A 72089-nucleotide genomic window follows, 5' to 3' on the forward strand; every position below is an offset into this window, starting at 1 on the left:
TTTCGCATCTGATTAGGAAGAATATGTCGCTATTCAGTTGTGCCAGTTTTTCAGTAGGTTTTTAAGATCCATCTGTGTTCGGTACATTGGGGTATCCTCCATTTTCACAAAGTACAGTAAAAAATAGCGTAGTACTGTGTTAGCCGGAAACAAACAGGCCGTGTTGACCCTTGCGTGTTGGCCTGTTAAACAAAAATGAATAAACCATATTAAAAAAATAAAAATAAATTATTTGCAGACTTAGCCCTTATGCACACAACAGTGTTTCCTGGCCGTGTGACGGCCGTTCAAAAAACGCCCGTCACACGGCTGCAGTAGGAACAATAGACCGCTAATGGGGCTATTCACACGACCGATTTTTTGATGGCTTGGGAAACCCGACCGTCAAAAAATGGGACATGGCCTATTTTCGGCCGTTCTCCCGGCCCCCATAGAAGTCTATGGGGCAGGGTAATACATGGCCATCACTTGAATGTGCTTCAAGTGACGGCCATGTCTTCCGTCGCTCGCTCTCTCTCCTCTCCTCCTCACAGTGCGAAGTGCATGTGAGGAGGATATTTTTTTGCTCCCTGTAGGAGCGGACTCCCCAATCCCCGGCCACAGCTTCCGCAAGGCTGTGGCTGGGGATTTGGGATTCCACTCCAGCAGAAGTCCCTGACTTCACTGTGTCCATATAGGGCTGTGTGGCATTGCCTACAGGGGGGGCTGTGTGGCATTGCCTACAGGGGGGGCTGTGTGGCATTGCCTACAAGGGGGCTGTGTGGCATTGCTTACAGTGGGGGTCTGTGTGGCACTACCTGCAAGGGGGTCTGTGTGGCATCACCTACAAGGGGGGCTGTGGCAGTATCTACAGAGGGAAGTGTGTGGCAAAAAATTTACAAATGAAATTCATCTGATTTTAAAATGGACAGGTAAAAAAAAAACGTATGCAAAACGGGTCAAAATCGGCCGTTAAATACTGCACCACGGCCCGGAATGGATGCAAAACGGCCGACACTCTGATCCGGTCGTGTGAATAAGGCCTTAGGCCCTACTCAGATGACAGGGATAATCGGCCGTTTGACGGATGTTTTTTTGTTAACAGCCGTCACACGGCTGCATTATAATCAATGCATGTCTATGGGGCTATTTACACGCCCCTTTTTTTAACGAACTGTGTGATCGGCCGTTTTTCATGGCCGAATTGACACCCGGTCGTGTGAATAAAGCCTTCGCTTGCAGAATAATTAATCACCCCTCAATTACTAGCATATGTTTTGGTAGTCTACAGGTATGCAGAAAAGTTTTCAGACTAGAACAAGTGAAAGTCACTTTTTTTTTTTCAAGCTAGATCTAAATTCTACCTAGAGAGCTTACTACTGCCCTCTTCTGGGAAGTGACAGCTATAGCACCATACACTGAAAATTTCTACCCACTGTTCAGAGACCATTTACATTCCTATTTAGGAAACGTTACACAGTTGTATTTTCGGACATTTCCATTTTCATATCTTTTGTCAAATACCGAAAAATACAGCACTCTTGCCGCAATACAGTGTGAGTAGTTTATTTTTTCCCCTGTAATTTGGGCATTGTATAATGTATAGAGATTTTGATACTGTGTATTTTTCATCTAAAGGGAGGGCTCATATCAAAGTGTGTAGAATTGCCCACAAGTACTGATACAGGTGAGGACACAGGTAGTGGTGTCCACACGCAGTTGAAAACTGTGTAACAAATAGTTAATGGCCATGCCATTTTGCAGGTAATAGCGCCGTTTAACAGGTAAAACCAATGGTCATTAACTATCAATTTGTAATCCGTGCCCAACGCTCTGTGGTTTTCATGCACATGTGGACGCAGCTACACGTGTCATCATCCGATTTAATTTTTTTCCTCCTTGCCTTTCAAAACTGTAACTTTTGTATTTTTCATCATTAAAGTACCATATAATGTACTGGGAAACTGTAAAAAAAACAAAACAAAACTTCTTCGTGGGGTAATATGGGAAAAAAACAGCGATATCACCACTGTTATTTAGGTTGTTTTTACGGGGTTTACCATGCAGTTAAATTTACCTGGAAAACCCCTTTAAGCCCACCATATATAATGATTCTGAGGGCCCACCTTCCCTCCATGCGGAACATGTGCACGTCCACTTTTAATTGCAACCTTACATGTTAATCATTGCACATGCGGAGACATATCTTTAATAAGGTCTAATAGGACATTGCTGAATCTTTGGGTCCCATTATTGTATCAGAGCTTGGGCCACCAGAGGATCCTCTATTACTCTGGTGGACCGGTCCAGCCCTGCTTACTACTAGAAGACACTCTAAAACTGGATTCACACACCGCGTTTTTAGGGCAGGATCACAAACAGTTTTGATGCCGTTTTTTTGCGCCAAAGCCAGAAGTGGATCCAACAGCAAGGAAGGTTATAAAGAAAAGACTGATACCACTGTGTCATTGGTGTAGAAAACGCAACTTGTATATCTTAGATCGGAACTCATGTTCTCCATTCAAGTTTATGGGCCAAAAGCACAGCATCACCGCACAGAATACGCAGCTTAAAATGACACGCTGCGAAATTAAAAGGCGCACGGCAGAGCACTTTCTGCACAACTTTTCTGCATTTTTTTTTCCCCCCAGTGTGTGGCTGAGAGTTGCTGAATTTCTTTCACTTAAAGGACGAGTGTCACGGAAAAAAAAATTTTGATATTAATTTGCATTTAGTGTTTTATTATAAAATCTTTTATTTGTGTGTGTGTTTGTGTTTTACTTTTTTATATTTTTTTACTTTTTCTTCCCTATGGGGGCTGCCATTTTTTTAGCCATCTCTGTATGTGTCGATTAACGACACATACAGTGATGGAATACGGCACACACATCCCCATAGAGAATGCGAACGGGAGCCGTTCCATCCACTATAGCGTACGCGGTCTGTGTGGGAACGACGCATGCGCCGCTCCCACACAGACCAAAAGTCAGGTCTTCGCTAGAGCGAAATCCGGCGCCATGTTCATGTCGACCGGAAGCCGCGGCCGGACTGTGAGATGATGACTTTCGGACTTGTGTTCTGAAGCAAGCACGAGGAGCGGAGGGAGCAGACCGGAGCGGACGGACCGGAGGCGGCAGGAGCAGGTAAGTTAGGTCTGTGTATGTACGTGTTTTACTGTGTGTTTACTACTGTATGTAAACCTACTACACTGTGTGTTAGCTCAAAAAAATGGCAACACACAGTGTAGGAGGTTTGACCGTTCAATCCCCTCCTTTCTCCTGGCACTAGCCAGGATAAAGGAGGGGGGATTCTGAGCGCTCACTAGAGCGAGTGAGTATTCCCAAATTTTGCAGCATAAAGCAATGTGGTTGCTTTACCACATGCAATGCTGCAATTTTGGGAATTGCTCCATCTAGTGACCAGCACTGGGAAATGTTATAAATTATAATCTAATTTATAATATTTCCTGACTCGTGAAAAAATTAAAAAAATTTGAATAGTGTATGAATGATTAAACACTGACTGATTAACTAAAAAAAAAAAAAAAAAAAAAAATTCTAGCAACACATTCCCTTTAACAGCTACTGTAAATGCTGCAGAACTTCCACTAAGTGGGAACCCAACCTAAAGCGGACCATAGAAATCAGACAAAACCTGGCCGTCTGATGGATGTCAGACATCAGTACAGACATAGGACAATGCAACAATTGGAGCATAAGCATATGCATATTAAAAAAAACACAAATCTATTCATCAGTATTTTTTTATTAAAAAATATTTACATGACCAAGAAAAGAAGACATTTGTGCTATGCCAACGGAACATTTATAAAAACACATTCAATGAGTGAGAAGAAAACTTTAACAGTTTCTTTGGTGCCCATATATATTAAAAAAAAAGAAAAGAAAAAAAAAAAAAAAAGAAAGACTATAAATAAACCACAAGCTGAAACAGAGGGTTTGCCTTAGTGCACGTCATTACAGCTCTCCCCGTAAAAGTACATGGGAATAACTTCACAAATAAATAGCACAGTTGTTTCAAAGCAGCAGGTCCAAGTCTTGTAAACAGTCCTTTCCTAAAATCCCCAAAATGTCTCTGGATGCCGTCTCAACACTGTGATAGACGAGTTAAAAAGTGTTGTCCCTTTATTGGTCCTGTTTATTTGATCAAGTTACAGATTCATTCTTTTTTTTTTTTTTTTTTTTTAAAAGGTGCAATGTCATAAAATCTCAACGCAGAAGTGGTTATTTACAAAATGACTTTCCTGCTTTGAAATACACAAGGGTAAACTTGCTCTACAGCGGTAGCAACGGTCTTTACATCTGGACCTGAAGGGGAAAGAGAGAAAAAAAATGAATTTATGAATGAAAAACCCAGACACAAAATGCAATTTCAATTAATTCGAGACCTAGGGAAAAAGTAGCATGTACAAGACAATACAAATATGCGCAATTAAAGGGGTTATCAGGTTTACCGGGATTTACCTTACTAATCGCACCACCGCGTTTAGGGTTTGCCTGCTACTGACACGTCATCGCTGCAGCGTTGTAAACCAGGACTGGCAGGGGGACTACAGAACTGTTGGGCCAGGAGCAGTATTGGATTTGAAACAAATTTCTTTAATAGCCTGGACAACACCTTCAAGGATAGATTCACATGTGACAGATTTGTTGCACACATTTTTGTGACTGTCCTATTTATCGGAAAGGGACTTGCAATAATCCATACACATGCCATAGAAACTACCCCATTCACATGTATTGAGCAGATTGTTTAGTTGCAGAAATTTACCCAATAAATCAGCCACGTGTAAACATAACCTAGGATCGAAGGCCTATGCTTTGGATATCCCATCAATGCATGATCCGTATATGTCTGACCCTTGGGACCACCCTAATCAGCAGCATAAAGAGGCCGCAGTGCTTGTTGTATTTACCTTTTAGTGCAACACCCACTACTTACTTGCACTTTTTGGGGGTAATACTCAACCTTTTTTTTTTTCTTTACAAAAAACGTTGTCATGTTTCTAAGTTTAAAAGTGGTGGTTATGCTTGTTCGGTCTATATACATAATATGGACAAAAGTTGTGGGACACGCTTCTTCAGGTATTTCATTCATTCTTATTGCCACAGGTGTATAAAATCAAACACCTAGCCATGCCTAGTCTTTATAAACATTTGTGAAAGAATGGATCATTCTTAAGAGCCCAATGAAATCCAGTGTGGTACTGTAATAAGATGCCACCATTGTAACAAGTCCGTTTGTGAGTGGTATTATTGGAAAGTGGAAGCATTTAGGAAACAGCAACTACACAAAGCCACAGAGCAGGATCTCCGAGTTCTGAGGCACATAGTGCATAAAATTTGACAACGCTCTGCCAACGCAATAACTGCAGTTTCAAACCTCCTCTGGCATTAATAACCGCACAAACACTGTACGCCGGGGGCTTCATGGCATGGGTTTCCATGGTCGAGCAGCTGCATGCAAGCCATACATCACCAAGCACAGTGCCAAGCGTCTGATGGAGTGGTGTAAAGCACGCAGCCACTGGACTCGAGCAGTGGAAACACGTTCTGTGGAGTGACTAATCACACTTCGTTGTGGTGTGGAATAAAGTGACCGGCCCGCACAGAGCCCTGACCTCCACCCCATCCAACACGTTTGGGATGTACTAGAATGGAGATTGCGAGCCATGTCCTCTAGTCCAACATCAGTGTCTGATCTCACACATTCTCTTCTGGGTGAATGGGCAAGAACTCCTACAGACAAACTCCAAAATCTTGTAGAAAAACTTCCCAGAAGAGTGGAAGATGTTCTAGCTGCAGAGGGCGGACAAACTCCATATTAATGCCTATGGATTTAGAATGGGATGTCATAAAAGCTCCTGTAGATGTAACGTCTAGGTGTCTCAATAGTGAGCAGTCAGTTCTTGAAGTTAATGTGTTGGAAGCAGGAAAAACGGGCAAGCATAAGGATCTGAGCTTAACGTTGACAAGGGCCAAATTGTGATGGCCTGACGACTGGGTCAGAGCATCTCCAAAATGGCAGGTCTTGTGAGGTGTTTCCGGGATGCAGTGGTTAGTACCTACCAAAAGAGAACCCGCAGAAGAGTTACTGTAGAACAAATTTGCTTAAAAGGTTATGCTGATTATGATAGAAAGGTCAGAATACATAGTGCATTGTAGCTTGCTGTGTTTGGGGCTGCATAGCCACAGACCGGACAGTGCCCATGCTGACCCCTGTCAACCTCTGAGAGCACCTACAATGGGCATGTGAGAATCAGAACTGCACCATGAAGCAAAGGAAGAAGGTGGCCTGGTCTGATGAATCACGTTTTCTTTTACATCATGTGGATGGCTGGGTGTGTTTACCTGAGGAAGAGATGACACCAGGATGCATTATGGGAAGAAGGCAAGCCGGCAGAGGTAGTATGTTGCTCTGGGCAATGTTCTGCTGCAAAACCTTGGACCCTGGAATTGATGTGGATGTGACTGACACCTACCTTAACATTGTTGCAGACCAAGTACACTCTTTCATGGAACTGGTATTCCCTAAAAATCTTTCTCAGCAAGATACGGTGCCCTACCACACTGCAAAAAAATTTCAGTCATGGTTTGAGGAACATAACTAAGAGTTCAGGGTATTGACTTGGCCTCTAAAATCTCCAGATTGCAACCTAATCGAGCAATTGTGAGATGTGCTGGAACAGCAAGTTCAATCCATGGGGGCCCCATGCACTGCAAGGATCTGCTTGCTAACCATCTTGGTGCCAAATACCACAAGACAACATTAGAAGCCTTGTGGAGATCATGATGATGTATTTGTGTAAATTTCTTATGGATTGTTAATAACTGACCTATAATAATTGCATAGTAACTACATCATAATGAACATGGCATATAAGAAGTTGAAGGGCCAGGATCGGCGTTATCTCTGATCCCAGCCCTTAGTGCAAGGTAGAGCCGGCAGTTGCAAGTGATGTCGCAAAACAGCTTTCGTGTACATTTATGCCATTTCGCGGGAAATGCGTAGTTCCTATTACGTAAATGTACGTCATGTGGCGGGAACGGGTTAAAAAGACTAAGACATTGGCGTAGAGATTCTACAGTTACCTGTTACTGTAATACTTCCAGTGGAGAATATCTGTAGTGTTGATCTTAAAGACTTTATCCTATAGCAAACGGCAGGGTGAAGTTCAGGTTCATAACTGTACAAATACAATAAAATTTTTACTTCTTAATAAATACAGAAAAACACAAAACACTATACAATAATTACAAGCACTTGCCTGGCATTAGGTCGGTTATTTTTAGTAAATTCCGGTAGTCTTATTTCAAATGGCATACTGCACACCGCCAGCACATTGACAACTTTAAACTCAGTGAATTTTACCTGTTAAAAATACAAATTAAATGTACATGTGAGATAAGCAGCAATAGAAGTAATTCTCAAGTGTGTGGTAGTATACCAAGCCTAGATATGGATCATCATGATTTCAGTGGGATCAATTAGACAATCTGTTGTACATTGGGGCAGCCTGACTTAACCCATCTGTCTCCAGCCAGGGGGAAAAAAAACTGGTGTTTTAAAGTGTGGCTTATCCCCCTTTCCTATTGAAGTAAACATGCACTTGGTGGCACCCAAACTTTTAATACCATTGATTTGGAGATCCAGAGATTCCCATCCATCCAGATGTGGATGAACAAAGTAGAATGTCTCTGCAAAATGGAGGAGCACTCTAGTTGGAAGGATAGGAACTTGTGTATGGCCAACTCAAAAAAAATCTGTTACATTAAACATGGTGCTCTACCTGCAGCATGTTATACATAATATACAGTCTTGTGGTAAACAAAAAAAAAAAAACAGTCGAACTTGTAATTTAGTAATATAAATCCCTTCTCCACCTTGTCTTTTGAGCTCAGTAAGCGATCTCACTCAATGATTGACAGCCTTCCTTGTATAAGCGTCAATACAGAGAATGGCTGTCAATCACTCAGTAGGACCTCCCTCGAGGACCAGTGCGACTAAACTAGAAGTTCTACTGAATCTTTTCTGCTCAGCTCCTCCTGCTCTATAGAATGCTGCCCGCAGATAATGACAAAGTGACAGTCTTGCTTTAAGTAACATACCCACTGCCAGCATTGGGATCGGGGGCCTTATGGAATGTACACTTAATCTGGCCCTATATGAGAACTTCTCTCACTGACACTTCAGTCAGTAAAACTATTTTTTTTTTTTTTTTGACCTTGCAGAACTGATGGCGCAGTAAGAATATGGTCCTTCCCTTTTCTAGGAGAAAAAAAAGGGAAGGATTGTATTATAACAAAGATATTTTCCAACGTGAAAATAATCTCCTTGTGCAATAATGAGCACTTATAGATTGTCAGACGAGTTCAATATCCCTCCATAAACAATCCACTTCTTAATTGGAACATCGGGTAGTGACATTATACTATGGCCAGACTTAATGAATTCTGAGACTGTGTTTATCTAACTTACATAAAGTGGCAAAATACCAGTAATTCCAGTACACAGAACAATATGTTCTTTATAGGACATGTGTAAAGGAGTTATTCGCAAGTAGAACATATAACAACATCATAGTCAAGTATAATAGTATGATAAAATGGCAACTAATCAAAAATACTTATTTATCCGGTTTTGGCCACTGCCGTATATGTTTACCCGGACGTCAGTAGATAATAGGTAGACTGCAGAGCGATTGACGGCTCAGGACCAACGCTCGTCATTATTTTCATCAATATATATGCTGTGCGTAAACAATGTTTCACAGTCCCACACACCCTTCCCATACAGTCCATGAAATATACACATTATTGGAATCGTGCTTTTTAAAGTATAGCTTCACTTACCAGCAACTCTGCTCAAGAATTATAAGCAAATTACTTTTACGTGAAATTCCTAATTTACCTCAACAAATGGGCTCCATTTCAGAAACGAAAACATTTCTATAGTGACAAAGAAGCAAAAATATTTCAGCTCCTAAAGCTGTTCGGTCACTCAAATGGTTTTAGACTATAAACTGCCATTCGATCATCACCATCCGCATTGGCTGGAATTTAGATTTTTTTTGCCACTGACCATCCATGCAAAAACACTGGAACTTGCTATAAAATTTCATAGTAAAACTCAAAACTAAACTATGATATAGAAGTTTTAAACAAAACTCCAAAAAGATAAACACCGTACCAAAAATCCAAGTTTCTGCAAAGAGCGAGCCAATCTTCTAGCACCAAACTTGGCTTCTTCTTCACTGAAACATAAAAAACAATTCAAGCAATTACTAAGCGTTTGTAACCATATATAAGTAATGACTTGTTACAAGCAACACGTCTATTCCTGCAGGCTCCTCATCTTCCAGCCATTGGTGTCTGAGGTAACTGCTGCACAGCTAAAACATCAGTGTAGGTCAGGTGACCACACAGAGGTGAGTCACGCTCGTTTAGAGAGAAGCGATTGGTCTGTCTCTTAAGAAATTTTGGCCTGAGCTTTCAGGGGTCGGCTATAGTACTGGATATGTGACAATTGGATCGTGTGGTCTAGTATTATTTTTCCAGCTATGCCTAAGTATTTCCTAAAGCCCCATGCACACGACTGTGTTAGGTCCATGATATAGGGTCCGCATATCGGCCGCATTTCCCTTGACCGAACACTGTGCAGGGAGCCGGGCTCCTAGCATCATAGTTATGTACGATGCCAGGAGTCACTGCCTCGCTGTGGAACTACTGTCCCGTACTGAAAACATGATTACAGTACGGGACAGTTTTTCCGCAGTGAGGCAGGGACTCCTACCATCGTACATAACTATGATGGTAGGAGGCCGGCTCCCTGCACGGTGTTCAGTCCGGGACTTGCGGCTAACGCGCAGACCGTATATCATGGACCTAAAACAGTCGTGTGCATGGGGCCTCAGTCTGTGTGGCTTCTTTAAGGGGGTTTTCCATTGGGCGATTATCGAGCAGACGAGCGTTCATAGAACGCTCGTTGTTGATATTTACCCTGTGTAAACAGGGCAGTGATCAGCAGATAAAGGAGCAAACACTCAATCATCTGCTAATTGTATCGTTTTAAAAAAGTTAAATATTATCGTTGTCGGCAGCACATCTCCCTGTGTAAACAGGGAGACGCATTGCCAACATGATAAATACCGTATGGGGATGAGTAATCGGAGTAACGACCACTCGTCCCCGTCCATAGCTCCGTGTGACAGGAGCAAACGAGCGCCGATCAACGATGTCTCGTTGATCGGCGCTCGCTGCACTGGCCGATTATCGTCCAGTGTAATAGGGCCTTTAGTCCTGTTAGCTTTTCCCTGTTTCATTGCATTTTCTTCTGCTTGCTTAGCTTCCCTGAGTTTGCGCTCGGTTTGTGATGTTTTTATTGACCGTGTGTCAGGGACAGTGTCTGCAGATCAGGGACTCCATTAGGGATAGTTTTTGGGACAGTGAGGGTAAAGGGCCTTTTACACCTGCCGATATTCGGCCGATGCAGCGAGCGCCGATCAACGAGATATGCTGCAGACGACGATAGTTTACTTTTTTTTAAAACTACGATCAGCAGATAATGGAGCGTTTGCTCGTTCATCTGCTGATGTCTGTCCTGTTTACGCAGGGCAATCATCAGCAACGAGTGTTCTATGAATGCTTGTCTGCCCGATAATCGCCCAGTGTAAAAGGGCAATTAGTGGTATGTTGTTAGGGTCAGTCCTTAGTGACAGATATAGGGATATAGATACAGCTTGTTCTTATCTATCATTTGTTTGGTTTCCATCATCTGTTATCACCATACTTTATTATCACCCATTATCTCTTTGTTCCCATCATCTGTCTGACATCTTCATTTTGTGCTATCCCGTTCTTCAAAATCGGTGAACACCTGTTTCTTGTATTTTTATTGCCTGCCAGTATTGTGATACCGTGCTCCAGAAATCCCTTCGACTGTCCTGTTGGTTTACAATTCGGCCCTACTGTAGTCCTACCGTCTTGTGGCCAACCGGCGTTGATACATTATGGCCGATCCCCATGGTCATCTGACCTACACTGATGATTCAGCTGTGCAGCAGTTAATTCAGCAAAGGCCCCAACTACTGCTCAATAACTGGGAAATGACGAGTCTATAGGAATAAACCTGCTGCTTGTAACAAGACAAACATCAAATAAAATTCCCTGCTCAGAATTTACAGTGTAAAATCTCATTTAATACGACATTGGTCGGTTAATTTGTTTGGGTTACATTATTAAAATATTAAGAGTGGAATAATTATCCATTGTCACCGGAATGATGCAAGGGTGGAGAATAAATAGTGAGGAAAGTGAAGAGAGATTATTTGTTTTTTGCTTCGGTTATATCAACAATGACCGCCTTTGAGAATGAGCTAACGAAACAGCTCTATACCTTCATTACTTTACACGGTTCCAGTACATACAACCAACGGCCTCCAGGGCTGCCATGCAAAACCGGAGGCCATACAACGGCCTCCGGGTCTGCCATGCTCGGAAGCCTATGAGAACCAGCCGGAGGCTGGTCCTCATAGGCTTCATGTCCGTGTGATTCTCAGTCACACTGACAGTTTATAAAATACGTTACACTAGCTAGGTAGTGTAATGTATTATAGCAGCTATCAGTGCTGCAGGTCTTCAAGTTAAAAAAATTAAAAAAATAAAAAGTTATAAAAAAATGTTTTATAAAAGTGTAAAAATAAGATATAAGTTACAAAAACAAAAAATGCTTTTTTTCCCCTAGAAGTCTTATTATAACAAAAAAAAATTAAAACGTTAAAAAAAAAAACTACACATATTTGGTATTACCGCGTTCGTAACGACCCAAACTATAAAACGATATTACCAGAGAAAAAGGAGTTTGGATCCAGCACAGACGATTCAGTAAAATGGAGGGAGTTTTTCCAAGTTTAATGGGCCAAAATTTTGGCTAGTAAAAACAGGGGTGAAGAGCACAGCGTGCCATCCTGATAGTGTAGGGAAAAATGGTTGATAATGGTTGATAGGAAGCCTACGCGTTTCAGACGCTTCGAGCGTCCTTAATCATGGCTGAAGCTAGCTGACTCAGAGGGATGTGCGCCATATATACTGTGTTACACAGGTGTGGGTAAGTGGCGCTAATTGGTGTCTACGTGTGTTCACACACTTTCCGTCTGTTTCTATAATTAACAGAATATATTTGTATAATTTATAATATGTTTTAAAGGAGGATCAGATATAGTACAGGCTTATTAAAAGTATCTATGTTAGAGCCTAAGTTCAATGATAATTTATTCTGCTGTGGTCATGTTCATTGATCACTGTATTCAGGCACTTCCGGTTTGATATGTCATTCTTTTTTATTTTTTGTGCTTGCGTACCATAGTGCATGGTAACGGTGGACCGCAATACCGGAAGTGTCCCCTCCAGCGTTGGAAACCTGACAGGAACGACACCAATCGATCGTAAGTATAGGACCTATTTATTGATTGCTAACTAAGTGTATAGAACGAACTTTATTGTATTAGCGCCAAGATAATTAGTTAATCCTATTTAAATAGGTTATACATATATGTGTTTACATGAGAATTGGACCGCTGCGCGGACCAGGATCTAGCACAACATATATTCTGAATGGATGAAATCTACGAGAGACATTTAACCCTCGTGTGCTTGGTAGTCAGCTGCTAGGTGTAATTTATGCATAGTAAAAAATTGTAATAAAAACAACAACTCTAAATTGAAAATGAATAAAAATAAAAGGAAATGTTGGAGTGACAGAAATTAAATAAATAAACTTATATTCAACTAAGTGACTTTAAAAGATGTTACCGTGTAATAAGCATATGACATACACTTAACATCATTGGAACATTGTACACACTTTGACAAGGAGAGAAAAGTTTGTTATTAAATACATACTCAGTGTAGTATATCCGATTATGGCTAATTTGTTACAACCGGAAGACTCATACCCATCAGTTATTTATTAGTTTAGTCATTCGGGACGGAATATGTTTTTATAAGTTTAATACTTATTCTTTATTTATTTTGTATTTATAGTTTTTTATTTTTAACTTTTTTGACTTTTTTAGTTTTATTAAGGGCAGGATGAGTCCTTATGGCTTTGAATCTTAGGCTTAATCAGTCTCGGTTATTAGACATCACGCTATGGATGAAAAAACTTTATCCTGCAACAATTATTACTGTGTTGATTTTTTTGCTGATGGTTTGACTTTGTAGTATAGGTGTATGTCTTGCATGTTACAATTGTATGTATTTATACGGTGAGGATTTGAATCACATCTTGTGTTTTAGTAATGGAAATTTAGATCATGTCTTATGTTAAGGCCATTAGGGGATCGTGTGTTCAATTTGAAAATCCAGTGGGCTTCACGTTGGTATATTTTATATTGTAGGTCTCCCCCTCTTTTAGGTAGATGGACTTTTTCTATCGCTTGACATTGGAAAAAATTGGTTGTCCTATTGTGTTGATGAATAAAATGTTTAGCAGCGTTAGACACATTTACAATATTGGGGTTGCGAATATAACTTAGATGTTCTAATATTCGAATTTTCAATTTCCTGCTGGTACAGCCCACATATTTTAGTTTGCATTGCGTACATTCTATAGTGTAAATGACTGCACTTGTATTACAATTAATGTAATTTTGTACCACAAATGTCAAAGTGTTATCAGCATTCGAAAAGTTGTGTGTGAACACACGTAGACACCAATTAGCGCCACTTACCCACACCTGTGTAACACAGTATATATGGCGCACATCCCTCTGAGTCAGCTAGCTTCAGCCATGATTAAGGACGCTCGAAGCGTCTGAAACGCGTAGGCTTCCTATCAACCATTATCAACCATTTTTCCCTACACTATCAGGATGGCACGCTGTGCTCTTCACCCCTGTTTTTACTAGCCAAAATTTTGGCCCATTAAACTTGGAAAAACTCCCTCCATTTTACTGAATCGTCTGTGCTGGATCCAAACTCCTTTTTTCTCTGGTCTTGTCTACTGTGTGCCCACACAATAGATCCGTGCACGTCTATCTCTAGAACTACATCAGCAACAAAGGTGAGCTGGAGGTGTCTCTTTTTTACCTATAAAACGATATTATTTTTCCCGCACGGTGAACACCGCAAAAAAATAAAACAAAATGCCAGAATCACTATTTTTTGGTCACCACCCCTCCCAAAACATAGAATAAAAAGTGATCAAAAAGTCACATGAACCCCATAATAGTACCAATAAAAATTACAACCCATTACGCAAAAAACAAGCCCTTACACAGTTTTTTGACTGAAAAAGAAAAAAAGTTAGACAAAAAAAAAAACCTGTCAGAATAGCTTGTTTTTGGTCACCTTGCTTGCCAAAAAATTTAATAAAAAGGGATTTAAAAAAACCAACAAAAAAACAGCTGTATGTACCCTAAAATAGTACCAATGAAAACTACAGATTGTCCCGCAACAAATAAGCCCTCACACAGCTCTAGTGGACCAAAAAGAAAAAAGTTCTGGCTCTCAGAATACAGCGACACAAATTGTGCAGAGCGAGCCAAAAGCTGATAAGAGTGGGCACCATTTATCAGTGCGACACCGCCCACATATCTGCGGATTATTTATTTACCCCATTATTATACCCTCCTATTATGCCCTGATGCACTCCGCACAGATTACATATGCCCCCACATTATAAACTGAAATACCTGCAAAACCCCAAACAGAACAACTACCAAGCAAATCTGCACTCTGAAAGCCAAATGGCGCTCCCTCCGTTCTGAATCCCACAGCATGCCCAAACACCAGCTTACGTCCACATGTATGACATTTTATACCTGGGAGAACCCACTCAACATTGTATGAGGTATTTGTCTTCAGTGGCACAAACTGGGCACGATATATTGTGCACTAAAATGGCATATCAGTGGAAAATTTTAATTTTTACCATGCGCTGCACATTAACCCCTTCGCGCACCACAACTTAATAGCATGTGGTGGTGCGGGGGGTTATATATGGAGCGGGTTCATGCGCTGAGCCTCCTCCATGAGCTGCAGGTGTCAGCTGTGTATTACAGCTGGCACCCGGGACTAACGGACAGGAACAGCGATCGCGCTGTTACGAGAGCCTGTAACATTAGTATTGCAGTGTATTGTACCAGCGATCTAATGATCGCTGGTTCAAGTCCCCTAGGGGGACTAATACAATGTGTAAAGAAAAGTAAATAAAGTTATTATTAGTGAAAAGAATATATAACATATTTAAAGTTAAAAAAAAAACCTTTCGCAATATTCCTCTAAAGTATTGTAAAAAAAAAATGTATGTATGTATGTATGTATCTATCTAAAAAACAAAAACTATGAATTTGACATCACCGTAATCGTATTGAGTCTCAGAAAAAAGTTGTTGTTTTTACCGCACCCAAAAAATGAAACCCAAAAAAAAAATGGAGGAATCACAGCTTATTTCAATTTCAGCCTGCAAAGAATTTAATTTTCAGTTTTCCAGTACATTAAATGGTAGTTTAAATGGAGTCACTAGAATCTACAACTCCTCCTGCAAAAAAAAGCCCTCACACCACTCTGACTGAAAAAGAAAAAAAACTGTATGGCGCTTGGAAAGCAGGGAGAGAAAAACTAAAATGAAAAAGCAAAAAATGGATGAGTTCTGAAAGGGTTAATTAATTTCTAATGAAAAACCATTTATGACCACGTGGGGTATTGCCGTACTTGGGAGAAATTGCTTTACAAACAGTTGGGTGCTTTTTCTCCTTTATCCTTTGTGAAAACGAAAAAAATTCAAAATTTTAGTGGAAATAAATGTGGATATTCATTTTCACGGCCCAATTCTAATAAATTCTGACCTGTGGGGTCTAAATGCTCACTATACCCCTAGAAAGATTCCTTAAAGAGGCTCTGTCACCACATTATAAGTGCCCAGTCTCCTACATAAGGAGATCGGCGCTATAATGTAGGTGACAGCAGTGCTTTTTATTTAAAAAAAAACGATCTATTTTTACCACTTTATTAGCGTTTTTAGATTTATGCTAATGAGTTGCTTAATGCCCAAGTGGGCGTATTTTTACTTTAGACTAAGTGGACGTTGTACAGAGGAGTGTATGACACTGACCAATCAGCATCATGCAATCCTCTCCATTCATTTACACAGCGCATAGGGATCCTGTTAGTATAAGACAGCACATAAGGATCTAACACATTAACAATACTGAAGTGTTTAGACAGTGAATAGACATTCCACGGGATGTCTATTCACAATCTCTGCACTTCGTTACTGTTTCTATGGTAGTTACAGCAGAGGAAGCGTGATCTCGTTGTAACCTGTCATTTACCGCGTAATCTCGCGAGATTACGCATCCTCTGCTGTAACTAACACAGACAGAGTAACGAAGTGCAGAGATTGTGAATAGACATCATGTGGAATGTCTATTCACTGTCTAAACACTTCAGTATCGTTAATGTGTTAGTATAAGACAGCACATAAGGATCTAACAGGATCCCTATGCGCTGTGTAAATGAATGGATAGGAGTGCATGATGCCGATTGGTCAGCGTGATGCACTCCCCTGTACAACGCCCACTTGGTCTAAAGTAAAAATACGCCCCTTGGGCATTAAGCAACTCATTAGCAGAAACCTAAAAACGCTAATAAACTGGTAAAAATAGATTGTTTTTTAAATAAAAAGCACTGCTGTCACCTACATTATAGCGCCCAGCTCCTTATGTAGGAGATACGGCACTTATAATGTGGTGACAGAGCCTCTTTAAGGGGTGTAGTTTTCGAAATGGGGTCAGTTTTGGGGTGTTTCCACAGTTTTGGTACCTCAGGGCCTTTGCGAATCCGACATGGCACCCAAAAACGATTCCAGATAAATTTGAGCTCCAAAAGCCAAACAGCGCTCCTTCCATTCTGAGCTCTGCCGTGGGTCCAAATATCAGTTTATTACCACATATGGGGTATTGCCGTAATGAGGAGAAATTGCTTTACAAATTTTGGGGTTCTTTTTATTCTTTATTCCTTGTAAAAATTTAAAATATCTATGTTTTTTCCAAAAAAAAGTAGATTTTCATTTTCACAGACTAATTCAAATAAAAATAGCAAAAGACCTGTGGGGTCAAAATAGGGATGTCACGATACCAGAATTTGGACTTCGATACCGATACTTCGTTTAGTATTGCGATTTCGATACCAATTTCGATACTTTTGCCAACAGTAATAAAAAAAAAAAAATTCTTCCGTTTTCTGATGTGAGGCGCGACGTGTGATGAATTTTGAACGCGCCTCACATTAATAGTAATTAATCCCATCATGTTTCTCAGTCATAATGGGTTAATGTGCGAGGTACATGATGGGGTTAATTACTATTAATGTGAGGCACATGGAGGTTAAATTCATCGCACCTCGTGCCCCACATTAATAAGTGATAGCAAGCCGTGTTTATTTCATTTTTTTACAGCGTACACATCATAAATGATGCAAAAAAATTGTTGTGCGCGCCATTACTGAATGTGTGAATATTTTATGTATTGAGACTTATTTTAATGTTTATTGTAAAAAAGGTGAATGTGTATTTTTTTTTTTAATTTACAATACTTTGTTTTTACTTTATTTTTAAACTTTAATGTACTGACATATATCAGATATATCCCAGTACATTAGCCTGTAGACAGATAGCACACAGGCAGTTGTTAGGACATACTTGGGTATGTCCTAACAACAAGAAATATGGTAAGACAGCCCTGGGGTCCGTCAATAGACCCTGAGATGTCTGCCCATATATGGTATGGCCCTCGATCGCATCCCCCCCTGCTCATTTTCTCCTGAATGCTGCAGTCAGCTTTGATGGCAGCATTCAGGGGAATAGCGGCGGAGATGAGAGGTTTCTCTGATCTCCGCCGTTATAGAGCGGGGCTGCGGCTGTGTAATACAGCCATTGCCCCGCTCCTGACAGGAAGTGCGCGCGCGGTCAGCATGAGGTGGTGCGGCCGGCGCTGCACTAATGAGCGGCAGTTCAGGCACTGAGGACAGAACATGGGGGTGTTTTGTAGTGCGCCCGCCATGTTCTGTCTCCAGTGCCGCCGCTCATTAGTGCAGCGCCGGCCGCATCGCATCATCCTGACCCAGCGAACTTATCATGACTCAGGAGCGGGGCTGTGGCTGAATTACACAGCCGCGCTCCCATACATTCATGTATTACTATACTGAGCTGTGCGGCTGCGCAGCTCAGTATCGAAATACAGGAAATAGCGGTATCGAACCGTTTAGGGATGCAGAGTATCGAAACAGTATCGAAGTTTCGATGCACCGTGCATCCCTAGGTCAAAATGCTAATTATACCCCTAGATAAATTCCTTGAGGGGTGTAGTTTCCAAAATGGGGTTACTTTTAGGGGCTTACACTGTTTTGGCACCACAAGACCTCTTCAAACCTGACATGGTGCCTAAAATATAGTCTAAAGAAAAAAAAAAAAAAAAAAGAAGAGGCACCAAAATCTCTATGTGCTCCTTTGCTTTGGAGGACGGTGCTTCAGTCTATTAGAATACTAGGGCCACATGTGGGATATTTCTAAAAACTGCAGAATCTGGGCAATAAATATTGAGTTGCGTTTCTCTGGTAAAACCTTCTGTGTTACAAAAAAAAAAAAATGTATTACAAATGAATTTCGGCAAAAAAAATAAAAATAGATTTGTAAACCGTGAACGGTTGTTCAAAATAAGACCGCTAATAAATTTCCCCTCTACTTTGCTTTAATTCCTGTGAAACGCCTAAAGGGTTAAGAAACTTTCTGAATGCTGTTTTGAATACTTTGAGGGGTGCAGTTTTTAAAATTATTTATGGGGGTCTATCTAATATAGAAGGCCCTCAAATCCACTTCAGAACTGAACTGGTCCTTAAAAAAATTGCCTTTTGAAATTTTCTTGAAAATGTAAGAAATTGCTGCTAAAGTTCTAAGCCTAGTAATGTCCTAGAAAAATAAGAATGCTCTAAAAACGATGCAAACATAAATTAGACCTATGAAATATGTGAAATTGTTATTATTTTGTGTGGTATGACTATCTGTTTTACAAGCAGATACAGTTAAAATTAGAAAAATCATAATTTTTGCAAATTGTCTTATAATTTTGGTGTTTTTCAAAAATAAGAAATTAATTTATTGACCAAATTTTTCCACAAACATAAAGTACAATATGTCACGAGAAAACTATCTCAGAATCGCTTGTATAGGTAAAAGCATTAGAGAGTTATTACCACATAAAATGACACGTCAGATTTGTAAAAAGGGGGCTGGTCATGAAAGCCAAAATGAGCTCAGTCCTGAAAAAGTTAAGGGGGTTGTTTGGCCATGGGTCATCAGTATATGATCGGTGGGGGTCCGAGACCCAGACCCTGCACCGATCAGCTGCCTCCGGTACGCAGTGGTCGGTGCTGGAACCAGAAGGCTCCATACATTGTATAGCGGCCGTGCTGGGTTACTGCTGCTCTGCTCCTGTTCAAGTGACTAGGAGCAGAGTTGCAGTACGGCTGCTATACAATGTACGGCGCCATCTGCTTCTGGCACCAACCACCGCAAAACTTCCGGAGGCAGCTGGAACATATGGTTCGTGAGGGGTCCGGGTGTAGGCCCTCCACAGGTCATATGCTGATAGGTGTAGGCCCTCCATAGGATAAGTTATCAGCATATGACCTGTGAAGGGCCTACACCTATAAGTTTGAAAAACCGCCCCATGACCAGACAACCCCTTTAACTTTTCTTCGTCCTATAACTAAAACAGTAAGTGCTGTGTAAAAAATCCAAAAATATTAAATCTTACACATGTATTTGTAAATTCACCGTTCAGGTTAAAAAAAGAAAAATGGAAAATTGATCAACCGTATTGAAATAAAATTGTTCTAGCACTTTACGGTTTCTTTGACCTATCTCATACAGCATTTCTAGTTCATACATTACCACAGTTGAGCGCCACTGAACCATTAGAATCTATTGGCTACTATTTGCTATAGTTATAACTACAGGAGGTGCTACTTGTTTTAGTATAGTAGTTTCGTGTATGAAGGCATCAATGGGGAAGTACAGATTATTACCTTGTCGCTCCTGTACAAATTATTTTTCCTGATGACCAGATTGTAGCAGTTATTCTGGGTTTTCTGAGTTTCATCAACACCTTCTAAAATAGAAGTGAAAAAAAAAAGTGATAGTCAAAGCAGTATAGAATGAGTTACGTGTTCCTAGAATTTCATTCTCCTGCCAAACAACTGACAAGCTAGTAAAGTAAGAAGGATATTCTTCTAAGCATACTCACTCCAACTTCACGCTTGTAAATGACATTTGCCCCCTCTAATGCAATCTTCCGCAGGTTTAAATGGCATCTCGTTCGGAACACACAAACAACATTGGTAATTAAAATATCTAATGCCACATCACTCTCTGCATCCATTGAGGTGGCTTACTTGCAGCTTGCCCCCACCATGAGAATATGTCCTGCGGAGAAAACATAAGTGTAAATATTCACAGAAAGTAAACACAGTAACCCTTTTTTTCATTTTACAACTAAAAGGTGGCCATACACTTCAGATAGCGGTTCTTCCCAACTCCACCATGAACATGCACACTGGCTGCAACAAGTATTCAAACACCTCGGCGAATAATTCGCTGCCAGACCGCTGACAAGGCTTATCTCCCACTGGAACAAAGGATCGGCATGGTGAAATCCAATCTTACCGTTCCTGCTTTCCCCTACGTTCGTGCCAAAATTAACATGTTCGACAACTTTAATGGGTATTGTCAGCTTTAGACATGAAAGTCCAAACAAGTTAGAAACAAAAGCGCTTTCCTATCGTAACCCCTTGTCAACATGTAATGTAACTGTACATTACAGCCACCAAGGGAAGTATGCTCAGCGGATGTCGGCTGTATGTTACAGTCAACTGCCGAGATTGGAGATAACTCTGATCCTGGCCGTCTAACCACTTAGATGCCGCAGTCCATGGTGATCGCAGCATCTAAGCTGTTCGAAAGAGGGGAGGAGGCCCCCTCCATTAGCCCGTTACTTACACTCCTGGCACGATCGCAGGATGCCGATGGTTGCCATGGGGCCTAATAAAGGTCCCCCAGGCATGCCATCTTTCTTCTCCTGCAAAAGCAAAAAACAATAAAAAAAAATATTAAAAAAAAAAAAAAAAAAAAAGAGAAACTTTACACTTTCCCCTAAAGGTAATGTTAAAAAAAAAAGTTCTTAATTATTATAAGACAATATTTAACCCACACGGTAAACGCCGTAAAAAGATAAAAACTACCAAATTGCTGTTTTCTGGTCATCTTTGCTCCCCCAAAGAAATGAAATAAAAAGGGATAAAAAAAAATCTTCAATGTTTGGGTGGGTTTTTTGCGCAGATAGCTGTAGTTTTGATTGGTACCATTTTGTGGCTCATGCGTCTTTTTTTTTTTTTTTTAAAGTTAACATGTTGTTTTTACTGCACGGTGAACGACATAAAAACAAATCCAAGACAACAATGGAGGAATCATGTCTTTTTTTTTTCCCCCAATCCACCCCACGAAGATTATTCAATTTCCCAGTACATTATATTGAGCCATTGTATAGGGCCAATAAAAACTACAACTTGTTCCCCAAAAAAAACAGGCCCTCATACGGTTATGTCGGCAGAAAATAAAAAAAGGTCGTGGCTTTTGGAATGCAGGGCGGAAAAACTAAAATAAAATAAAAACAACAACAAAACTGTCTGTGGCGCTGAGAAATGAAAAGAAAAACTCAATGTAAAAAAACAAACAAAGAACAAACAAAACACACTCGCATAGCTCTGAGAAGTTGCAGCCATCTTGGTCCCTTGGTCAGTTGGAAATGATGTGAATCAATACTTGTTGCAGTAAATGCCCCATGAAAATGTCTACAAAAGCATTAAGATGTGCATATTGCGGCTGCGGCTTACTCATTAGGGAGAACAGAGGGGAAGCTTTTACATTGAACCCTTTTTAAGGTGTCCGCAGACACTCATCACCCCTGATCAATATGGAATAGACAGCAGAATGGCCGCAGCATGTCAATTTATGGTGTGTAATCGCTGCTCCTCTGTTGTGGTTTTTCCCGATTGAATTCAATAGGGAGGTGAAACCCGCAACAAAGAGGAATGTGTTGCTTGTTTTGCGGCGGAAATAAATAAAAAAGCTTATACTTAACACCTGCCATAGTCCTAGTGACGTGATCCTCCCTTCTGAGTGCAGCCCGCCTCCTGGGATGGCTTTTCATCCCATGTGACTGCTACAGCCAACCAAAGGCTGCAGCAGTCACATGAACTACAGCGCCATCCTAGGAGGCCCGGCAGAAGAGAGGAACGCGTTGCCATGACTACAGCCGGGGTAAGTACAAAGTTTTTGTCTCATCACTGCAGGATTTCCACAAGACAGGCCGCTCGAAAAACTGCACAACTTGGTGCGGTTTTTCAGACTGAATTCCCTGGAGGTTCCAGGGCAGATACGCTATGTAACAGTACACAGCGTATATGCGCCCAGTGTGTTTGTACCCAAAAACATTGAACAAAAATACACACAACTGGTATAGCTGCATCCTTAATGGCTCCAGATATAAACGTATCACTTTATTTATCCTGCACGGTGGATGTCATAAAAAAAATAAAAAATAATAATAAATGCCAGAATTGCTATTTTTGGTCACCTTCACCTTGCCTCCCAAAAAAAACAGGATAGAAAGTGATCAAAAAGGTCGTATGTGCCACAAAACGGCGACAATGAAAAATTCAGCTCGAACTGCAAAAAAACAAGCCCTCATAAAGCTATGTGCAGCGAGAAGATAAGTGTTCTTATTGTGCAAAGGTAGAAATACATTTAAAAAAACAAACGTATTTTGGTATCGCCATGATCATATTGACCAAGAGAATAACATCATGTTATTTATACTGCATGCTGAACGCCATAAAAAAAAAAAAACGACTAAATTGTTGTTTTTCCCCCACCCCTGCAAAAAATTTTTTTTATTACGTTAAACAATACATAATTTGTACTCTAAAATGGTGTCATTAAAACATGCAATTCCCAATTCCTCCCTCAAAAAAAACCAAAACCCATAAAAAGCTACGTCGACGGAAAAATCTAAAAAGTTATGGCTATTTGTTGCGGAATTTCACTTTTCCATTGAATTCTGCGGAGCGGTTGAATATTTGTTGCGGACTTTCCCTAAACTGACATGCCGCGATTTCACATCTGTACCGCAGGTCAATTTTTTTTCCAATAATATGTAATTTTTCATCAAAATTTCTTATTTTCACAAGGAATAAAATACCCCATTTTGTTGCCCAATTTGTCCTGAGTGCGGCAATACCCCATTTGTGGTGATAAACTGCCGTTTGGGCCCATGGGAGGGCTCAGAAGGAAAGGACCACCATTTGGCCTACTGGGGATTTTCTGGTGTGAAGTCATGTATGCAGAAGCCCCTGAGGTACCAGTACAGTTGAAATCCCAGAGAAGTGACCCGTTTTAAAAACTACACCCTTAAGGCATTCATCTAGAGGTGTAGTGAGCATTTCGACCAGAGACATACACCCCATAAACTGTAATGTGGGTTCTCCCGGGTATGGCAATACCCTACATGTGGCTGTTAGCTGCCTGGGCACACAGCAGGGCTCAGAAGGGAAAGACGAGGGGGGATAAGCTGTGCGGAGTACATCAGGGTAAGTAAAACTGGGGTAGATTAAAAATCAAAGGCTGTATGATAAGTTTTAAAACACTTTCATACAGAGCCCTGGTTTTTCGGGACATGTGTCACATTGATATATTGTGTCCTTCCTTATCTCCCTCTTATAGCAGACTTTGCACCTTTTTTGACTTTTTCCCTTCTTGCCAGTTTGGGGAACTTCTCCTGGAAAGTGTTGCCCTGGTGCGATGCGTGTGGCCCCGCTTCCAGAAGTACTGGGTGCCCCCCCTTCTTTGTCCCTAAAGATTAGGTTCATGATGACCACCTCTTGAAATTCTAGGAAAGTTCCCCTCTGGCCTGTACATCGACGTAGCACGTACGCATTGTACAATGCCATCTGTATGATGTGCACGGCCAGCTTCTTATACCACACCGCATGGCGCTGTAGGGCTTCAGGACTTGATCTGACAAGTCCACCCCTCCCATGTACCTATTGTAGTCCAGGATGCAGTCTGGTTTGGGGGTCTCTGTACTGGTACCTCGTACAGGTACATGAGTACTGGTTTGGGCATGTATTGTTGTCAATACAAGGACATCTCTCTTGTCTTGTACTTGACACACAATATGTTGCTGCTAGAATGTGCCCTGCTCTCACCCCTTCTTGTTTGCCCAAGCAGAGTCTTAGGGAGGCCTCTCAGATTTCTTCTAGCAGTGCCGCATGCCGCAGGACTGGAAGTGAGGCAGTTGAAGAGTGGGACGCTGGTGTAAAAATTATCCAGGTAGAGTTGGTAACCCTGGTCCAGCAGTGGGTGCACCAAATCCCACAAAATTTTTGGATTACCTCCCAGTAAGGGGGGGGGGGGCATTCTGGGGGCTTAATACTGATGTCCTTCCCTTCACATACCCTAAATTTGTAAGTATACCCTGATGCACTCTCGCACAGCTTATACATCTTCACACCATACCTTGCCCTCTTACCCGGCAGGTACTGGGGAATTGAAGCCTCCCTTTAAAATGTACCAGGGACTCATCAATAGAAATACACTTCTCGGCGGTGAATGCTTGGGAAAACCGGGAACTGAATCGGTCTAGTAGGGGTCTCCGTTTATACAAACGGTCAAAACAGGAGTCATCTCGGAGTGGGCACGTCTCATTATCAGTATAATGTAAGAAGCGAAGTATTGCCTCTTGGTTTTTTTTTTACGTTCCAGTTCAGTTCTGAAGTTGCTTTGAGGGACCTATAGATTAGAAACCCCTATCAAACACCCCAATTTAGAAACTAGACCCCTCAAAGTATTCACAACAGCATTTAGAAAGTTTATGAACCCTTTAGGTGTTTCACAGGAATTTAGAGCAAAGTAGAGGTGAAATTTACATATTTATTTTTGTCAGAAAATCCTTTTTATACCATTTTGTTCTGTAAAACAGAAGGATTTATCAGAGAAATGCAACTCAATACTTATTGCCCAGATTCTGCAGTTTTGAGAAATATCCCACATGTGGCCTCCTTTTTATATTAGGCACCATGTCTGGTTTGAAGAGGTTGTGTGGTGCCCAAAACAATAGAACAATGGAAACCCCCCCCCCCTCCAAAAGTGACCCTATTTTGGAAACTAGAGACCTTGAGGAATTCATTGTAGTTTTCTTGGGGTGCATGCGACTTTATCAGTTTTTATTCTATTTTTAAGAGACCTGGTGACTAAAAAAACAGCAATTCTACTATTGTTGTTTTATTCTATTTTTTTTACAGCGTTCACCGTGCGCTATAAATGACATGTTCACTTTATTCTGCGGGGCGATACGATTACGGCGATACCAGATGTTTATAGTTTTTTTTATGTCTTATGGCGTTTGCACAATAAAATACTTTTTGTAAAAAATCATTCACTTTTTGTGTTACCTTATTCTAAGAGCCAGAACTTTTTTATTTTTCCATCAAGAGCGCCGTGCAAGGACTTGTTTTTTTGCGTAACGAATTGTAGTTTCGATCAGAACCATATTTAAGTACATGCGACTTTTTGATCTTTTTTTATTCCATTTTTTTAGGAGGTGAAGTGATCAAACATTTGTGATTTTGGTATGGTATATTATTTTCTTTTATGGCGTTCACTGCGCGGGAAAAAAAATGAAATAATTTTGTAGTTCAGGCCGATACGGACGCGGCGATACCAATTATGTATAGTTTGTTTATTTTTATTAATAATAAAAGGACTGATAAGGGAAAAAGGAGGATTTTTAATTTGAAAACTTTTATTTTCTTATTTTTACACACTTTTTTTTACTTTATTACTTTGTCCCACTAGGGGACTTGAAGGCAGGAGGCCCTGATCGCTATTCTAATACACTGCACTACATGCGTAGTGCAGTGTATAAAAGCTGTCAGCTACTCACTGACAGCAAGCATAGTGGGTCCTGACTTAGGTGTCCGGTAGCCATAGCAATCATCGCTGCCCGCTATCATGTAGTGGGCCGTCGATGTTGGTTTAACCCCTAAGAAGCCGCTATCGCTATTGAACGCAGCTTTTAAGGAGTTAATCAGCGGGGACACAGCGATCGGTCCCCACTATAGGAGCTGCTGCAACCGCTGTACAAGACCGCAGCTGTCACAGCTCCTGTATGTGTCAGGAAGACGAGCCGAAATGGCCGTTTCTCCCGTGACGTACTATTCCATCTAAGCGTGAACGGGATGGTTACCATGACGGAATAGTACGTCACTGAGCGCGAAGGGGTTAATGATATAGAGGATGGGATAATTAGCACTGTTTCTATTTTTGAAGATGACACCAAGCTATGCAGTATAGTTCAGTCTATGGAAGATGTTCGTAAATTACAGAGGAAAGATTAAAATAATTAAACCTATTTAGCCTTGAAAAGAGACGACTAAGGGGGGACATGATTAACTTATATAAATATATGAATGGCGCATACAAAAAATATGGTGAAATCCTGTTCGATTTAAAACCCCCTCAAAAAACAAGGGGGCACTCCCTCCGACCGGAGAAAAAAAAAGGTTCAACCTGCAGAGGCGACAAGCCTTCTTTACTGTGAGAACTGTGAATCTATGGAATAGCCTACCGCAGGAGCTGGTCACAGCAGGGACAGTAGATGGCTTTAAAAAAGGCTTAGATAATTTCCTAGAACAAAAAAATATTAGCTCCTATGTGTAGACATTTTTCCCTTTCCCATTCCTTGGTTGAACTTGATGGACGTGTCATTTTTCAACCGTACAAACTATGTAACTATGTAACTATGATTACTTGCCTGTAATTTGATTTCCCTGTAACCTCCATGGTTATATTGATGCAGGGATTTCTCCTCCGCAGGGCTTTACTTACAGCCCGTTGGAGGAGCCTTTAGTGTCATTTGCAATTTGACTGTCTCGTCATCAATACTGAGGGGGACAGCCATTTGCTACTATTCAACACTCCAATCTCTGGACTAGGGACTACTGCAGAGCCTCATCTATACAGAGGGGGAGGCTAGATACATATATCCTTGATAAAACGGAGCATTTAAATTCAGACATAATATCGTCTTAGTTTGCCAATTTAGGGGACCTTGGCACAACGTCATTTTTTCATCTAACATGGTTTTTAATAATAATTCAATAAAGTATTTTTCTTTTTTACATTGATGAAACACACTACTTTTCCCACTCCCTGTTCCGCTGTTCATTTATCTCTCTTACTGAACTGGATGTGTGATGGCAAAAGGAAGAGACTATCTGAATTAACGTAACTGTTTTTTTGTGGGAGGGAAGAAGAATGGAGCTGTGCGTTCAACAGAATCCCTAGAAATATCTTGGATTGTTCTGGAACCAGTTATGATTTTTGTAAGTTGGTCAACCAGCAAAGGAATGAGAGAGGTCATTCTTAAATAGGAAGACAATTTCTGTTCCATCCCTGCTGAAATTTGTAGATCTTCAAATAAATTCTAATTATCCTATACTTAGACGAAGGCAAGCTGTGACCTCTGTCATAATCTTGGTGAAGATCCATTTGGTCTCTCCTCTGCTCCAAGGTAGGGCATGGAATTGAAGACGATTAACCTCTCCCCTCAATGTCACCCCAAACTTCAGAAATCTTTGGGACTCTGGATGGATCGGTACATGAAAAGATGCATCCTGGAGGTCTATTACGGCCATGAAGCAATAGCTTTCAAAGGCAGATTGATTTAAGAAGCAATTGTTTCCATCTTTAATAGTTTTTGCACTTGGTTATGCTTCTTTAGACGCTTCAACTTTATAAATCACTCTGTATACTCAATCTTTCATTTGGAAAACTAGGAATAATGGAGAATAGTAGGCTTGGTGGCGCTGAAAATACTGAATTGGAGCCACAACCTTTTTTTGAAGAAGGATTTCTGTTTCTCCCTCTAGTTCTTTCTGACGAGAGAAGGAGTTCGTATAGGAGTGACTGACGTTTTCTGGAGGTAGGAAGCGCAGTTCCAGTTGTCAACCGTAGAATGGCTGAAAATTACGGAGCCGATTTCTATTGACAATGAAAAAAGGCTCCAAAAACGGCTCAAGAAGTGACATGCACCTTTTTGCGGGTCTTTTTTTATGCACAGTTTACAAAAACGCCAGCGTAAAAGAATGTCCCGTCTGACCAAAACGCCGTTTTTCCCTTTGATTTGTAGGCATTCAGCTAGAGTTTTTCAGACATATTTTGGGGCGTTTATGACCCAAAATACGCCAGAAAACTCTGGGTGTGAACATACCCTAAGACACAATATTCATTATCCATGAACTTGAGAAAATTCTGGACCAAGTTTGGCTAAAGGATTTTAATCTGCCCCCCATGTATGTCATTAAGTATTTCAAGTAGAATTTTCTCTGGTATTGTCATTGAACATAAACCCCTTGTTCTTCTGTCTCGGACATCTTGGATTACCCTCTCTCTTCCTAGAAGCTTGAGGGTTCTTTCTTTGGTTCAAAAGGGCCGCCTTTGTTCAAAAAGAGCAAGTAACAGAAGAGAAGCCTTTCTGCCTATCTGAGGCTCTCTAGTGTATCGTCTAGTCCAGTGCTGAATGGCTTCTCTCCTGCACAGGTTATTGAGCATAATCTTGACTTGGACCCAGCGTCTTCTGCTCAGGAACAAAGCCAGATAGATCTATCTTAATTTGAAAGAGCAGCTGTTCTGACATTAAAGGGGTTGTCCAGGAATACATTTTATTTCAATTTTAACTTAAGACATATTTAATAACATTTCTAATATAGTGTCTATTTACCTGTGCCAGCGTTACCCTGTTCTGATTTGTGGTCACATGACCGCACCCAGGGTAAATTTTTTATTTACTGTGACCTACCGTGTCTTTGGTCAGCCAGCACTTCCGGCTGAGAAAGGCACGGTGCGTCATCAACTACATTTCCAGGCAGTGGGCCGTGCAGATGTTGCATGAGCTCTTCAGAGCTCCGCCTCCTCTGGTCCTGCCGCCTGTAGACCTAGCTGATGACGCGCCGTGTCTTTACACAGCAGGAAGTGCAGGCTGAGCTAAGACACGGAGTGTCAATCAATCATAGTACACGCCCCCTCCTCCTGTCTCGTCGTCCAGGCCTCCTCCCCCTTCACTCTGGAGCTCTCACACTGAAATGCATGTGAGGAGGAGGAGTAGCGGAATCCCTAATCCCCTGTGGCCGGGGATTACGCTCCAGGAGAAGTCCCTGACTTCACTGTCCATATATGGACAGTGAAGTCCCTGACTTCACTGTCCATATATGGACAGTGAAGTCAGGGACTGGTCCTAAAGCGGAATCCCCAGCCACAGCAGCCGACGATGTGGCCGGGGATTCCGCTCCAAGAGAAGTCCCTGCCTTCACTGTCCATATATGGACACAGTGACGTCAGGGACTTCTGAAGGGAATCCCCACCGCTGTGGCCAGGGATTCTGCTCAAGGAGAAGTCCATCACTTCCCTGTCCATATATGGACAGTGAAGTGAGGGACTAATGGAGTTGTCCCCTACAGGAAGGGGGGTGACTATGTACAAGGGGGCCATGTGACATTACCTACAGGGGGGCCGTGTGGCATTACCTACAGGGGGGGCCGTGTGGCATTGCTTCACTGGTAAGGCCCTGTTCATACAGACTTTTTTTGCAGGCAGAAAATTCTGCCTCAAAATTCAATACTGAATTTTGAGGCAGATTTTGATCTGCCTGCACGCCGTTTGCACAGCGTTTTTTTGCCCACGAAAAACGCTCTCTACCTCCGATTGATGTCAATGGGAGGTCAGAGGAGTAAAACGCCAGAAAATAGGGAATGTCGCTTTTTCCGCTCGCTGAAAAAACCGACTCCGCCTCCCATTGAAATCAATGGGAGGCATTTTCGTCTTTTTTTGACACGGAAACCGCACTAAAAAGAATCAACATGCGCCATCTTTGGGCGTTTACATCTCTGACCTCCCATTGACATCAATGGGAGGCAGAGAAAGCGTTTTTTCCTGCGGCGCTCAATGGCCGCAGACAAGAAACGCAGCAAGCGGCGTGCAGGCTGGTCAAAATCTGGCTCAAAATTCAAGACAGATTTTTCTGCCAGCAAAAAAACTCAGTGTGAACAGGGCCTAATATCTCTAGGAACAGATCCAGCAGCAGGTGAGGAAAATGTGCTGACTGGATTGTGTGTACCAAGATGTCGGACATAGGTGGAGTGGGCAGACTTACATTTATCAGGCTGTGAAAGGGGTGGGGGAGGGAGACGGGTGCCTGTACTTAGATCCGGGATAGATGGAGACACAAAGGATAATGAAGATTATTAGTGTGTAAGACCGTGTGCAGGGAGGGAGCTGCCTGGAATTAGAGCAGGGAAGGACCTGTGAACATAGAGGGGCGTGGCAGTATGCAAATAGCTGAGATGCTTTGGAGGAAGGGGGGGGAATGCAACTGTCTCCTCAGATGCAGCAGGGGATCATGGGTATGGTGGGTTACAAGACAGGAAACAGCCAGGACCAGAAGCAAGGGATGTAAACAAACAGAAAGAGCAGCAGTGACGATGGAGATCAAACAGAAACTGGTTAGAAGTTTAATAGGGGGTATTAAGGAAGACAAACCAAGGCTGGGGGGACACTTTTTAGAAAAAAATAAAATTCCTGGACAACCCCTTTAAGTCTGACTAAATCAGCAGATGCGTCAGACAAAAAGTCCACAGCCTTCTGAAGTACTAGCATAGAAGCCAAATCTGCTCTCTTGGAGCCTTGGATTTAAGTTGATCCTCTAACTGTTCCATCCAAATCTTTAAGGCCCTTGCAGTAGATGTAGCAGCAATACTTTGTTTAGGTATTGCTAGCTTCCCATGTCGGCTTAATGATACCTTCTGCCTTTTTGTCCATATGGTCTTTTAATAGGCCCATATCCTCAAAGGGGAGAGAAGTACATTTTGATATTCTTGCTACAGGAGCATCAATTTAAAGAGTCTTATCCCATTTCTCTGAATCCCCCTCAGCAAAAGGGTGTTTCCTTTCAAAGTTTCTAGGGATAAACCGCCTTTTTTCTTTGGGTCTGTTCATTCCTTTCTGATTAGTTTCTGAATATGCTTGTGGACTGGAAAAACGATTTTTCTTCTAGAGTCCGGACCCATGAACGTTTGATCCTGGGCAGACCTGGGCAGACCGCTCTTATTGCCTTGAGAAGTTGCTCTGTGTCCTCAGCCAGAAATAACTGTCTCCCGTTATTATGGTCAGAACCCAGCTCCCTCCTGAGTTTGACAAATCAAGCGGGATTGATCTGGAAATAGACGGAATAGGAGAGGCTGTACGTGTTTTTGTTAAGAACACTAAATGCACCTCTTCACATATCTTACATCTTATATTCTGTAGAAGGGATAGGGATTCCTCACTATTTTCTCGATACATTTCTGATATTGTAAGAATCCAGCAAGCAGCAGCACGAAGTACAGGCTCAAACATTATTGTCATTAGGTAAAAAGCCTCAGCTGGTTTTTAAACCTGATTTGGCGTCAAAACAGAAAATTGCGTCTGTACCCTTAAGGGGCCGGACCGCGCCGAGTGCTTTCCAGCCCCAGAAAAAGAGAGGACACCACTGCTTGTGCAAAGATGTTTTTTTTTTACCCAAAGGGTAATCCGAGTCTATATCCAGCCCTGCTAGAGTTGACTCCTGAGACCATACTTAAATGCCGGTTAGGAAGGCCAGGGACATCCGCACTGCCCGCCAAGGAGCTCGAGAATAGGCATCTGCCGCTTCCCATGTCGAAAGGGACAGGACACTAGAAAGATGGAGGAAGAAATTAAACGGCTTCCTGTCCCTTTATAGGCGGGGAAATAACCTCATCCACTTTGCTGCCACTGTAATGCGCTGTGGATTTCCGGACTGCAAATCCAGATGGAAGATCTGCAGGATTTACGCTACATGTGCAGAGGGCTTAAAGGTATATTATGCAGCATGTAAATGGTTTGCTTGGGCTACAGGTTCATAGATCCGACCGATGCTCGAATAGTGTTCTTCTGGCTTCCACCTTGCAGATATATGACGCTATACTATTCCTACACTACTGCATCCTATGTATGTAAATGGGGTTTCCACAACTCTGTTCACATGCTAAGGAAAATTGCCACGCAGATTCTTGTCTGCACCGTGGGAAAGAAAATGGTCCGTGGAATAGCCGAAAATTAGCCCCACTGAATGACAATTGTGGTTAATCCTCGTGTGGATCTCCTGATCAACTGCAACAGAAATTCGAGGGTAAGCTTCAGGTTTCGGATGCAAAAATACACATCAGATTTTAATGGTGAAGTGTGAACAGTCTTAGATTTGTTGGTTGATCCCTGCAATTTTGGCTGTCAAATCCCACTAAAAATCTGCACCGTTTGAAGAAGGCCTTACTTTGAGGTCACCTCAGCACCTGACAGCCCATAACATAGGAAGTGCTATGGAGGAGCACATGGAGGTAATGTGACGTTTTGCTGGTTGCTAGAGCAGTTAAACACATCAGAGTGGCTGTTGCGACCGTAGTGGTGTGCACATGCCGTAATTTGCAGCTCGGACGGCCGCGGAGTGTCACCCACGGGCCACCCGCAAACCACAGGCCGTGCACATTTATTTCAATGAGCCAGGACCGCAAAATGCGGCCGTAATAAGACAAGTCCTATATTTTGCGGTCCGGGCTCACAGGCAATGCACTGTCGTGTGCATGGGCCCATAGAAATGAATGGGAACGCAATGCACCCGCAGATATGTGGGTGAATTGCGGCCACAAAAACACGTTTGTGTGCATGAGGCCTTAGAGCAGTACTCTTCATCAGCGAGTGCCCCAATTGTGGGTGAGGTGCGGCCATGGAAGTCGTTTTGGCGGTCGTGATCATAAGCAGCTTAGGCCTTACAATGGCAGCAGCAATATCTGGTTTAGCAACGTCATAAACTCTTTTTGTGCTTATTTTAATGTTATGCTGGATTCAAGAAACACATGAAAGTTGAATCGAGCTATATTTTAATTTTGGAATGGACTTCGACCACAGGTGGTCACAATATTCACCATTGATGTTTTCAGTCATGTCTTGGCTGGTAGGTACCCCGTAGAAAAAGATTGAGAAGCCCTGCTATAGCGAATGGCATATGTGTGGTCATAAAGATAAGAATTTTAGCAATCCTACTTGAACGATAACTGGTACTCTGACACTATTGGGATTGTTGTTCAGAATCCGTCATGACAACAGATGCCCTAAGTAAAACATGCCAGATGGTTCTACTGCACCTTCTGAACAGTGCCCCAAACCAATGTACAGCTGGATGTAAATGAGTGGTGCCTTTCTGCGCAGCACGTCTGCATCTCCGTCACCTTTGAAATAAGGCATCAATTGAGAACTACTGGCCAATGAGGCGAAGAGACACCACTCATTTATATACAGCCCGCATAGTAAATAGCATCACCTCGGAAATTTACCTTAGAGCATTTGGACACTGATCAAAACTCAAGCATGTTCAAAGTCATTCATTACATTACACTACAAAGCCGTTTTTACATTGACGCGTATGTAAATGACATTTATATAACCTAAGCATCCTGACATCCGTAAATGATTCAAGTTTTATTGTACTACCAGGTTTCATTGCAAGGTGTGCCACACTCCAAAATCGAATGAAGACCACAGTACATTGATAAGTGGTAACTGTCCTCATGACTGACACCATACACTGGCACTAGGATTCCAGAATGCCCTCTTCTGTCAAGCTGTCAAAACGTAGAAATTTGGGGTAAAGGGAAGGGGGAAAGTGGAGCAAGAATGATCGATGTCGCCTTCAATTATTGATACCGACTTATAGGAAAAGGAAGTTGTTGTGCAATGTCCCCTTTTTTAAAAAAAATATTTGCAACAAATGAAGCAATATTTAAATAAAAATAAAATAAAAACAGAGAAATAAATAAACATAATCTTTTGCTTGTGCATTAAAAAAATGGGACATTGCACAACAACTTCCTTTTCCTAGAACAGTCGGTATCCATAAAAATAATTGAAGGCGACATTGATCATTCTTGCTCCACTTTCCCCCTTTCCTATACCCACAATATCTACAATTCAACAAGGTGGTGCACACCAGAGCAAGAACGGTCATTATCATTTTTTTAAAATTTAAAATAAAGAAATAAAATAGGAGGTTCTCCTTTTTCAATTAAGCTGTTAAAACGTCATTATTTATTAGTGGGTTACAACCAATATGGCTGCCATTACAGCTCCCACAGTGATTGCGACCAATCGTTTTCAAACTCCTTATTTGATATCTATTCTCTACTCCAGACACTGCTCAATAACGCCAATATTCAGTAGTCTAGGAAAGCTGGATGACAACCGCTATAATGGGGGCTATATTATTTGATACCCTTCTCTCCCATATAGATATATAACTAAAGCTCTGTCCACATCACGTTTAGGGGCTAACGTCAGCCTATACACGGGGGAAATCTCCCAGCATATCCAACGAACGTAAAAGTCCTGATGTATTCCACTGTATACCATGCATCTTCCAAAGGCCCCATGCAAAAAAGACACTCTTTTGGCATCCCTAGACCCATTCAGTGTATTCGCCAAATCTCCCGGTGCATACACTAAATGTGGTGTGTATAGAGCCTAAGGAGTTCTTCTACTACAGCCTTTATTCCCCAACTCTCCCGGAGTGCTAGAATGGGTCTCCGGAAGGGTTAAAGAGGCTCTGTCACCATATTATAAGTGCCCTATCTCCTACATAATCTGATCGGCGCTGTAATGTAGATAACAGTGGTTTTTATTTTGAAAAACAATCACAAGTTATGAACAATTTTAGATTTATGCTAATTAGTTCTTAATGACCAACTGGGCATTTTTAAACTTTTTACCAAGATAACAGGTGGATCTTGCGTTTCAGAGACATGCAGGATCCGCTGTCACTGAACCAGTCAGTGCCACTGACCTGACGGATTCAGGTCTAAGCGCAAGATACAGCTGCTCTATATACAGAATACAAAGCAGCTGTATCTCAAAAAGCAAAGACAAGTTTTAGGGTATGTTCACACGACAGCGTCCGTAACGGCTGAAATTACGGGGATGTTTTCAGGAGGAAACATCCCCGTAATTTCAGCCGTAACGGCATGTGCAGGCGCTTGAACGCCGCATCCATTACGGACGTAATTGGCGCTGCTTTTCATTGGAGTCAATGAATAACGGCTCCAATTACGCCCCAAGAAGTGACAGGTCACTTCTTTGACGCGGGCGTCCATTTACGCGCCGTCATTTGACAGCGGCGCGTAAATATACGCCTCGTGTGAACAGACAAACGTCAGCCCATTGCTTTCAATGGGCAGATATTTGTCAACGCTATCGAGGCGCATTTTTCGGACGTAATTCGGGGCAAAAACGCCCGAATTACATCCGTAATTAGTGTGTGTGAACATACCCGTAATAAAATATAATTACAGAGTTGCACCAACAACACTAATACACTTTTTTTTTTTTTTTTTTAAATGTTTTCAAAGGTGTACATAGCCTCAGTTTACACATTGTGTAAATACTCTGATTTTCTGCAACGGAATTCATTGCGGAAAATCCGCAGCAAATAAAACAAATCTCATCCACACGCTGTGTAAATACTGAGTGAAAAAAAAAAACGCTCAAATTGACCTGCGGTGCGGAGCTTGATTCCGCAGCATGTCAATTGTATTTGCGTAAACGCTGCTTATCGGATGCAGATTTTCCCCATTGAATTCAATGGGGAGGTAGAACCCGAAACAAGTAGAAGTTGCGTTTTTGTAGCAGGCTCGCAAAGATTCCGCCGCAAAAAATGCAACTCAGAAAAAAATAAAAAATAATCTCATACTGTGTTTCTTCGTCCAAGCCAGTCTCCTGGGATGATGTGTCATCCCATGTGACCGCTGCAGCCAACCACAGGTTGTAGCGGCAGTCACATAGGATGAAACATCATCCCAAGAGGGCGGTCTGGATGACATCAGAGGGCTGGCCACCTTGGACGATGCTTCATCCCATGTGACCGCCATGATGAAACATCATCCCAGGAGGCCGACCTGCTAGCATGCCGGCTAAGTGCTGCAGTTTTCCGCAGCGGACATTCCAGCCGAAAAACTGCACCACAGTTCAGTGTGGCATCAGTGTGGCATCTGTATATGGTACGTGGCTGCGTGATTTTCCCGCAGCCCGCATGATTATGACACTCTGTTTTTAGGTTACGAAACAGTAAAGAAGGAGGGGCTTTTATCTTTCCCTTCACTTCTTTAACAGCTGGAGCGTGAATCACGCGCGTCACCCGGAAGTGCTTCCGTGTGCTGCGCGCCATTTGCACGCACCCATTGACTTCAATGGGTGCCTGCTGTGCGAAACACGGGCAAGTATAGTTCATGTCGTGAGTTTTACGCAGCGGACATACCCTGCGATGAAAATCACGACCTGTCAGAACGGCCCCATTGACTTACATAAGTCCATGCGACGTGTGTGATTTTCACGCACATAGCACGGACGTAATACACATTTGTGTAAACAAGGCCTAAGAGTGTGTAGTGTTATGCACTCTGTGCAGTTTACATTACCTCTTGCAGCTGTTCAAAGAGCATGAAAAACTTCCTGAAACAAGTGAATCCCAGAATACTACAAATACAGAACCTGTCAAATTACCAGCTGATGGATTTACTGAAAAATATACAGGCAACAATCCAGACAGATATCTCATGATGCAGTAAGATACTAATATTGTCTCTTTAGCCACCCCTGTGCCTATCACATACCTCCCAACTTTCAAGTATCACAAAGAGGGACAACCGATGCGGCACGTGCAGCGACATTTTTTTTTTAAGCCACACCTCTAATCCCACCCAATCCCATTTATACACCCGATTCAGCCCACACAGTATCATGTTCCCATAGTGCCTCCCACACAGTAGAATACCAAATAGCTGCCCCCACACGGTATAATTCTCTCTAGCTGCCACCGTACAGTATAAAGCCAACACAGATGCCCCCATACAGTATAATGCCCTTAGCTGCCCCTAGTGCCAGTGCCCTTGTAGATAGTGACAGTGCCCATGTACATAGCACCACAGTGCCCCTGTAGATAGTGCCCCTATTTAGTGCCACCGTGTCCGTGTAGATAGCGCCACAACCCCTTGAATATAGCGCACCCACCCCCTGTAGATCGCGCCATTGGGACTCCCCTCTAGGAGCGGAATCTCCAGCCTATGCTCTGGCTGGGGATTCCGCTCCTAGAGGAAGCCCTGATGTCACTGTCCATATATGGACAGGTACGTCAATAGCTACACCTTGAGCTGAATCCCTATTGCCAAATCTGGCCGGGGGTTCCGCTCCAGGAGGAGCCACTGACGTCAATGTCCATATATGGACAGTGACCTCAGGGGTTTCCTCTAGAAGCGGAATCACCGGCCAGATCATCGGCAACGGGGGTTCCGCTCAAGGAGTAGCCACTAATTCTGAAGCAGGGTACCATTAGTTCCCTGCTTCAGAATGAGTTGAGAGCGGAGGGAGCTCATCCGCTCGCTGAGGACTCCCAGGGCACAGTGCTTTTAAGCTCTGTGCTCGGGGGAAGCCCTCGACGGTACTGTCCATATATGGATGGTGACGTCAGTGGCTACTCCTTGAGCGGAATCCCCGTTGCCGACTCTGGCCGGGGGATTCCCCTCAAGGTGTAGCCACTGACGTCACTGTCCATATATGGACAGTAACGTCAAGGGCTTCCCCGAGCACCACGCTTAAAGTAGCGCTGTGCCCAGGGAGTCCTCTGCTCCTCCTGCTTCAGAATTAGTTTGACAGTGGGACATACCCCTGGCCGCCCGGGACACCGACCGGAATCCAGGACTGTCTTGCTGAATCCAGGACGGTTGGGAGGTATGCTATCAGCAGGGGACCTCAGTCAATTCTCTAGCTGCATGCTGTATATTCTGTCACTTCTCTGTGTGCCCCAGCCGTTGCCTATCAGTGTGGCGTCTCAGTCAGTTGCTTGGTTGAACACAGTATGGTCTTTGCCACGCCTTCGTGCGCCCCGGATGCTGCGGTTTTCCCTGAAGAAAGTACACTCTGTGCATAGGCAAAAAGTGTACCGCGTGCAGAGAAGACAGCAGTGGTCAGGGCACAGAGAGGGGTGGCACAGGATATACGGTGTTCAGTCAGGTAAGGCTAAGTTCACATCTCGTTTTTACTGTACGTGCACCACAGCATGTATATGGATTTCTATGGTCACAATGGATGCCCTAATAGTGTAGCTTGTGCGCTTACGTTCTATCCCCCCCCCGTAAGTCATGAAAAGCCTAGTCTACCACGCTTTTCAGTACTTTTCCAAAACGTATACATTTTTATTGAAGTCAATGGTGACGTATAAATGACGTATGCAAACATAAACCCCACGTTTGCATATGTCAATTGTATACTTATTTGTTACCATATATGGGAAATCAGAAAGATCATGCGACAAAACAGCGCCTCCCACTGGCCAGCCCCTCAGAACTGGCGCCAGAAAATACTGAAGCCAGTCCCTACTACTTCATTTATATTTTGACTTTACAAAGCTTTCTTGCTTTGGCTCAAGTACAAAAAAAACAATATGCATTTAGAAGATAGAATGTACACAAACGTATAGGACGTAAGCCTATGTTAGAAATGCAAATTTTTTTGTAACTTTTAAAACGTATATGTCGCCGTATACCACAAACGTGTGCACAAAACGAGATGTGAACGGACTGAGGCGCCGCACCGATAGGCAGCGGCTGGGGTGCACGGAGCAGTGACAGACTATAGTGTGTGCAGCCAGAGAACTGACTGAGACGCCACACTGAATAGGGGCGGCTAAAGGGACAATGTTAGTAGTATATTGCATCAGGAGATATCCACATAACCAGCAGGGGGCGCCAATCGGAGCTTGTAAACTCATTAACTCGGGATGCATACATATTTTCTAAACACTTCCAATGGGGAAAAGTATTAGCTTTAACCCCTTAATGACCGCCTTTTCACGGCGGTCATTAGCGGGCTTTATTCTACAGCGCCGCCATTCCACGGCGCTGCATCAGAATAAAGTAAACAGAGCAGGGAGCCGTTAAATCTCCCTGCTCTCGGCTGCCAGAGGTAGCTGAGGGCATCCCTGCTCGAACAGGCGAGATCGATATAAGCATCAATCTCACCCGTTTAACCCCTCAGTCGCTGCGCTCAATAGCGTGCACCGCATCTGAGTGGTTTTGGAGAGAGGGAGGGAGCTCCCTCTCATCCCACTGACACCCGGTGATCAGATCGCAGAGTGTCTGCGTCTCCGCTGGCAGCCGGGGGCCAAATAAAGGCCCCCAGGTCTGCCTGTAGTGAATGTCTGCTAGGCTATGCCAGAGGCATGTCCTAGCAGATGCCTGTCCGTTTTAAATGGACAGGCAGTAATACACTGCAATACAAAATCGGATAATCGCATAGTGAAGTCCCCTAGTGGGACTAGTAAAAAAAAGTTGAATAAAGTTAATTAAAAAAAAAAAAATGAAAAACCCACTTCTTCCCCTTTCAAAATGCTTTACTATTAAAAAAAACACAATAAAGCAAAAAAGTTACACATATTTGGTATCGCCGTGTCCGTAACGACCCCGACTATAAAGCTGTTACATTATTTAACCCACACGGCGAACGCCGTAAAAAACTAAAATAAAAAACAATGGAAAAATTGCTGTTTTCTGTTAATCCTGACTTTAAAAAAATGTGATAAGTGATCAAAAAGTCGCATCTACTCTCAAATGGTACCAATAAAAACTATGTCTTCCCGCAAAAAGCCCTCATACAACTGCATCGGCGGAACAATAAAATAGTTATGGCTCTTCAAATATGGAGACGCAAGAACAAATAATTTTGAAAAAAAAAAGTGTTTTTACTGTGTAAGGCCTCATGCCCACTTCAGTTTTTTCCTTCAGGGTGCTAGTCGTTTTTCTGACGGCTAGCACCCTGATCCATTCATTTCAATGGGGCCATGCACACTTCAGTTTTTTTGACGGTCCCGTTGCTCCGTTCCGATCCAAAGTAGAGCATGTCCTAGACAGAGAAAGTAGAAAAATGGATCCAGCGCTAGGTTTAGTGCAACGGGAAACTTCTTCCAAGATTTATTTTGTAGCATTAAGAACAGTCAACTCTCTAGCGCAAATAGAAGTAGATTTGAAACAATTGGAGTTACATGAAGTTTCGTGGATAGGTCGTATCGCGGCATTTAAAATGTTGGTACTTCCAAAGTTACTATATCTGTTTCGGACTTTACCGATTAAAATGCCCTTGTCCTTTTTTAATAAAGCACACAGGTTGGTAAGCTCCTATGTCTGGCAAAAAAGTAGACCACGCATAGCCGCTCGTTTATTGAATAAAGGGAAAAAACAAGGGGGCTTAAGTTTACCTAATATCCATCACTATTATTTGTCCACTCAGATATCGCAATTGAAATACTGGTGGGAAGGAGATACCTCCCAACATTGGGTACAAATTGAAATGTCAACATCACCTATACATAATCTAAAGGCCCTTTTAATTGTAAAATTACACCCAAAATCTCCAAAGATATCTCTGCCATATTTTCTATCCACTTCTATACAAAACTGGGTAAAATTCCATTCGCTGTGTAACACATCTTCATTATCTCTACTCCCCAATTCGCCGATAGAAACTCTAGAGTTTCTTCTCACTGATTTGGATCTCCGACTTTGGAAAGGGGGGGGTCTGACACAGATGACATCATTTTTCGAAAATAACCAAGTGGTACAGTTTAGCTGCTTACACGATAAGTTTGGTATCCCAAACACTGAGTTTTATAAATTCCTTAGAATCAGACATCTGTTGCAAACGGACTGCCCATTTGAGGTCACAGCAAACAAAGAGATATTCCAAATATGGGCTCAAACTGGGACGCGTCTTAAAGGACTACGTCCTATTTATGACCTTATGGGATCTAAGAGTATATTTGAAAAATCTTCCCCTTTCTTGGCCTGGGAAAAGGAACTTACAAAAGAATACTCAGCACAAAAGTGGTCTTATGCACTTACATTTATAGCGAAACATTTGAAATGTACTCTTCATTATGAGTCGGTAATGAAGACAATACTTCGCTGGTATTACACTCCAGATAAACTCCAGCGCATATACCCGACCGCCTCTCACCATTGTTGGAGGAATTGTGGGGGTAGGGGGACGCTATTGCATATTTTATGGACCTGTCCGTCTCTCAAAAATCTATGGAAGGCTGCATTTAAGTTGCTATATGATATTACAGGAATTACAGTTGACCCTTCATCATCGTTAGCATTGCTCTTTCTGAATCTTGAGGACATTCCGGGAGACTACAGAGTAATCGCAGCGCATATATTTATTGAGACCAAATTAGCAATAACCAGGTATTGGAAAAGTCAGACAATCCCTCCCTTAACGGAAATTATTGCCCATATTAATAGTACATGCTCATATGAGAAAATGATGGCACATAGGGGGCACTCTATTCTTAAATATGAGAAAGATTGGGGTCCATGGCTGGACAGCGTCTATAATTTTGCTAACTAGAAGATACAAGGTAAAGGTATGCCATAGAATATGAGACACAGGGGGGGGATAAGACACTGGATGAGAGACTTGGTTCTAATTCATGTATATACTGCATTATCTCTCTGTATGATATGACTTCTTTTGTCTTATATCTGTAAGAGAATACAAGTATTGCTCACTGTTAGCTTTGGAATGCAATTTGTATGTTATTTTGTTATTTTGTATGTTGGAAAAATGTTCAATAAAAATCTATTGATTAAAAAAAAAAAAGAACAGTCAACTCTGGACAAACCCATATATCCGTTTTTTCACTGTTCTTAATGCTACAAAATAAATCTTGGAAGAAGTTTCCCGTTTTAACAGTTGCACTAAACCTAGCGCTGGATCCATTTTTCTACTTTCTCTGTCTATGCAAAGTCGTGTGCCGACACGAGGACTCGTGCTCTAACTACTATACCCGTGACAAGGGGAGCTGGAGGAACCCTCCTATTTTTTTGTTCTAGAGCATGTCCTACTTTGGTCCGAGATTCCGTGACCGTGAGGCCCATGCAAGTCAATGGGGCCGTCAAAAAAACTGAAGGCACACGGAAGGCATCCGTGTGCCGTCCGTGTGTGACGGAGCCGTTGCCTAGCAACGCCCGGGCGGGCAGAAATACATGACAGAAATATTACACTAATCGGCAGCCACTTGTCTCTATCAATCACTGATAGAGAGAAGAGGCTGCTGATTAAAAATAAAATAAAAAGCAGTTCATACGTACCCGGTTGTTGTCTTGGTGACGAGTCCCTCTTCTTCCTCCAGTCCAACCTTCCTGTATGACGCGGCAGCCTGTGATTGGCTGCAGAGGCCGCTGCAGCCTGTGATTGGCTGCAGAGGCGGTCACGTGGGATGAAGCGTCATCCCTGGAGGCCAGCCTTCTGACGTCATCCTGACGTGCGTGACCGCCACTACAGCCTGTGATTGGCTGCAGCGGTGACATGGATGAAACGTCAACGCTGGAGGCCGGACAGGAGGAATGTAAGTATGAACTTATTTTTTTTTTATTACATTAAAATTGTATTTTCCGAGCGCCGAGCATGGTACTGTCCAGGGTGCTGAAAGAGTTACCGCCGATCAGTGCAGCCCATTAACTCTTGCAGCACCCTGGACAGTACCATGCTCGGCGCTCGGAAATGCGGAGTGCACACGGGAGTGAACACGGCCGCTAAACCGGGCACACGGATCCGTCACAAACGGCCGTGAAAACTGTGTCGGAAGTGTGCTTAGTAGTAAAACATACAAAATCTATACAAATTTGGTATCTTTGCAATCGTAACAACCCGTTGACTAAAGTTATTGTGTTATTTATACCACACGGTAAACGACGTAGATTTTAGGGCGAAAAAAAAAAAAAGAGTGGTGAAATTTCAGGTTTTATTCTATCCCCCCCCCAAAAAAAGTTAATAAATAAATTCTATGTACCCCAAAATGGTGCTATTAAAAAGAACAACTTGTCCCGCAAAAAACAAGACCTTATACAGCTATGTCGACGCAAAATTAAAAAAAAGTTATAGCTCTTCGAATGTGACGATGGAAAAACGTAAACAATGGCTTGGTCATTAGGGCCCAGAATGCAAGCAGGGGCAAGGGGTTAAATAAGCAGTACTTTTATTGTGAAGGCCTTGTTGAATATATTTATTTTTTTCTCCTGTTTTTGGCTTAAAAATGACACTGTGTGAGCATGGCCTTATGGGGTAGAATTATTAACAACCTCAGAGACAAAGACAACTCAAGAACTTACATTTCTCTGCGATTTTGTTTTTTGCATTTAAGCTGGAAATGTTTTTCTAAAGGGGTTGTCTTGGAACAGCCGATTTTGCTGGGGAAAGTTGCAGAAAGTCAGACATTTCCGCTGCAGCAGACACTGTGCGGGAAAACGGCAGTGTTACATAGGGGCCTGTCAAATGAATGGCCATCCATGTAATACATAAACAGCTCAAGTCCGCCAAAGCGGCTTTCCATTCTGGCTCACAGAGGGGGGTTCCGAGCGCGCATACGGACAGGGGTTGTAAATGGAACACTCATAACCAAATGCACTAGAATACATTTACATTTTGCAATACGTTCGGCCCATCTCTTTCCAAGACAGTAATATATCCCAGCAAGGTAGGAAAACTGGTCCAGAGGGAAATCTTTTTACACTTTCACCATAGGAGATCCCTTTCTATTTTACAACTTGCTTGTGTCCGGGTGATCATAACGATAAATTTTCATTTATTTTCATCAATTGTGCCACCATAAAAAATGTCATCATTATGGGCAGCACGATCCGTAAATGTCGCTTGTACTGACATTTACAGAAGGCATTGCTGCCAAGCGCACAGATCTCGCAAGAGGCATCGACAGGCAACAATGGCGCTCCAATGCAAGCTGTCCAACAGATCCTTGGCAATCACTTCTTAAACCACTAATCATTTGGTGTAAAATAATAAAACGACTGCATCTGGAAACATGATGAGAAGTTGCAGCAGTAACATGTAAGCGGTGATTGTGGAGAAGGGCGTTACTTCTATAAATACGATCTGTGTAAATGGCCATATCAGACAATCGTCCCAATAATGAAATCCAGATGTGTCAGTCTGATTGGTGCAAACAACGTCTAATGGAAAAGCTTATAGAATACAGGGGTGATGGGAGAGATGAGCCTTGTGGGTGCACCTGTCACCATATGACAAGGTCAGCAGTTACCCCATGTACAATATATAGGAGCAGACATGTTGGATGCTGCAGGTCCTATACATATCCACCATTGGCTGTGACTGGATGTTATACTGCACTCTATGAGGTCATACAATGAAGTGTGCAGCAGCTGCTGCTGCTGCGGGGATATTACAAGGGGACTGGGGAAGCCGCTGCAGTGACTCAGATCACATAGGCCAGCCATGGACACCGTATAACCATTGACCACAATAATAATGAATCAGAGGGGGGTCACCGTGGTAGTAATGCCGCGCGACAATGCAGCTGCAGCCGGCGATTCACATCTCTCAGCGCCAGTTCTAGTATCGACATGGCGCTCTCCTGACATACCTGCTGCCGGCACCGTCAGAGCCGGTACAGCCTGCTGTGCACGGCGATGAGAAAGGTAAATACGAGTGTCCCGGAAGCAGTGGCGGGGACCTGGTAACCCTACGATACACTTCCCTGCCACCCCGCTCCAGTCACCGCCAATCAGTGAGCCGTGCGCAAGCCACCAATGGTAGTTCTCATGTTACTGACGTAAGCTTCAGGAAAGAATGTTAGGGAGCCTGTGATTGGCTGGCAGTAGAGACGTGACGGTTAGCTGTGAGAGTCTGGGTCTGTGTTCTTTGTTTGGAGACGTTGGAATATTAGAGATGGATGCGGGGCTTCCTGGGAAGGAATAGGCCTAAAGGGCTAGAATTGGCGATTGTCATGTACTATATTGCATACTTATTATTAGTGTTCCTAAAGCTCACTTGTAGTGAGTAAGGCCTTGCTCACACGGCGTGTATTCGACGCAGTTTTACGCGCCGACAAAACGCGTCAAAAACGCTTGCTTTAGGCTATGTTCACACAGAGTTTTTTTGCAGGAGGAAAATTCCTCCTGCAAAAACTGCTCCAGACAGTTTTTGCACAGTGGTTTGACAAAAACTCGTCGAGGCGTTTTTTTCCTCTTTCTGACTAATTGAAATGGGGTTTTGGAGGCGGAAACCGCCTCAAGATGGGTCGTGACGCTTCTTTTTACCGCGACGCGTTTTTTTTACTCGCGGTAAAAAAACGTGTCCAACTCCCATTGAAATCAATGAGAGGCATTTTCGGGCGGTTTTGAGGAGTTTTGCGGCGTGGTTTCCGCGTCAAAAAACTAGTCAAAAAACTGTGTGAACAGGGCCCTAGGCTATGTTCACACGGAGTATTTTGCCGAGTTTTTTGAGGCGGAAACCGCGTCGCAAAAACGGCCCGAAAATGCCTCCCATTGATCTCAATGGGAGGCGTCGGCGTCTTTTTCCCGCGAGCAGTAAAACTGCCTAGCGGGAAAAAGAAGCGACATGCCCTATCTTCGGGCGTTTCCGCCTCTGACCTCCCATTGACTTCAATGGGAGGCAGAGAAAGCGTATTTCGCAGTGTTTTATGCCCGCGGCGCTCAATGGCCCCGGGCAAAAAAACTCTGCGAAAATCGGCGTGCAGGGAGAGGAAAATCTGCCTCAAACTTCCAAACGGAATTTTGAGGCAGATATTCCTCTTGCAAAATACTCCGTGTGAACATAGCCTAAGGGTATGTTCACACGAGGGCGTCCGTTACGGCTGAAATTACGGGGATGTTTCAGCCTGAAAACATCCCCGTAATTTCAGCCGTACCGGCATGTGCAGGCGCTTGAACGCCGCGTCAATTACGGCCGTAATTGGCGCTGCTATTCATTGGAGTCAATGAATAACGGCTCCAATTACGGCCAAAGAAGTGACAGGTCACTTCTTTGACGCGGGCGTCTATTTACGCGCCGTCATTTGACAGCGGCGCGTAAATTTACGCCTCGTGTGAACAGACAAACGTCTGCCCATTGCTTTCAATGGGCAGATGTTTGTCAGCGCTATTGAGGCGCTATTTTCAGACGTAATTCGGGGCAAAAACGCCCGAATTACGTCCGTAAATAGGCCGTGTGAACATACCCTAAGGCATCAAAGTGGGCAACCAAGAGTGTGACTTTAAGGGTTAATTGACCTTGGGCCACTGAATTCACACTGCGGGCCTACAGGGATTGAGTCCAGACTGGCCCAAAGTGGTTCTAGGCATAAAAGCTGGCATCAAAGTGGGCAGACGGACACTGATTACTGGTTTAAATAATTAACTGGTGCGTACAAAAGGTAAAAAGATTTTTGGACAATGATCTCACACTGCCCTACTCAAATCAGTAAAAAATGTCTATCTGTCCGTTTTGACGCCAGCTTTTATGTACAGAACAACTTTGGGCCAGCCTGGACTCAACTGAATTTGATGCAGGACATCTCTATCTGTGTGTTGGCAGTAGTGGCGTAGCTATAGGTGTCGCAATTGCGACCAGGCCTCGAATCCAGGGAGGCTCGCGACCCACCTCTCCACGTCTATTAAAAGTTACTATAGTAACTTGGGCCTATGTAATAAACTACACGGGCCCCTGTTACTATAGTGAGAGTATACTTACTCTCCTCGTTCCCGATCGCAGCAGAGGTCCTAAAGTCTTTTAGTGTCATGACGTCACGCCGCTATGTGTGCCGCGCACAACGTCGTGTCGCTGAATGGCGTCAGGACCTCCACTGCACCCATATCCAAAGAGTATGTATAAGATTACTGTCTGCTGGGGCCCTGTATCTAAGCCTACCATGTGGTAGGCTTAGATACATGGTCCAACAGACCGTATCACACATGGGCCATGTATCTAAGCCTACCATGTGGTAGGCTTAGATACAGGGCACAGCAGACAGGATCACACATGGGCCATGTATCTAAGCCTACCATGTGGTAGACTTAGATACAGTATCACACGTGGGCCCTGTATCTAAGTCTAGCATGTGGTAGGCTTACATACACGGCCCAGGAGACAGGATCAGACATGGGAACAAATGGAAAAGGAAGGGGAAGAGGTAGGGACGAGAAGGGCAAGAAGCATAAAGATCCATGGATCCATTGATCTTTATGTTTCTTGCCCTTCTCGTCTCTACCTCTTCCTTTTTCATTTGTTTAAATTTAGTTTGGTGGTGTACACCAGGGCAAAATTGGAAGCAATAAGACTCCTTAACCCCTTTAAGGCATGCCCAGACGTGGCGGAGTTCTTCCACCACTGTCCGCATCAATGCCGCACAGAATCTGCGTTGCAGATTCTGTTGCGGCTTTGCCTAAAATGGGCATTAAATTGATGCGGACTAGCCGTTGCGTATTGAGGGGAAGAGGGCTTCCCTTCTATCAGTGCAGGATAGAGAGAAGGGACAGCCCTTTCCCTAGTAAAAGAATTTCATACTTACCGGCCGTTGTCTTGGTGACGCGTCCCTCTTTCGCCATCCAGCCCGACCTCCCTGGATGACGCGGCAGTCCATGTGACCGCTGCAGCCTGTGATTGGCTGCAGCCGTCACTTGGACTGAAACGTCATCCCGGGAGGCCGGACTGGAGGAAGAAGCAGGGAGTTCTCGGTAAGTATGAACTTCTAGTTTTTTTTACAGGTTGCTGTATATTGTGATCGGTAGTCACTGTCCAGGGTGCAGAAACAGTTACTGCCGATCGCTTAACTCTTTCAGCACCCTGGACAGTGACTATTTACTGACGTCGCCTAGCAACGCTCCCGTAATTATGGGTGCACACACAGTCACCTGTAATGGGTGCACACACAGTCACCTGTAATGGGTGCACACACGTAGTCACCCGTAATTAGGAACTTCCATTTTTTTTACAGGTTGCTGTATATTGTGATCGGTAGTCACTGTCCAGGGTGCAGAAACAGTTACTGCCGATCGCTTAACTCTTTCAGCACCCTGGACAGTGACTATTTACTGACGTCCCCTAGCAACTCTCCCGTAATTATGGGTGCACACACAGTCACCTGTAATGTGTGCACACACAGTCACCTGTAATGGGTGCACACACGTAGTCACCCGTAATTACGGGAGCCCCATTGACTTCCTCAGTCTGGCTGTAGACCTAGAAATACATAGGTCCAGCCAGAATGAAGAAATGTCATGTTAGTAAAACCAATACGCTCCGCAGCACGCATATCTACATAACATCTGCGGACTTCATTGCAGAATTTTGACTCTCCATTGAAGTCAATGGAGAAATTCCGCAATGAGTCCACAAGTCCGCTACACGTCCGCAACAACAAGTGTATGCTGCGGACACCAAATTCCGCACCGCAGCCTATGCTCCGCAGCGGAATTGTCCGCAACGTGTAAACGAACCCAACTAAAAAGCTGTGGAAAGCAATGGAGAAACGTGTACGCTGCGGATTTCCGCTGCGGACTGTCCGCAGCGGAATTCCAGAGAAATTCCGCTACGTCTGGTCATGCCCTAACGCTGAAGGACGGATATATCCGTCCTCTGCAGCTGCTAGTTAGCGCAGGAGGACGGATATATCCGTCCTCTAATCGCGCAGGTACTGCCAGTGTACCCACGCGATCAGCGGCAGGAGAACGGCTGTTATACACATCCTGGCTCCTGCTGCAACTGCCGGAATCGAAGCGCGCTCCGATTTCGGCAGTTTAACCCATTAAATGCCGCTGTCAATAGTAACAGCGACATCTAATGTGTTTGACAGAGGGAGGGAGCTCCCTCTGTCACCCCATTGGCGCCCCTGCAAAGAAATCGTGGGTCGCCGTCGGGTTTCCATGGCAGCCGGGGGCCTAACAAAGACCCCCAGGTCTGCATTCAGCAAATGCCTGTTAGGCGATGCCGGAGGCATGACCTAACAGATTGCCTGTCAGATTTACACTGACAGGCAATAATGCTTTGGTATACTAAGTATACCAAAGCATTATATATGCGATCAGCAGATCGCATAGTGAAGTCCCCTGGTGGGACTAAAAAAAAATGTAAATCGGTTAAATAAAGTTTGTGAAAAAAATAAATAAAAAATTACAGTGAAAATCAAATAAAAGTGGTTTAACCCCTTAGTGACCAGCCCATTTTAGGCCTTAATGACCAAGCTATTTTATTCGTTTTTCTACAGTCGCATTCAAAGAGCTATAACGTTTTTATTTTTTCGTCTACATAGCTGTATGAGGACTTGTTTTTTGCGGGATTAGTTGTGCTTTTTAATAGCACCATTTTTGGGTACATACAATTTTTATATTAACTTTTATTAACCTTTTTGGGGGGGATTATAACAAAAACCTGAAATTCCGCCATTGTTCTATGCGTGTTTAAATTGATGCCGTTCACTGTGCGACGTAATTAACATGTTACCTTTATTCTATGGGTCGGTACGATTACGGCGATACCACATATGTAGAGGTTTTTTTATGTTTTACGATTTTTGCACAATAAAAACACTTTTGAACTAAAATTATTTGTTTTTGCATCATCGCTTTGCAAGAGCCGTAATTTTTTTATTTTTCCATCAATTTAGTGATTTTTTGGGCTTGTTTTCTGCGGGACAAGACGTAGTTTTGATTGGTACTGTTTTGGGGTGCATGGGACTTATTGATTCATTTTTATTATGACTTTTTTGGGGGGCAATGGAAAAAAATTGCAATTTCGCCATGGTTTTTTGCGTTTTTTTTTACGGTGTTCACTTTGCGGTTTAAATTACATATTAACTTTATTAATGGAGTCATTACGGTCGCGGCGATACCACATATGTGTACTTTTTTTTTTTACACTTTTACTAAATAAAACCACTATTTATGGAAAAAAATGATTTTATTTATTTTTTTACTGTACTTTTTATTAATAATCTTTATTTCACTTTGATTACTTATTTTATTAGTCCCACTAGGGGACTTTACTGTGCGATGTTCCGATCGCTGCTATAATGCTTTGGTATACTTCGTATACCAGAGCATTATTGCCTGTCAGTGTAAATCTGACAGGCAATCTGTTAGGACGTGCCTCCGGCGAGTCCTAACAGGCATATGTCCAGGGCAGACCTGGGGGCTTTTATCAAGCCCCCGGCTGCCATGACACCCCATCGGAGACCCGCGATTGCATTCGCGGGCCGCCGATGGGTGACAGAGGGAGCGCACTCCCTTTGTAAACAAAGTTAAATGCCGTGGTCGCTATTGACTGCGGCATTTAACGGGTTAAACGGCCGCGATCGAAGTAAACTTCGATCGCGGGCGTTGGAGCAGGAGCTCAGCTGTCATCAGACAGCAGAGCCCCGGCTCCTGCCTGCACGGGAGGACTTAGACTAGGCTGACGTGAAAAGGCGTCAGCCTAGCCTAAAGCCCATTAGTGACTCACGTGAAAAGGCGTATTGGTGGTCACTAAGGGGTTAATTTAGTAAAAGTGTCAAAACAAATCACACATGCACATATATGGTATCCCCGCGATCGTAACAACTTAAACAATAAAATGAACACATTAATTAAACCGCCGGATGAACGGCGTCCAAAAAAAACGCAAAAAGCAATGGCAAAATTCTCTCTTTTCTCCCATTCCCCCCATAAAAAATTAAATAAAAATTAATCTATAAGTCCTATGTACCCCAAAATAGTACTAATGAAAACTGCACATTGGCCCGCAAAAAATCAAGCCCACATACGGCCACATTGACAGAAAAATAAAAAAATTACGTCTCTTGGAATGCAGCAATGCAAAAACAAGTAATTTTTCAAAAAAACATTTTTATTGTGCAAACGTAGGAAAACATATAAAACCTTTACATATTAGGTATCGTGCCGACCCATAGAATAAAGTTAACATGTTATTCACGCTGCATAGTAAACGGCGTAAATTTATAACGTGAAAATCAATGCTGGAATAGCTGCTTATTTTCAATTCTCTCCTAAAATAAAGTTAATAAAAGTTAATCAATATATTATAAGCATCTAAAAATGGTGCAATTACAAAATACAACTCGTCCCGCAAAAAACAAGCCCTTATACGGCTATGTCGACGGAATAAAAAAAAAGTTATGACTCTTGGAATGCGACCGTGAAAAAAAAAACATAATCCTTGGTCATTAACGTGCAAAATGGCCTGGTCATTAAGGGGTTAAGAGGAATTTCCATTACAGGATCAGACATGGGCCATGTATCTAAGCCTACCATGTGGTAGGCTTAAATACAGGGCCCAGCAGACAGTATCACATATGGTGTGATACTGTCTGCTGTGCCCTGTATCCAGGCCCGTATTTGCCCCTAGCGCTCTGCCCGGGGACTCCAGCACTGCTCCCAACGTCACTGTCTATATATGCGCTATTATTTCCAGTAAAACCACGGACACCCATCAATGGGTTCCGTCGAGCGCCGGTTGTCTCCTACACTTCCAGCGTTTTCGTTGTTCTGCTCTGACAGAGCAGAACAACGGAATGCCGAACGCAGAAGTGAACAGGGACTTACCTGGTAACTAGCGATCATTCACCTACTTTTGAAAGTAGGTGAATGACCACTAATAACTCCTAGCACAGGGACTGCTTTGTATCTGAAGGAGTCCCCGCACAAGGTTTTTTTAGTGGCGCACGGACCCGAAATGTGCCACAGTTCTGGCACATCTCGGGTTGATCCTGCGCCCCTTACAATCATCAGTAAACTAAGCAGGGACAGCTCTAAGCTTCCATTGGCTAGTTTACATCACGTGGTGCCCGGTTACCTCAGTTCATTGTCCTACTTTTAAAAGTAGGCCAATTACCCGAGGATGACCTGGGACCACGTGATGTAAACTAACCAATGACAGCTTAGAGCTGTCACTGTTTCGTTAACTAGAGAGAGATACAGGGAAAAAAAGACACGGGGTGATAACGTAGGTTCAAAAAAACAGATGGCACAAACATAGGTGAAAGAGGGGGTGTTACGTGATACACTCATCTTCTACGGTTGTGCGAGGTGGAAGGCACAACACAAACTTCTAGCATGTTAAGACTATAGGCTCCATAGATTGGCAGTCTACTGGCCTTTGGAGTGGGCACCGGTAGCTTAAGGGTCAGCATGGTCCCATGTAAGAGACCGTTCCAAAGATGCTCGAAAAAGAATTCACTCCTTACTGAAGGCGTTCCCAATATCAGAAACGCTTCTCGATGGATAAAGTCATAAATGACTTTATTGATTAACCCCTTCCCGCCGGATCACGTATATAAACGTCATTAAAATCGGCTTACCGCCTTTTCACGTAAATGTACGTCATGGAGATGAAGCTGGCTCAGGAGCTGAGCCAGCGACATCACCGCCGGGTGACAGCTGTATGTTACAGCTGGCACACTGAGGTATCGGCCAGGACCGGAGCTAGCCTCCGATCCGACCGATTAACCCCTCACATGCTGCGTTCAATAGAGATCGCAGCATGTGAGGAGTTTATAGCCACCGGCACCCCAGCAACGTGATCGCTGGGTTGCCGGTGGCTGCAAAGGCGATCGGAGGGCTAATGCTTACCTCCCGATCAGCCTGTAACGGAATCCTCCTATGCCCCGTCGTCGGCGGGGCCCAGGAGGCTTCCGGTAACATCGGCAAGATGGCGCCGTCTCAGCTTCCGGCTCAGAAGCTGAGCCGGCGTCATCAGCAGTGGGTGTCCGCTGTATGTTACAGCGGACACCCCGATCTATCGCCAGGAACCGGAGCTAGCTCCGATTCCTGGCATTAACCCCTTCGATCCAGCGATCCATTGTGATCGCTGCATCCTAGAGGTTTGTAGAAAATCGGCAGCCTTGCCATGCGATGGCAAGGCTGGCGACTGCTACCATGGCAACAGGAGCCCTAACAATGGACTCCTGTCTGCCATTACGTAAGCTGATTAGGCCCTGCCCAGAGGCGGAGCCTGATCGGCTTGCTGTCAGTGAACAACTGACAGTTCCAATACATTGCACTACATAGGTAGTGCAATGTATTAGAACATCAAACAAACAGTTGCACATTCAAGTCCCCTAGTGGGACTAAAGAAAAGTGTAAAAAAAAAGTGTAAAAAAAGTGAAAATAAAAGTTGGAAAACATACAATAAAAGTTTCAAATAATAACACAAAACACAATCGCCCTTTTTCCCTTATCAAGTCATTTATTATTGAAAAAAATAATAAAGCCATACATATTTGGTATCGCAGCGACCGTAACGACCTGAACTATAAAAATATTATGTTATTTATCCAGCACAGTGAACGCCGTAAAAAAAAACCTCAAAAACACTGCCATAATTACTGTTTTTTTGGTCACTGTCTTCCAAAAATTGAAATAAAAAGTGATCAAAAAGTCGCATGTATCCAAAAATGGTACCGATAAAATCTATACCTCGTCTCGCGAAAAAACAAGCCCTCACACAGCTCCATCGATGAAAAAATGTAAAAGTTATGGCTCTCACAACTTGGCGACAGAAAAAATACATTCTCTTTCCAAAAGTAATTTTATTGTGCAAAAAGTTATAAAAAAGTTCTATAAATTTGGTATCGCCGGAATCGTACTGACCCGCAGAATAAAGGTAACATGTAGTTTATAACGAACGGTGTATATAAAAAAAAAAGTGGCACAAGCTGGTCATGACATATTTGACACTGAATTGGCATATCTAGGGAAACATTTTAATTTGTACCTTCCGCAGCGCAATCATTTATGGAAAAGACACGTGGGGTGAAAATGCTCACTACACCTCTTAATAAATGCCTTGAGGGGTGCAGTTTCCAAAATGGGGTCACTTCTCAGGGGTTTCTTTTATTATTTCACATCAAAGCCTCTGCAATTGTGAACCAATACTTTATACGTCGCCAAATTAGGCCTCAATTTTACATGGTACTCTTTCACTCCTGAGCCCTGTCGAATGTCCAGGCAAAAGATTAGGGCCACATGTAGGGTGATTCTAAAACAGGGAAACACCGCATAATAATTGAGAGCTGTCTTGTTATGGTGGCACAAGCCGGTCACCACATATTGGCGTATCTAAGGAAAAATTCCCATTTTCATTCTCCCACATCGTGTGCACACGAATTTCTGCAAAACACCTGTGGGGTTAACATGCTCACTACACCCCTAGGTGAATACCTTGAGGGTGTTGTTTCCAAAATGGGGTCACTTCTGGGGGGGATCCACTGTTTTGGTCCCACAGGGACTTTGCAAATGCAACATAGCGACCAGAAACCAAATGCAGCAAAATCTGTACACCAAAAGCAAATGGCGCTCCTTCCCTTCTGAGCCCTGCCGTGTGCCCAAACAGCATTTTACGACCACGTGTGGGGTATTGCCGTACTCCAGAGAAGTTGCTTTACAAGCGTTGGGGTTCTTTTTTTCCTTTATTTGTTGAGAAAATTACAAATTTGGAGCTAAAGCTACGTCTTATTGAAGAAAAAGGATTTTTTTTATTTTCACTGCCCAATTCTAATAAAATCTATGAAACACCTGTGGGGGCAAAATGCTCACTACACCCCTAGATGGATTCCTCAAGGGGTGTAGTTTTCTCAATGGAGTCACTTTTTTGGCGTTTTCACTGTTTTGGTACCTCAGGGGCTTTGCAAATGCGACATGGCCTGCGCAAACCATTCCTGCTAAATTTGAGCTCCAAAAGCCAAATGGCGCTCTTTCCCTTCTAAGCTCCGCCGTGTGTCCAAACATCCGTTTATAACCACATGTGGGGTATTGTTTTACTCGGGAGAAATTGCTTTACAAATGTTGTGGTGCTTTTTCTCCTTTAGTCCTCGTGGAAATTAGAAAAAATTAGCTAAACCTACATAATCTTTGAAAGAATGACGATTTTTATTTTCACGGCCTACTTCCAATAATTTCTGCAAAAAACCTGCGGGGTCAAAATGCTCACTATACCCCTAGATAATTTCCTCAAGGGGTGTAGTTTCCAAAATGGGGTCACTTTTGGTGGATTTCCACTGTTTTGGCACCGAAAGAGCCCTTGAAACCTGACATGGTGCCTAAAATATTTTCTAATAAAAAGGAGGCCCAAAATCCACTGGGTGCTCCTTTGCTTCTGAGGCCGGTGCTTCAGTCCATTACCACACTAGGGCCACATGTGGGATATTTCTAAAAACTGCAGAATCTGGGCAATAAATATTGAGTTGCGTTTCTCTGGTAAAAACTTCTGTGTTACAAAAAAAATAGAATAAAAATGAATTTCTGCAAAAAAAATTAAATTTGAAAATTTCACCTCTACGTTGCTTTAATTCCTGTGAAACGTTTAAAGGGTTAAGAAACTTTCTAAATGCTGTTTTGAATACTTTGAGGGGTGAAGATTTTAAAATGGGGTGACTTTTTGGCGGTTTCTAATATATAAGGCCCTAAAAGCCGCTTCACAACTGAACTGGCCCCTGTAAAAATAGCCTTTTGAAATTTTCTTGAAAATGTGAGAAATTGCTGCTAAAGTTCTAAGCCTTGTAACGTCCTAGAAAAATAAAAGGATGTTCAAAAAACGATGCCAATCTAAAGTAGACATATGGGGGATGTTAATTAGCAACAATTTTGTGTGGTATAACTGCCTGTCTTACAAGCAGATACATTTACATTTAGAAAAATGCTAATTTTTGCAATTTTTCACCAAATTTTGGTGTTTTTCACTGGTAAATATTGAATTTATCGACCACATTTTTCCACTATCATAAAGTCCAATGTGTCACGAGAAAACAATCTCAGAATCGCTTTGATAGGTAAAAGCGTTCCGGAGTTATTACCACATAAAGTGAAATATTTAAAGATTTGAAAAAATGGGTCTGGTCCTGAAGGCCAAAATGAGCTTGGTCCTGAAGGGGTTAAAAAGACGTGTATTTGAAAACAGCATGTATCCCTATAGGTAGATCTAGAAGCTACACGTTTTGACCTAGTACTTAGGTTTTCATCAGGCTTATGAAAAAACATCAGAAAGCAGTCTTTAAAGGGGTTGTCCACTTTTTGAAAACTGATGACTTATCCACCGGATAGGTCATCAGTATATGATCGGTGCGTGTCCGACACCCAGACCCCGCACCGTATCCGGCACTCCGGCTGCCTCTGGACGATGTTGCCGAAAGCAGATGGGCTCTGGTCAAAGAATAGCGGCCGAGCTGCAGTTCTGCTGCTATTCAAGTGAATAGGAGCAGAGCTGCAGTTCTGCCGAACGGCCGCTATGCAGTTGTCAAAGCCGGAGTTGCAGATCGGTGCGGGGTCTGGATGTCGGACATGCACCAATCATACACTGATGACCTATCCGGTGGATAGGTCATCAGTGTTTTTTATTTTGAAGTTGTGAAGTAGATTTATGCTAGTTTCTTAATAGACAACTGGGCGTTTTTTACTTTTTGACCAAGTGGGCATTGTACAGAGGAGTGTATAACGCTGACCATACACTTCTCTCCATTCATGTCCATTTGTATTCTCTGCACAGAGTGATCTCGCGAGATGATGCCGTGCTGTCACATACACCCACATTAATTTTACCGAAGTGTCTTGAGAGTGAATAGACATTGCCTCCAGCCAGGATGCGATGTTTATTCACACTCCTGAAACTTCGTAAAGTTTGTGTGGGACTTACTCACACAACACAGCGTGATCTCGCGAGATCACGCTGTGCTGTCATTCACAGAAACTTTACCGAAGTGTCGCGAGATCACACTGTGCAGTCAATACAAATGGACATGAATGGAGAGAAGAGTATGACGCTGATTGATCAGCGTCATACACTTCTTTTTACAACGCCCACTTGGTCAAAAGGTAAGAAACGCCCAGTTAGCTATTAAGAAACTAATTAGCATAAATCTAAAATTGCTCATAACTTGCTCAAAAATGATTGTTTTTCAAAATAAAAACCACTGTTATCTACATTACAGCGCCGATCAGATTATGTAGGAGATAGGGCACTTATAATATGGTGACAGAGCCTCTTTAAGTCCCATTCCGAACTATCACCTGTACCTTTGACCCAGAAGTGTTTGTTTTCAAGTGAGTACTTAAAAAGGTTGTCCACTTTCTAAAAAACTGATGACCTATCCACAGGATAGGTCATCAGTATATGATTGGTGCATGTCCGACATCCAGACCTCGCACCGATCCGCAACTCCGGCTTTGACCACTGCATAGTGGCCGTTCGGCAGAACTACAGCTCTGCTCCTATTCACTTGAATAGGAGCAGACCTGCAGAACTACAGCTCGGCCACTATTCTTTGACTGGAGCCATCTGCTTTCGGCAACATCTTCCAGCACCCAGAGGCAGATGGAGTGCCGGATCGGTGCGGGGTCTGGGTGACAGTGGATAGGTCAGCAGTTTTCAGAAAGTGGACAACCCCTTTAAAGACTGCTTTCTGATGTTTTTTCATAAGCCTGATGAAGACAAGCCCTAAGTACTAGGTCGAAACGCGTAGCTTCTAGATCTACCTATAGGTACCTTCTTACAGGTTTGGTTTTTGGACTACGTCAGATTCTAGGACAACTTCGATGATGGCTTTCAATAAAATGGTTAATGAGGGTTGTGTGGGGTTTTATATTTCAAAATAATATTTTTTATATGTCTTTGTATTTTTTTAAAACTTTATTACAACCGCATTAGTAATGGCCATTGGCTGATTGACAGCATCCATTAATAAGGCGGGGGTTAGTGTTAGCCAGTTCAGAGGCTAACACTCAACCACATTATTACCAGAGGACCCACCGCCACCAGGGGTACCGGGAAGAGCCGGGTGCGATCAAGTACCTGTAACGTCCGTGGTCACTGACCATGAACTCATTCCATCCAGTCGACGCCCTTCTCTCCAGAGATGTCTGCACATACGGCCGTCCTGCTCCACAGTGACCACCAGGGTGCGCTCGCGAGCTCAGTCCAGACGTAAGAAGCCAAAGCGCACGGAGGTGGGAGATTGAGCTGATTGCTCCCAGAGCACTCTGGGCTATAAGAAGGGCCCAGCCCCTTCCTCCCATGCCTGAGCGTTGTTGTCGTACCCAAAGTTTGTCTATGCAAATGGTCTCCTAGTGTCTACCAGTGTTTGCCGTACCTGTATCCCGTGCTATCCTGGTCAAGTGTCGTGCTGAGCGATAGTCGTGCTGTGCTGCATACCACGCATGTCCTGCTACACCACGCTTACGTGTGCCTGCTGCCTAGTCCCAGCCGAGCCTGCCTTGCTACTGTCCGAGCTGCAACAGGTACCCTATACGAACTATATACTGTTACCTGCGCCCTGTTGGCTAGCCACCATACTGCCAAGGCGGTACGGCCCAGTGGGTCCACGAACCCAACATGACAATACCTGAATAGCTGTAGTGATGATCAGGTAAAGGGCGGGCGCAGGCTCGTATTATTAGGCCGGGAAAGGCCAGAAATCGTGGCCCTAACCACCCTGGTAATGCTAGCCTGCTGCTGCTATGTTGTATCTGTCTAGTTATGGGGGGACTTGTTTTAAAAATAAATTGGAAAAAACGTTTTTTTTTGTTAGCCATCGATATCTGATCAGTGGAGATCTAACTCCTAGCACCACCGCCGATCAGCTATTTTGAATGGGCCATGTCGCTCGTACAAGCGATGCTTCCCCCAACACACTTGTAGCGGCGGTTCACAGTATAACAGCACTCATACGAGCCCTGATCAGCGGGGGTCCTGGGAGTCTGACCCCCTCGTATCAGATATTGTTGGCCTATTTTGAGGATAGGCCATCAAATTCCTATGACTGGAAAACCCATTTAACCCTTTGAATACAACAGTTTCTTATTCAAATTAATAAAAAGTGTCCATCTACCCATTTTGATGCCAGCTTTTATGCACAGAACCACCTTTGCCCCTTTGGTCTGGACTCAACTGAATTTAATGCAGAGCATCATGTGTGCCTGCAGTGTGAACACAGTTGCCAGCTTTGATGCCCATTATTGTGCCATTTTATTCCTATTTTCAGGCTGCTTTAAACTTTATTTTCCTCATAGCACCCGGGTCATCGTAATTTATCAGTTTTCCATAGTTACTGGACCATAAAAAATAAAAATACTTTCCTCTTGAAACAGGAAAACTAACTTAAAGGGGTTTTCCCACGAGACATTTATGACACATCCGCAGGATATGAAGAGTCTGGTGCGGTGCACGCTGTCAAGCCAGGCAAACCCACTCCGGCATAATGATAATTCCAAGACAAATAGTAGGACAACAGCACACGTCTCCAGATCTTCAACGTTTTGACCCATAGTGTAGGGTCTTTGTCAAGCCTAACATTATGTCTATCATCTTTAAATAGGTTGTTACATAATAATAAAAATGTGTATAAAACAACATGCAATACATCTTCAATCGACAGTTGATATAAATGTATCAATCGTTGTTCTGGCAATGGAAAACGAAGAAGGGAAGTTCACCACACTCCAGGTCCCAGCTCCGATCCTAGGATGTTACTGCGCACGCTCTGCAATCAATGAATCGCTGGGGCACGATAGAAACAGGGAATTGACTCCCAACTAAACAAATCGGCCAAGAATAATTATCTGGTACATATAGAAGCCAAAATATCCTCAATCCCACATCTTGTGGCTCAAATATATTGACCACAATATTGTAATTGTAACAGTGTAAAAAGACGCTGTGAGACATAATCTGCTGTGTTGTCAAGGACGCCATCACTACATAACAATAAGTCACATGTTTCCAAATATCCAATGAGTCATTGGGAAAAAAGGGGAGGGGGGTTTTGTTGGCCGGCCCCTAACTATATGCATGGATCAATAAGTAGTTTAATCTTTACTCATCTAATAAGTCATCTACTATGTTAAACCGCCTATATAAACTAGAACACATAAAGTGATCAAAGATAGTTGCAGGGAATGCTCGTAATGTGTGTCTGAAGAAAATTATCAGACAGATATACAGCGTAATAAAAACAAGACTTCTCAATGGCTACTGATCGTCTCCTATAGTGTCTCCCTTGAGACCCATATGATCTCTTCAATTATTACAAAAATCTAATAAGAACAGTCGCATTTTTGACAACAGACAGTAGATGGACAAAAAAAGAGGAAAAATTGTAGTCTTCATCCTGGTCGTATGTTCGCTGGTGTGTGGTGAGCGAACCTCAAAGAAGAACAATCTTCAACTGTAAAAAATATATAGAAAATATATAAAATATATAAAATATATAAAAAACATAAAAATGAGAGTATATCGAAAATCACCAATGATGTGCAAAATATTAGATAAAAATGTTAAAAACAGCAATGAAATCTCAGAGTCCAGGTGTTATCTTATACTCTAGATTCAGACCTCTGGGGTACAAGGTGTCAAGTTAAAAAATCCAACGTAATTCCTTTCTTTTTAATAACTTCTGTCTGTCCCCTCCCCTTCTGGTTGTTGGAACACAATCTATTATCCTAAATCTTAATTGATTTAACTGATGATTTTTTTCAATAAAGTGTCTCGGTAATGGTAGTTCAATCATTTTCTTCCTAATTGTACTCTTGTGTTTATTGATTCTCAATTTAACCCCTTTAGGACACAGCCTGTTTTGGCCTTGTGGACACAGATGATTTTTTCAAATCTGACATGTGTCACTTTATGTGGTAATAACTCCGGAACGCTTTTACCTATCCAAGCGATTCTGAGATTGTTTTCTCGTGACATATTGTACTTTATGATAGTGAAAAGATTTTGTCGATAAATTCAATAATTATTTGTGAAAAACTTCAAATTTTAGCAAAAATTCGCAAAAATTAGCATTTTTCTAAATTGAAATGTATTTGCTTGTGAAACAGATAGTAATACCATACAAAATAGTTACTAGTTAACATCCCCCATATGTCTACTTTATGTTTGCATCGTTTTTTTTCACGTACTTTTATTTTTCTAGGACGTTACAAGGCTTAGAACTTTAGCAGCAATTTCTCATATTTACAAGAAAATTTCAATAGGCCATTTTTTCAGGGACCAGTTCAGTTCTGAAGTGGCTTTGAGGGCCTTCTATATTAGATAGACCCCATAAATCATTTTAAAAACTGCACCCCTCAAAGTATTCAAAACAGCAGAAAGTTTCTTAACCCTTTAGGCGTTTCACAGGAATTAAAGCAAAGTAGAGGGGAAATGTACAAATTATTTTTTTTTGCCGAAATTCATTTCTAATACCTTTTTTTTTTTTAGGCTATATTTTAGGCACCATGTCAGGTTTGAAGAGGTCCTGTGGTGCCAAAACAGTGGAAGCCCCTAAAAGTAACCCCATTTTGCAAACTACACCCCTCAAGGTATTCAAAACCACATTCAGAAAGTATTTGAACCCTTTAGGCGTTTCGCAGGAATTAAGGCAATGTAGAGGTGAAATTTTTTTTTGCCGAAATTCATTTGTAATAAAAAAAAATCTGTAACACAGAAGGTTTTACCAGAAAAACGCAACTCAATATTTATTGCCCAGATTCTGCAGATTTTAGAAATATTCCACATGTGGCCCTAGTGTGGTAATGTACTGAATCACCGGCCTCAGAAGCAAAGGAGCACCTAGAGGATTTTGGGACCTCCTTTTCTTAGGAATATATTTTAGGCACCATGTCAGGTTTGAAGAGGTCTTGTGGTTCCAAAACAGTGGAAACCCCCCAAAAGTGACCCCATTTTGGAAACTACACCCCTCAAGGCATTTTTCTAGGGGTATAGTTAGCATTTTGACCCCACAGGATCTTTTTTAGAGCTAAGGTGACCAAAAAACAGCGATTTTGGCGCTTTAAATTCTTTATTTCTTACAGCGTTCACCGTGCGCAATAAATTACATTTTACTTCATTCTACCGGTCGATACGATTACACCGATACCATATGTGTATAGTTTTTTTTAAAGTTTTGCAGCGTTTGCACAATAAAATTACGTTTCTATAAAATAATTTATTTTTTGAGACACGCTATTCTGAGCTGTAACTTTTTTATTTTTTCGTCCAAAAAGCTGTGGGAGGTCTTGTTTTTTGCGGGACGGGTTGTAGTTTTTATTGGTACTATTTTGGGGTAAATGCGACTTTTTGATCACTTTTTATTCTATATCTTGGGAGGGGTGGTGACCAAAAAATAGCGATGCTCACAGTTTTCCGTTTATTTTTCACCGTGCGGAAAAATTAACATTATAGTTTCATAGTTTGGGTCGTTACGAACGCGATGATACCAAATATGTGCACTTTTTTTTAACGTTTTCATTTTTTCCCTATAATAAATGACTTATTATAGGAAAACAAAACCTTTTATTTTTACACTTTTATAAAACATTTTTATTAACACTTTTTTACTTTTTAGACTTTATTTTTTTTGTTTATTAACTTTTTTTTTACTTTTTACACTTTATTTTTTTTACCTGCAGCTCTGATCGCTGCTAGAATACATTACACTACCTAGGTAGTGTAATGTATTTCAACTGTCAGTGTGACGTCACAGTCACTCTGACAGTTGGTCTACGAGGATCAGCAGAGGCTGATCCTCATAGGTTTCCATACATGGCATTCCCGGAGGCCGTTGCCTGGCCTCCGGGTGCCATCAGAAGCATCAGCAGCCCCCACAATTGCATGGGGGCTGCTGATGTGCTACAAACCCCCTACATGCGGAGATCGCAATCGAGCTCCGCATGTAATGGGTTAATTGCCAAAATCAGCGGCGATGAGCCGCTGATCGGCAACACTGGAGTGTCAGCTGTCGGGGACAGCTGATTTCCAAGTTCCCGATGCACACTGTCGCCAACAGTGTGCATCGGGAACGACACAGTGACTTCCTGTCACTCTGACAAGAAGCCTATCAGGACTAGCCGAAGGTTGGTCCTGATGGGCTTCCGTCCATGGCAGACACACCAGCCATTGTTTGGCTTCCGTTTGCCATACTATCGGCAAACCCCGCGATTTCCGACTGGGGTCTGCCGATATGTTGGAAACCCCCAAAATTCGGCGATTGCAACCGATCGCCGAATTTAAGGGGTTAATTCGCCGAAATCAGCGGCAAAGGACCGCTGGTCGGCAAGAGTGGAGTGTCAGCTGTCGGCGACAGCTGACCTCCCGGTTCCCGGTGCACACTGTCGCCGACAGTGTGCACCGGGAAAAACTCAGTAACTGTACGTCCTCGTGCGGGAAGTAACCTCCCGCGACGACGTACAGTTACTTCCTCGTGCGGGTAGGGGATAATGGGCATAGTCGTTTCTCGTATATAGATTAATGAACAAGGACATGTTATCATATATACGATGAAATCCGAGTTACATGTAAACCTGTGTCTAATATTGAAAACCTTCCCAGTGTAGGGGTGCTGGAATTTATTGCCCTTCAAGATATTGTTGCAATTACAGCAATTCAAACACAGAAAATTTCAATTTTTAGGGGGGCAAAGCAACATTTGTGTATTTTTCTTTTTACTACCCACATCCGATTTAACCAATGCATCTCTGATATTCCTGGTCCTCCGATAGGACATAATAGGTGGTGTACTCAATGTGTCAATCTCATTGTGTCCCTTCGACAATATCGACCAATTCTTTCGCAGAATGTTACCTATGCGACCACTCAAGGGTATACGTTCAACCTGTTTATTCTTAGTTTTTGATTCCAATGGATTAATGTCTAATCTATCCCTATGTATCGGCACAAGATTCTTAGGGCATCCCCTCTTCTTAAATTTATTGCACATCTGTGTCAACCTAACCTGTTTCTGTGTTGTATCTGACACAATTCTATCAACTCGTAATAGTTGACTCCATGTTAAGGATTCTATCATGTGTCTGGGATGGTTACTGTTATATAGAAGGAGATTATTTCTGTCTGTAGATTTCACGAATAAATCCGTAGAGAACAATCCATCTTTCAATTGTACCAATGTATCCAGGAACTGCAGCTCATGGTCAGAACACACCATCGTGAACTGCAGGGCCTGGATATGGCTATTCAACTCCAAAAGGAACTGATCTAAACACAATCTGCCTCCCTCCCAGATGACAAAAATGTAATCAATAAATCTCCACCTGCAGCAGATGTGACCCATATGTATGGAGGTGTAGACATGCTCCTCCTCAATTCATTCGATATTGTGTCATTATACAGTATACTAGCATTGAACATGATAGAGGTTTAACCCCTTCCCGCTCCTGGACGTACTATTAGGTCATGGTAGCTGTATCGTTCGCGCTCCATGACCTAATAGTACGTCTTGGGAGTAACGGCCGTTTCGGCCGTCCTCCTGACACATACAGGAGCTGTGACAGCTGCTGTCTTGTTCAGCAGCTGTCACAGCTCCTACAGCGGGGACCGATCGCTGTGTCCCCGCTGATTAACCCCTTAAAAGCCGCGTTCTATAGAGATCGCGGCTTTTTAGGGGTTAAGCTGCCATCGCCGGCCTGCTACGCGATAGCGGCCGGCGATGGTGACTATGGCAACCGGACACCAAACAATGGCGTCCGGCTATGCCATAGACGGAAGCCTAGTGGGTCCTGACAACGTCAGGACCCACTATGCTTGCTGTCAGTGAGTAGCTGACAGTTCTAATACACTGCACTACGCATGTAGTGCAGTGTATTAGAATTGCGATCAGGGCCTCCTGCCCTCAAGTCCCCTAGTGGGACAAAGTAATAAAGTTAAAAAAAGATGTGTAAAAATAAGAAAATAAAAGTTTTAAAAGTATTAAAAGTAAAAATCCCCCTTTTTCCCTTATCAGTCATTTATTATTAATAAAAATATATAAACACACAAATAAACTATACATAATTGGTATCGCCGCGTCCGTAACGGCCTGAACTACAAAATTATTTCTTTATTTATCCCGCACGGTGAACGCCGTAAAAGAAAATAATAATAAACCGTACCACAATCACAATTGTTTGGTCACTTCACCTCCCAAAAAATGGAATAAAAAGAGATCAAAAAGTCGCATGCACCGAAAAATGGTACTGATTGAAACTACAGTTCGTTACGCAAAAAATAAGTCCTCGCACGGCTTTATTGATTGAAAAATAAAAAAATTCTGGCGCTTAGAATAAGGTAACACAAAAAGTGAATGATTGTTTACAAAACGTATTTTATTGTGCAAACGCCATAAGACATAAAAAAAACCTATAAACATCTGGTATCGCCGTAATCGTATCGCCCCGCAGAATAAAGTGAATATGTAATTTATAGCGCACGGTGAACGCTGTAAAAAAAAAAAAGCATAAAAAAACAATAGTAGAATTGCTGTTTTTTAGTCACCACGCCACCTAAAAATAGAATAAAAACTGATGAAAAAGCCGCATGCACCCCAAAAAAACTACAATGGATTCCTCAAGGGGTCTAGTTTCCAAATTGTGGTCACTTTTGGGGGGTTCACAATGTTTTGGCACCACAAGACCTCTTCAAACCGGACATGGTGCCTAATAAAAAAGAGGCCTCAAAATCCACTAGGCGCTCCTTTGCTTCGGAGGCCGCTGCTTCAGTCCATTACCACACTAGGGCCACATGTGGGATATTTCTCAAAACTGCAGAATCTGGGCAATACGTATTAAGTTGCGTTTCTCTAATAAATCCTTTTGTGTTATTAAAAAAATGGTATAAAGAGGATTTTCTGAAAAAAAAATAAATGTAAATTTCACCTCTACTTTGCTCTAAATTTCTGTGAAACACCTAAAGGGTTCATAAACTTTCTAAATGCTGTTGTGAATACTTTGAGGGGTCTAGTTTCTAAAATGGGGTGTTTGATAGGGGTTTCTAATATATGGGCCCCTCAAAGCAACTTCAGAACTGAACTGGAACCTAAAAAAATAAATAAATTAGGCAATACTTCGCTTCTTACATTATACTGATAATGAGCCGTGCCCACCCCGAGATGACCCCAGTTTTGACCGTTTGTATAAACGGAGACCCCTATTAGACCGTTTCAGTGCCCGGTTTTCGCAAGCATACACCCCCGAGAAGTGTATTTCTATTGATGAGTCCTTGGTACATTTTAAAGGGAGGGTTCAATTCCGCGACTACCTGCCGGGTAAGAGGGCAAGGTATGGAGTGAAGATGTATAAGCTGTGCGAGAGTGCATCAGGGTATACCTACAGGTTTAGGATATATGAAGGAAAGGCCACCCCCAAACCAGACTGCATCCTGGACTACAATAGGTACATGGGAGGGATGGACTTGTAAGATCAAATCCTGAAGCCCTACAGCGCCATGCGGTGTGGTATAAGAAGCTGTCCGGGCACATCATACAGATGGCTTTGTACAATGTGTACGTGCTACGTCGATGTGCAGGCCAGACGGGAACTTTCCTGGAATTTCAAGAGGTGATTATCAAGAACCTAATCTTTAGGGACCAGGAAGGGGGGGGGGCACCCAGTACTTCTGGAAGCGGGGCCACACGCATCGTACCAGGGCGGCAACACTTTCCAGGAGAAGTTCCCCAAACTGGCAAGAAGGGAAAAAGTCAAAAGAGGTGCAAAGTCTGCTATAAGAGGGGGATAAGGGAGGACACAATATATCAATGTGACACGTGTCCCGAATAACCAGAGCTCTGTATGAAAGAGTGTTTTAAAATTTATCATACATCCGTTGGTTTATAATTTACCCCATTTTTACTTACCCTGATGCACAGCTTACCCCCCCCCCCCTCGTCTTTCCCCTCTGAGCCCTGCTGTGTGCCCAGGCAGCTGATAACAGCCACATGTAGGGTATTGCCATACTCGGGAGAACCCACATTACAGTTTATGGGGTGTAGGTCTCCGGTCAAAATGCTCACTACACCTCTAGATGAATGCCTTCAGGGTGTAGTTTTTAAAACGGGGTCACTTCTTGCGGGTTTCAACTGTACTGGTACCTCAGGTGCTTCTGCATACATGACTTCGCACTAGAAAATCCCCAGTAGGCCAACTGGTGGTCCTTTCCTTCTGAGCCCTCCCATGGGCCCAGACGGCAGTTTATCACAACAAATGGGGTGTTGCGGCACTCAGAACAAATTGCGCAACAGAATGGGGTATTTTGTTTCTTGTAAAAATAAGAAATTTTCAGCCAAAACTACATATTATTTGAAAAAAATAAATTTGTTTTCATTCCCAGCCCAATTCAAATAACTTCTGTGAAAAAACTATGGGGTCAAAATGGTCACAACACCCATAAATGAATTCCTTGAGGGGTGTAGTTTCCAAAATGTGGTCATTTGTGGTTGGTTTCTATTGCTTTGATACCTCTGGGGCTCTGCAAATGCGACATGGCACCCGAAAACCAATCCAGCAAAATCTGCACTCCAAAGAACACACAGCGCTCCTTTCCTTCTGAGCCCTCCCATGGGCCCAAACAGCATTTTATCACCACAAATGGGGTATTGCCGCACTCAGGAGAAATTGGGCAACAAAATGGAGTATTTTATTTCTTGTGAAAATAAGAATTTTTGAGCTAAAATGACATATTATTGAAAAAAAATATATATTTTTTTAATTCCCAGCCCAATTCAAATAAGTTCTGTGAAGAAACTATGGCGTCTAAATGGTCACATTACCCATAAATGAATTCCTTGAGGGGTGTCGTTTCCAAAATGGGGTCACTTTTGGTGGGTTTCCATTGCTTTGATACCTCTGGGGCTCTGCAAATGCGACATGGCACCCGAAAACCAAACCAGCAAAATCTGCACTCCAAAGAACACACAGCGCTCCTTCCCTTCTGAGGCCTCCCATGGGCCCAAACGGCAGTTTATTGCCACAAATGGGGTATTTCTGCACTCAGGAGAAATTGGGCAACAAAATTGAGTATTTTGTTCCCTGTGAAAATAAGAAATTTTGATAAAAAATTACATCTTATTGGAAAAAATGTCATTTTTTTATTGTCACAGCCCAATTGAAATAGGTGCTGTGAAAAAACTGTGTGCTCAAAATGCTAACAACAACCATAAATGAATTCCTTGAGGGGTGTCGTTTCCAAAATGGGGTCACTTTTGGTGGGTTTCCATTGCTTTGATACCTCTGGGGCTCTGCAAATGCGACATGGAACCCGAAAACTAAACCAGCAAAATCTGCACTCCAAAGAACACACAGCGCTCCTTCCCTTCTGAGCCCTCCCATGGGCCCAAACGGCAGTTTATCACCACAAATGGGGTATTGCCACACTAAGGACAAATTGGGCAACAAAATGGGGTATTTTGTTCCCTGTGAAAATAAGAAATTTTGATCACAAATTACATTTTATTGGAAAAAATGACATTTTTTTCATTTCACAAATGGTAACAACAACCATAAATGAATTCCTTGAGGGTGTAGTTTCCAAAATGGGGTCACTATTGGGGGATTCCTACTGTTTTGGCACCTCAACACCTCTTCAATCCTGGCATGCTGCCTAAAATATATTCTAAAAAAAAAGAGGCCTCAAAATGCACTAGGTGCTTCTTTGCTTCTAGGGCTTGTGTTTTAGTCCACGAGCGCAGTAGAGCCACATGTGGGACATTTCTAAAAACTGCATAATCTGGACAATACATATTTAGTAGTGTTTCTCTGGTAAAACCTTCTGTGTTACAGAAAAAAAAATGAATAAAATTGAAATTCATCAAGAAAAATGAAATTTGCAAATTTCACCTCCACTTTGCTTTAATTCCTGTGAAATGCCTGAAGGGTTAAAAAACTTTCTAAATGCTGTTTTGAATGCTTTGAGGAGTCTAGTTTTTAAAATGGGGTGTTTTATCAGGGTTTATAATACATAGGCCCCACAAAGCCACTTCAGAACTCAAGAGGTACCTTAAAAAAAAGGCATTTGAAATTTTCTTAAAAATATGAGAAATTGCTGTTTATGTTCTAAGCCTTGTAACGTCCAAGAAAATAAAAGAATGTTCAAAAAATGATGGCAATCTAAAGTAGACATATGGGAAATGTGAACTAGTAACTATTTTGGGTGGTATAAACGTCTGTTTTTCAAGCAGATGCATTTAAATTCTGAAAAATGCTATTTTTTCTAAATTTTCTCTAAATTTTGCAATTTTTCACAAATAAAGACTGAATATATTGACCAAATTTTACCACGAACATGAAGCCCAAAGTCTCACGAGAAAACAATCTCAGAATCGCTTGGATAGGTTTAAGCATTCCGACGTTATTACCACATAAAGTGAAATATGTCAGATTTCAAAAATGGGCTCTGAGCCTTAAGGCCAAAACTAGGCTGCGTCCTTAAGGGGTTAAGGGCAGTAGAGAATTGTTTCGCCAGCGCCGGGTGTGACCCAGTGTGTAGACGTTTCATCCTCCAGCTGTTGGAATTGGTACTAGGGAGGAATTATTTCCTCTTTGGTGACCAGTTCTACTTACAGCTCAGTGGGACAGCGATGGGGCCCAATGTGGCCCCGACGTATTCCAACATCTTCATGTCCACCTTTTTTCCCAATGACTCATTAGATTTTTGGAAACATGTGACTTATTGTTACGTAGTGATGGCGTCCTTGACAACACAGCAGATTATGTCTCACAGCGTCTTTTTACACTGTTACAATTACAATGTTGTGGTCAATATATTTGAGCCACAAGATGTGGGATCGAGGATATTTTGGCTTCTATATGTACCTGATTAATATTCTTAGCCGATTTGTTTAGTTGGGAGTCAATTCTCTGTTTCTATCGTGCCCCAGCGATTCATTGATTGCAGAGCGTGCGCAGTAGCATCCTAGGATCGGAGCTGGGACCTGCCAGAACAACGATTAATACATTTATATCAACTGTCGATTGAAGATGCATTGTATGTCGTTTTTATACACATTTTTATTATTATGTAACAAGTTGACGGATGTCATTAAGACTAATGTATAATTCACCTGGGAGACACTGATCATGATTTTCACTGGCTGAAATGTAGCATGTGATTTTTTTGTATTCACCTATTTAGAGATGATGTTTTTAGACATAATGTTAGGCTTGACAAAGACCTACACTCAATATGGGTCGAAACGTTGCCTGTTTGTCGTGGATGTTTTGACAATAAAACCACTTTGAAGATCTGGAGACGTCCGCAGGATATGTCATAAATGTCATATAAGCTTCCGTTTGCATTACCATTCATTTCAATGGTAATGCTCCCATTTGCCTTGGTTTCCATTTGTTTCCGTTCTGTAAGGTTTCTGTTCTTTAAGGTTTCCATTTTATTTGCAGAAACAATAGCGTAGTCGACTGCGCTATTGTTTTCACAGAAACAAATGGAAACCAAGGCAAACGGAAGCATAACTACTGTAAGCAATGGTAATGCAAACGGAAGCTTTAGGGCTTGTCCACACATAGCGAAATTGCGGCATATTTTTTGTCCGGAATTGGGAAGGGCAAAAATGCAGCAGAATACAGTAGCAGCAAGATAAGTGAGATTTAACAAATCTCATCCACACGCTGGGTAAAATTTTAGCAGAAATTCACCTGCAGGGTGTATTTTTGGTACCGCAGGATGTCAATTCCTCCTGCGGAAAGTGGACTGAATTGCTGCGTTTTTCAGGGGAGATATCACCATCTCCTAGCATTGAGAAAAACCACCATTTTCTGCAGTAAAAAATGCAGGAAATGGTGCAGTCTTTCCGCATCGGAATTTCTCCTAGTTTCTGCGGAATTGCTGCAGAAATTTTCTGCAGCAATTCCGTTACATGTGGACAAGCCCTTAGTTTCCGTTTGGCTTTCCGTTCATGGGTTCCTCCGATGCAATGCTGCAACGGAACCCGTGAACAGAAAAGCAACGCTGATGCGAACACAGCCTTATGTGAACTTCTGCATATAAGATGATTCAGGATGGATACAGAAGAGGATAAGAGACAATAAGTTATGACTAAAAATTAGTAGTTATTGGTAGACAGATCGTAGCTAACTCTTCCAAACTATAGCTGTCAATTGGAAGATGGGGTTCAAGCTATTTTATCCGGAGGATAGGTGAGAAACCTTAATAGTGGAATAAACTCTTTTAAGCTTGGCCAAACTCCTATAATGCAGTGAGACAGTTCTGCAGACTTAGAGCCAGCAAGAAACGCTGGGAAATTATAGCTCTAAAGCCAAATGCACACATTGGGTATTTTGCTGGGAAAAATATACCAAAACCGTAGCACATTTTAAAATATGAACCGCAGGTCAATTTACGTTCCAAAATAACCTGCAGCATGTACATGAGATTTCCTGAAATCTCATATAATTTGCTGGTACTGTATTAGGGTATGGTCACACGTACACGTCCGATACCCCTGAAGTTACGGAGCTGTTTTCAGGAGAAAACAGCTCCTGAATTTCAGACGTAATGGCAAGTGCAGGCGTTTTTCGCTGCGTCCACTACGGACGTAATTGGAGCTGTTTTTCTATGGAGTCAATAGAAAACGGCTCCAATTACGTCCCAAGAAGTGACATGCAATTCTTTGACGCAGGCGTCTTTTTTATGCGCCGTCTTTTGACAGCGACGCGTAAAAAAAATTACCGTCGGCACAGTACATCGTAAAACCTATTCAAATGAATGGGCAGATGTTTGCCGGCGCTTGTAGCCGTATTTTCGGGCGTAATTCGAGGTTAAAACGCCCGAATTACGTCCGTAAATAGGGTGTGTGAACCCAGCCTTACGCTGCAGATTTGCTGCACGCAGATACCACCGGCAAAACCGCACGTAATATGCATTGTGTGCATTGAGCCTAAGGGTTAGTTCACACATAGCGTAAATAATGTGGATTTTCCACAACAGATTTCGTTGTGTAAAATCTGCAGCATAATATAGTAGCAGCAGAGTGGATAGGATTTGAACAAATCTCATCCACACGCTGAGCAAATCATAAGCGGAAAAAATGCTCAGAAATTTACTTGCAGTGCAGTTTTTAATCCGCAGTATGTCAATTGTATTTGTGTAAGTGCTGCTTTTGTGTTCTGGGCTTTCCCCATTGAATTAAATTTGGAGGTGAAACCTGCAACAAATAGCAGATGTTGCATTTTTTTCAGAGAAAAAGCCTAAAAAAATGCAACTTGGAAGAAAAA

The 72089-nt window shown here is 42.5% G+C and overlaps 1 protein-coding gene across 1 annotated transcript; it reads right to left on the reverse strand.

The window, feature by feature from the left end:
- Positions 1-3728: 3728 nt before the first annotated feature.
- TBPL1 (TATA-box binding protein like 1) lies at positions 3729-44855 on the reverse strand. The gene is made up of 7 exons (XM_075862513.1): positions 44720-44855; positions 20303-20481; positions 20085-20167; positions 9190-9253; positions 7268-7371; positions 7092-7186; positions 3729-4307 (listed from the first exon to the last, which is right to left on the reverse strand). The coding sequence occupies exons 2-7, from the start codon at positions 20435-20437 to the stop codon at positions 4228-4230; spliced, it is 561 nt and encodes a 186-aa protein (XP_075718628.1). The 5' UTR covers positions 20438-20481; positions 44720-44855; the 3' UTR covers positions 3729-4227.
- Between the last annotated feature and the right edge of the window lie 27234 nt (positions 44856-72089).

Source organism: Rhinoderma darwinii, chromosome 4 (assembly GCF_050947455.1).
Source record: "Rhinoderma darwinii isolate aRhiDar2 chromosome 4, aRhiDar2.hap1, whole genome shotgun sequence".
Lineage (NCBI taxonomy): Eukaryota > Metazoa > Chordata > Amphibia > Anura > Rhinodermatidae > Rhinoderma > Rhinoderma darwinii.

Bases quoted from the DNA above. Each gene is read 5' to 3' on its own strand.
- TBPL1 (XM_075862513.1), bottom strand. From the start codon at position 20,437: ATGGATGCAGAGAGTGATGTGGCATTAGATATTTTAATTACCAATGTT. The intron at 20,168-20,302 runs GTGAGTATGCTT...CTTCTATTTTAG, and splicing joins TTTACAAGCGTGAAGTTGGA to AAGGTGTTGATGAAACTCAG. The intron at 7,187-7,267 runs GCAAGTGCTTGT...GTATTTGTACAG, and splicing joins AATAACCGACCTAATGCCAG to TTATGAACCTGAACTTCACC.